We start from the raw sequence: 72,089 nt of genomic DNA, 5'->3' as shown, positions 1-72,089 counted from the left end.
GGATAACGGGAAATAGTTTGCCGAGAAACCTTCTAGCTCCCGGTGCAAGGAGTTCAGAATAACTCAAGTATTCAGCTCGGTAGCTTACCCACAATCCAATGGCCAGGTTGATAGGATAAACCACAACATTGTTGAAGGGATTAAATCTCGATTAGGAAGATACGACAACAACTGGCTCGAATAAGCTTCCCAATGTGCTATTGGAAATTCAAACAACTGAGAAAACGAGCCACAAAGAAAATACCCTACAGCCTAGTGTTTGGACCAGAGGCTGTAATCCTAGTTGAAATCGGAGCAACAACACAAAGAACAATTAACATCGACCTTAAGCCAAATAAGAAAGAGACGATGTTGAATTTAAAACTCCTCGAAGAGGCTCGTGATCAAGCAGCCATACAAAAAGCAAGGTACAAGCAAAACGTGGAATTATATTACAATACACGGGTGAAGCATGAACGCTTCAAGCCTGAGGACCTTGTGCTTCGAAATAATGATGCCTGCAAGAAAGAAAGCCAAGGAAAGCTTGGCCCTAAGTAGGAAGAGCCATACACTATCCTTAAAGCCTACAAAGGGGGATCATACAAGTTGGCAGGCCCGCAAGGCAAAAAGCTTCCCCACCATTGGGATGCCAAAAACCTTAAAAGGTTCCATGTTTAACCAAAACGTGTTACAAATAGTTCCAAAAAGTTGTTCTATTCCCCTAGTAATCAAAGTACTTTGAAATGAATGAACAATGAATCAAAATTTGTCTTTCTATCCTATAATCAGGTTGAGAACCTAGCAAGAAACTCCATGGCAAGGGCCATGTAAGGGGATGAGCTCCCAGGCCACATCGCTCAATAGGTTCAAGGGTTGAATGGACCTATATAAGGGGTGAGTTCCTAAATCAATACAACTCCATGAGACTCATAGAAATCTTGAAAAACATCTCATAGACGGGTTTGAACAACCTACACCAAATGTTCCTTAAGCCCCAACATTGGCTTACGAACCAAAAAGACTCTAAGTAAATGCCATACATAGGATAGAGGTTGTATCTTCTTGTTAAAAATATCCTAAGGCTAAGTGACTGCAGCACTGAACCCTTTAAGGTATAAATAACATAAGATGCACCACCCAAAACAAAGACAACATGCAAAACCAACGAAAACGCAAGGGAATAAATAGAACAACATAGCAAGATAAGTTAAAGATAGCAAGTGCCATACTTGCCATCAAACATAAAACATTGTCCACAAGCCTTCAAGGCTTTAACCACCAAGGGATCTAGACGGTTCCTTTAAAACAAAAAGATGTTTAAGCAAACAACCCATAACATTGTTCGACATGCTAAGAAAGCTATGAATCAAAGTTTCTTCTTCGTATGGCAGCATCAGAAATGATAGACTTTGCTGCATCATCTTTATTCGAAACCCCATCATCTTGGGAGTTTTTAGCCTTCCTCTTTTTCCTCCCTATGACACCCGTTGTCTCGGAGGCTTCAAGGCTTGAACCCTTTGAGCCCTTACCACCTTCAAAACATGTTTCTTCGCTATCTCCGGAGCAAGAACGTTTCTTCGAAAGGGACTTCAACAATTCGTTACAAACAGCCTCATTAAGGCCCTGGGGTTTTAGCTCCTGCAAAACAGGCAAAGGTTTACCAAAACACTCGGAGACTTCACCCACATAAGAGTAAATCAATTGCTCTATCTTAAAAACTGTTCCCATAATACTTTGAAGGCTTTGTGTTGAAAAAGAGAAGACTTTTTCTAAGGCTTCCTAGGTTCACAAATATTTGTAACCAGCAAACAAACCTTGGTGTCTCCCATGAGCAAGAAGCTCGATGTACACATCACCCAAGACTTTTTTGAACTCTGACGAATGGAGAAGATAAGTAACCACTTGCTGGAATCCATCCTCAATGAGCCGTTTATTATCACCAGTTTCCTGGGCAAATGAAGCCTTTAACCCTTCTTTCTCCTCTAAGAAGGCTCTTTTTTCTGAACCTCCAAGGCAGCCTTATCGATCCTGACTTAAACCTTGTCAGCCTCCAAGCGTTTTTCCAACTCAAACATATCAGTCTTATGCGGGAACAAAATTACTCAAATCTTCAAACAGCAATGCTTTCTCCTTCTCAGCATAACCCTCGGCTTCTTTCAAAACAACCATTGAAGATTTCATCTCATCCCTCTTTTTCGAAAAGACTTCATATTCTTGCATCTTTTTGCCAAATCGGGATACACCCTCTAGAAGCAAGGCAACAAGGTTGCAAGCACCCATCATCACCTTCGAGATCATCAGGCCGTCGTCCATAGATGAGCAAAAACCTCGTACAATAGGAGGAGCAAAATGGGTAAGAACATCCTCACAAATGGATGAATACTTGAAGCTGTCACCAACTGTGACCTTCCAATCCGGCACATAAACCTCTTCGGGATTAACATTGGTGGAACCTTCACCACCTTTCCCGAAACCCTTCAAGCTTACAAGCTTCTTACCCGCTGCTTTACTCTCCTTACTAATCACCAAGGACAAATCCTCGTGTTTTTTCATCAACCCCAACGTCCAAACGTTTGAAGCCTCTATAACATCACGCAGTTGCACTGGCTCAGAGGCCGATGGATGGTCAGCTACCTTTAACATACGTCGGGTTAAACAATGAATAAAAGCTTTGGAAGCACCGAACCTAGTAAAGCCTTTGACATTCGGAACGTTCACATAACCTGAACCCTCAAGCCTGTGTTCAGCACCTCTGGCAACAACATCTTCACCAGGGGGTAGCCTCAGCATCCTCAAACACAACATCAGAGGTATCATCACTCTTGATAAAGAATAAGGCAAAACATCATACCCTGATCATCCCTCATGAGCACAGGGCCATGATCCGGCTTATCCCACTAAGTGCTCACACCTATCAAACACTAAAAAGTGTTCAGGAAAGGGACGAAGGACACTTCCTAATGACTTTTAACAACCAATTATTCAGTTCAGACTCAAATGGCTCAAGATCGTTTAACACATCATCAGAGCGCCTCACAACAAGCTCAAAGGGAACAATGGACTCAAAAATCCAGAAAAATCAGTCCTTCCAAGAACCAAAGGTAGTAACCATTGAGGAAGTCAAACAAACAACAACCTGGGATGTCTCAAACGTGACCCAATTGTCGTTCTTGGTCAACCAGAAGAAACATCAACGATGGGCCATACCCTATCACAAAACCTCAAAGTGTAAAGTACCAGCAAGACCTTGAGGACGTAACTGACCAAATGACACATGATAATACTCTAAAACATTTAGAGCAAAGACCGAAAACGGATGACACAAGTTGGAAAACTTGAAATGACAGCAATAGAACCAGCGAGACACTGATCGATTGATTTATCTAAACCCGGAGCCACCGATTAAACTTTAGATCGATCCCCCATTATTTACAAAAAGCCTCAACTTCCTATCTAGTGAGACAAGAATAACTCACATACAGATCTTTGCTAGCACCCAGGAGAGGCGATCAAAAGAAAAAAGAAAGTGAAGTATAGGCAGTTATTATTACGCAAAAGGCAAAAAACTGCCATCCATCACATTAACTGTCATTTCAAAATTCAAATCCAAAAAACTTAGACGCCTGATAACCTTTCAAGCCTTGAAGCCTTTAAGCAATAAAAATCGTGTACAAAAGTCAGAAGCATTTGAGCTTACACCCTAAATACCTCTGACTTGGGGGGCTGATGACGGGGGTAGCTCAAACCTTAATAAACTGATTAGAGACACAGCAGCTTAAAAGGTTAAAAGGTTAAAAGGTTCGGAAATGGTCCAACGGTCATGAACAGTAAAAAGGATAAGCACAGTATTGATGCGTGTTAGTGTATATATATTTTTAGATGTTTATTTAAGCCCTTTTTACACTTTTAGCCAAGTTTTAAATTTATAAAACACGATATTTACTAACACTAAGCACACATATGGGCAAGTGCACCCATCGTGGACGTAGTATAGTGTTGGTAAGATACCGAGGTCGTCCAAGGACACAAGAGCTTTTAATACCGGTTTATCCTCAACGTCTAATCAAATCAAAAAGTTAGAAAAAATGTTTTAAACTAAGAAAAATAAAAACTAACTAAATGCTGAAAAATAAAAATAAAAACAGATAGACAAGATGAATCACTTGGATCCGACACGTGTATTAGTATAACCTTTGATTATTTTCGCACTTTTGCACTTGTTTAAGAGATTATCTTAGTTATTGTAGTAGGCCCCTTTTTCGAAGGCGACGTTACCCTCAACCCAGTAGTTTGAGTCAGCAAGGATACAATCCTAAAGGGTCGGATTATTGAAAGATAATGAATTAAGTTATTAATGCAAATTATGGTAGGCCCCGTTTTCGGCGGTGACGTTACCCTCGGCTAAGTAGTCTGAGTCAGCAGGGATACAGTCCTAAATAGCCGGGTTATAGTATTAATAGTAGTTAGCTTATGAGGGGGTCAAAGAGTTTGGATCCCCGCCATCCAATACCTATGGGCATTGAAGGAGATCCTACTAAATTTGACCCAGGTCCCAAGCAGGACCTCTAAACGCTGAACAAGGGCAAGACCTTTACCAAACCGTTCCCTTAACCCCCGACCAGGTAGCCAACATACCTCCATATAGACCGTGGAGATATGAATGGTGAAAATCTTTTATTTTATATAGACAGTAAAATAATGCCAAGACACCACGGACAAACGATAAGGAAAGATCACCTTCAACATAAGTAACTAGTTATTAAAGTCATTAATACAAAACCAAATAAAAAGTGCAAAAGATTAAAAATAAAAAGTATTATACTAAACACTTGTCTTCACCAAGTGATGTAAGAGACTTAGGCAAACATGGCCTTGATTGTCAAGAACTCTTACGATCAATCTTGGATCCCGAGACGACTCACACACTCTATGATGGACAATGGATGATGGTGGTGGATGATGGTGTTATGGTGGTGATGGGTGGTGGATGAAGTGTGAGAGAGGTGGTGTGCCAAGGGATGAGAGAGAATGAAACCAAGCTCCTCTATTTATAGGCTGAACAGAACGCTGGACACGGCCCCGTGTCCGCTGGACACGGCCCCGTGCCCGTCTGACATTCTCTCTCTTCATTAATTGTAATTGCGAATTACAATTAATGCGCCTGCTGTACTTTCAACACGCCCCCGTGTCCGCTGGGCACGGCCCCGTGGTGAGCAATGGAAGCTTCTACTGGTTTGTCTTTTCTGCTGCTTCCTGGGCACGCCCCCGTGTTCACTGGACACGGGGCGTGTTCAGACTTCTGTTCTCTTCTCTTTGTCTTGGGAGGTGCCGTTGAGGGTCCGGGCAGTTTACTTTTGTCCCTTTTCTTGTATTTATGGTAGAATTAGTGGTCTTTTTGCTTCTTTTGTGATTTTGAGCTCATTTCATTCTGAAAATACAAAAGGAAGACAAAAACACTCTTTTTCCAACATTAGTACTTAAAAGGGTTAGTTTTATGCCTTAATTGATGTGTTTTATATGTTGCATTTTACACACATCAAATACCCCCACACTTGAACTTTTGCTTGTCCTCAAGCAAAACTCTTTTAATGTGGCTTACACTCCCAAATGGAATAGGTAGAAGAGAAGTTTTTAACTTGTCCTAGAGTGTCGGGAATCCAAGGTTTGTATAGGTTCTATTTTTATTTTATTTACAATCTTATTCGTCGTGGCTTATTTTGAACTTTTCATAAGATAAACTACTTATTTGGGCATAGCATGCCTTATTAAAATTCCATTTATATACAAGTTCACATACCTCACGGGAGATCACTCAATCACTCGGCCGAAGGTGTATATTTAAGTGAATCGCTCGAGAGCGGCACGGATTTACATTCTCCATATGCTTGCCAAGCGATCAATCCTCCTCCTTTTTAACTTTTTACCTTTGTAAATATCAAGAGGTCTTTTGGGGTGAAGGCTTGGGTTTAAAGGTGGGTGGTTGGTTAGTGGTTAGTAAAAAGGGCGAAAATCGTAACAAGTGTCGGTTTTCGTGAAATACCTTATTTTTGGTGACATTTATTTTTGAAGTATTTCTCCAAACAAGCTTTTTGTAGCTTATGTTTGTTTTTGACTTCATTCATTTTTTTTTTTTTGTCACGTAAAGGGTATGTTTATGAAAAACCGAGTTTGTTACTAAAATAAAGGTGAAAAAATGAAAAAGGTTTTTGGTGGGTAAAAAAAAAATTGTTTTGGGGGTAATGAAATGAAAGGTTTAGGCTCAAAGGGGTTTTCTAGGGGGATTTTGGGTAGGTAAAAAAAAAATGAAAAATAATGGTTTTGAAAGAAAAATAGTTAGTCCTAGTGCCTCCATCATTTACTTACTTGGGTTTAAGTTGGTAAGGACCGGGAATGTATCGTCGTGGCAAGTTCTAGATTTGTAAAGACCGAGCGGCTATTCACACAAGAAACGAAAAATGAGCTTTTAATCTAAATATGTGTATTTTTATGCTCAATAAAGGCTCAAAACTCACTTTTTGTGGGAATGGGTTTTTAATGTGACCAAGCATATATAATCGAATTTTAGCTAGACTTGTTATACCGTTTCATAATTTTCTTATGTTAGTTCTTTTTATCACGACGCTATCGGTTGTAAGTTTGTAAAAATATAACCCTTTTATAACTTGTTATTCCCAACTTAAACTAAGACAAGTAAATAAAAAAATAAAAAAGTTTTTGAAAAAATTTGGGGTGTTTAGCGGTTCCAATAGAGTTTTGTGTAAGGCTTGTTTTAGGATTTTGCAAAATTCCAAGGTTTTAGCATCCCCCCCACACTTAAATTACACATTGTCCTCAATGTGTCCAAAAATAGAGTTTTGGTTGATTAGAATATGTAAAAGTGTGTTTAAAAACAAAGATTTGTGTTACTGGCGCTCTGGACACGGCCCCGTGTCCATTGGACACGGCCCCGTGGCGAACTGCCAGTAACGAAAAACTTACAGAGGGTGAACACGGGGGCGTGTTGGGTGAACACGGCCACGTGTCCGACAAAAATCTGCAGGTCAGTAGCCAAACAGCAGAACTGGGAGATGGACACGGGGGCGTGTCGGCTGGACACGTCCCCGTGTGGACAGTCTGTTAGCCAGAAAAATTGGGGTTTTCTCCCGGTTTCTTCCTCCTAGGGCTGCGAGTGCTAATGTTTAGCATTCTAACCCTTGCATTGCACCTGTTCAAGCATTCAATACCATCCAACCAAACACAAACCATCCTAATCTTACCATAATCAAACATTATCCAAACATAAAGTAAAAACAAAATAAAGATAAAAAGTAGTTAAGGAAAGTAAATTGTCTTGACAAATGGCACGCAGGCCATGAATTGTTCGATGGATAAGAAGGGTAATCAAACCTGTGGGCTCACCACCAGCTAGCCCTTTGCTCCTCCCAGCCTCCTACTCCATATCTTCATCACTGTCTTCACCTCCGCCTCCCTGCCTTGCCATGTACTCCCGGATGCTACCGATATCATCTTGTATATCGTTGACACTGCGTTCGATAGCTCCTACCCGGAGGTGTGTGTTGTTGGCGAGGTTGTAGGTGTTCCGGGTGCACATGAGGTTTTCCTGCAAAAGATCATGTAAACTTTGGAAATTAGGAAAACCGCCTCCTTGAGAGGAGGATTGACCCTGTTCGCCTTGGGGAGGGTATTGGTACTGTGGAGGTGGTGCATGAAGAACTAGAGCCTCTTGCGGGTTCCATGCATAGCCTTGCGTCCTCTGAAAGCTCACCGTCCCGTCCTCCGCTTCATAGAGCAAGTTCATGGCCCGGCAGATATGGTAATCAACCCGTCCCGACCATGGACTCCTTTCGAAGGACTTCGGGATGTTTGCGAAGTGCTTGAAAAGACGGTACACCCATCCCCCGAAGAAGATTGGTGTAGGAGCAGAGGCAAGGCGGTTCAAGTGCATGTTCCGCAGTAGGAGGTAAGGAACATCGAGAGGCTTCCGGTTGTGGATGCAGTGAAGGACAACCAAATCTCTAACCCCAACAACGCCACTACTGTCGTGACGTTGGTTTAGCGAGTACGTGAGGAGCCTGTGGATGTAGCGATATAACGGGTCCCTCAGTTTGGTACTCTTTGTGCTGCTGGAGTTGTAGATCCCCTCACCGATTTGAGCCCATGCGGCTTGGCGTTCTGTTGCGTCCAAATCTCGCAATCCCCCGGTATTCTCTTCATTCCCTGCTTCTTCGTCTTTGTACAGCCCAATGATTGATCCGAACTGCGCCATGGAGGTTCTATAGGTTGTACCCCCACATCGAAACTCGACCGCCTCGTGATCAAACGGGTCGCGTCTCGAGCTGAAGATGAACGTGCTATAGAATTCCAATGTGCATTGATGGACCGACCGAAGTCGGGTAGTCAATGCAACGTGCAGTGGACCCGTCACTATGTTGTTGAAGCGGTCCAGTTGGTTTACCATTGTCAGAAGATCGGTACATGCCCGTCTTGGATATTCTTCGGGCCTTGTTTGTAGGACCTCGTAGCGAGCCCTGGCGTCAAGTTCGCTGGCATTGAACCGTGTGAATTTGGACATCTGAAAAGAATACAGCGAAAGTTAGTGCGAAACATGGAAATTCGGGTTGAAAACTGCAGACAGTGGGCTGGACACGGCCCCGTGTTCAGTGAACACGGCCCCGTGTTCAGGCGTCTGTAACACCTAATTTTCATTTTTTCGTCCCGGTTTCGAAAACCTGAAAATTTTTAGCCTAATAGCAGCGGTTTCCCCCGAAAATGAAACCCTAAGTGTCATTTTTCCAAAATCAAACCATTTACCCTTTCAATTTTGTGTTTTTCGGTTCAAGAACAAGGGTTTGTGTTTTTAGTTGGAAATCGGACAAATCTATCAACAATACATGTCTATTTACTCCCTACTACTCTATTCTAAACTACTACTAACAATTTTTATCAAAAATTTTGAGTTCGATCCGGATGAACATGAAGAACCCTAGATTTCCCCCAATTTTTGATGTTTTAACTACATGCAAGTAACTAATCTAACTACTAAGAAGGATAGAATCATACCTTGACGTTGTTAGGCTTGGTGGTAACGTTCGAAATCGGGAGAAAATCGCTCTAAACCAGAGAGTTTTCGGCGAAACGGGGCGTGTGGAATGGTGTAACTGATAGAAAAAGAGGGTTTTATCCCGACAGTCGCCTCGACACGGCCCCGTGTTCAGCGAACACGGCCCCGTGCCGGGTGAAATTTTTAAAATTTTTTTTTTTTTTTTTTTTCGTGTTCGTGTGCATGCCCCTTATTTCCGAATAATGGTTAGATGATTTTACTGGTTTCGAATGTATACTTACCTGTAACATGTCGGGTATGAGTTTATTCGTTGACCGTTTGAAGTGCGATTTCCTCTTCTTCATCCTCAATGGATCCTCTGTAGAGTTTCAGCCGTTGGCCATTGACTTTAAATGGTATCCCATTTCGAGTTTTAATTTCTACTGCACCGTGTGGAAAAACATGGGTGACTGAAAAAGGTCCCGACCACCTAGATTTTAACTTACCAGGAAACAATCGAAGTCGCGAATTGAACAATAGAACTTGGTCTCCAACCCGAAATTCATTAGATTTAATATATTTATCATGCAAATTTTTCATTCTTTCTTTATAAATTTCGGAGTTAGAATATGCATAATTCCTAAGTTCTTCTAATTCGTTTATTTGACAAAATCGATTCTTACCGGCAACTTCTAAGTCTAAGTTTACGTTTTTTATTGCCCAGTAGGCTTTGTGAGCGATTTCTACTGGCAAGTGACAACTTTTTCCATAGACTAGTTTATATGGGGTTGTGCCTATAGTGGTTTTATAAGCGGTTCGAAAAGCCCATAAAGCGTCGTCTAGTTTGTCAGCCCATTCTTTTTTATTTATCCCTACGGTTTTCTCAAGTATTCGTTTTAAACCTCGATTCGTCACTTCGGCTTGCCCATTTGTTTGAGGATGATATGCTGTTGAGACCCGGTGATAGACCCCATACCTTGTTAATATTTTTTCAAGTTGATGATTGCAAAAATGGGTACCTCTATCACTTATTAAAGCTTTTGGTGTCCCGAAACGAGAGAACAATTTTTTTAGGAATTTTACCACTACTCTTCCATCATTTGTTGGAAGAGCTTCGGCCTCTGCCCATTTAGATAGGTAGTCGACTGCCACAAGTATATATTTGTTTCCTTTTGAAGGTGGGAAAGGTCCCATGAAATCGAGTCCCCACACATCAAAGATTTCACAAACGAGTATGCCATTTTGAGGCATTTCGTTTTTGGAAGAAATATTACCTGATCTTTGGCAAGCATCACATGTCTTTACAAGGTTTTGTGCATCCTTGTAAATGGTTGGCCAGTAGAATCCCGAATCAAATACCTTTCTTGCGGTACTTGCGGCACCATGATGTCCTCCGTATGGACTTTCATGACAATGACGGAGTATTCTTCGTGCTTCATTACCATGGACACACCTTCGGATGAGTTGATCGGCACACATTTTGAAAAGATAGGGGTCTTCCCAAAAGTAATGCTTTACATCAGCAAAGAATTTTTTCCTTTGATGATGTGGCCATCCTTTGGTGACTATACCGCTGGCTAAGAAATTAGCGTAGTCGGCATACCATGGTTCTTGTCTGCTTTCCATCATAACCAGGGACTCCGTGGGAAATTTTTCGTTGATTTGCTCGTCCCTGGTTGTCTCCAAAGCTGGGTCTTCTAAGCGTGAGAGGTGATCTGCAGCAGTGTTTTCTGCTCCTCTTTTGTCCTGGATTTCAATGTCGAATTCTTGGAGGAGTAGAATCCACCTTATCAAACGGGGTTTTGCGTCTTGCTTCTTGAAGAGGTACCTGATGGCTGCATGGTCTGTATAAACTATTGTTTTAGAAAGAACAAGATAAGAACGAAATTTATCAAAAGCAAACACCACCGCTAGTAACTCTTTTTCTGTAGTTGTATAATTTTCTTTTGCATCATTTAGAGTTTTACTAGCATAATAAATTGGGTGGAAATGTTTTTCTTTTCTTTGTCCCAATACTGCTCCAACAGCAAAGTCGCTTGCATCGCACATGATTTCGAAAGGAAATTTCCAATCTGGTGCTATCATGATAGGTGCATTGACTAGCATTTCCTTGAGGGTTAGAAATGCTTGATTGCATTCCTTGTCAAAGATGAAGGGTGCATCTTTTTCAAGCAATTTTGTTAGAGGTCTTGAGATTTTCGAAAAGTCTTTGATAAACCTTCTATAGAATCCGGCATGCCCTAGGAAACTTCTGATTGCTCGCACGGAGGATGGAGGAGGTAATCGAGATATAGTCTCAATTTTTGCTCGATCAACTTCCATTCCTTCGCTTGAGATTTTATGTCCGAGTACTATTCCCTCTGTTACCATGAAATGGCATTTTTCCCAGTTAAGGGCGAGGTTAGTTTCCTCACATCGGGATAGCATTCGTTCAAGATTATCGAGGCATTGATCATATGAGTCTCCAAAGATGGAAAAGTCATCCATGAAGACTTCCATGGTTTTTTCAATCATATCATGGAAAATGGCGACCATACAACGTTGGAATGTTGCAGGCGCATTACATAGACCGAATGGCATGCGTCGATATGCAAAAGTTCCGTAGGGACATGTGAAAGTTGTTTTCTCTTGGTCTTCTGGTGCTATCGGTATTTGGAAGTAACCTGAAAAACCATCTAAGAAACAATAAAATTTATGACCGGATAATCTTTCTAACATTTGATCAATGAAGGGCAAAGGAAAGTGGTCTTTCCTTGTTGCTTCATTTAATCTCCTATAGTCTATACAGACTCTCCATCCTGTGACGGTTCTTGTGGGTATTAATTCATTTTTCTCGTTAGTTATTACCGTCATACCTCCTTTCTTTGGGACTACTTGGACGGGACTTACCCACGGGCTATCGGAGATAGGGTAGATTAGTCCGGCGTCGAGTAGTTTGATGACTTCATTTTTAACCACTTCTTGAACATTGGGGTTCACTCTTCGTTGTGGTTGAATCACCGTTTTGTAGTCATCATTCATTAAAATTTTGTGCGTGCACATGGAAGGACTTATTCCCTTAATATCTACAAGCTTCCAAGCGATCGCATTTTTGTGTTTTTTAAGTAGGTTAACTAATTTTTCTTTTTCCATGCTAGTTAATTTAGACGAAATAATTACAGGTAAACTACCATCTTTGCCTAAAAAAAGCATATTCCAAACCCTTAGGGAGTTCCTTGAGCTCGATGGTTGGGTCTTTAGGAGACACCTTATTTCGTGGCTCATTTAGATCAAGAACTTTAAAAGTTTGTTCTATGGCTACCTCTTCGTCGACAAAGTGGTCTTCCTCGTGGTTTGTATCAGGTGGTTCAGCTTCATCTTCAATTAGGGGGTCATTGTTGCCAAAAGGATATTTCATTGAGCGCTCAAGATCTATGCTCCTTTTGAATGCCCCTAATTGAAGAGTTAGATTGTTGAATTTCCGGTTTTTCAAAGCTTTGTGAGTTTGTACAAAAGGTTTTCCCAAGACTAGGGGGGCATCATCTAAGATGACGAAGTCGGTTGGGATTACCATTTGATTTGTTTGTACCAAAATATCTTCGACTACACCGATTGATTTCATTACTTTTCGGTCGGATAGAAAAATGGGTATTTGAAGTGGAGTAAAATCACTAATACTTAACTTTTCAAAAATGTAGTTGGGCATTATGTTAACACAAAGATCTTTATCAATAGTGACATTACTAATAAATGAATTTTGAAAGAAACATGGAACCGGTGTGATGTTAATTTCAAAAGGATCTTCCTTTATTAGCGAGGTTTGATCATTAGTTAACTTAACACTTACTATTTCTTTGATTTTAGCACTAGTGTTTAACTCTTTTAAAAACTTGGCATGAGGGGTTATTAAACAATGGTTTTCGAAAGTAGGTGACAAGAGAATAATTTCCTCTAAATTAGACTCTTCTTGAATTTTAACATTATCGGACTCACCATTTTCGTTGTTTAACTCATGTGTCTGTTTTTCACTTTCTTCCATTTTCACACTTTCAACTATCTCTTCGTTTTTATCATTTTTTAGCCTTTCTCTTGCACGGGATTCCTCTTCCCTCGCGCGAGATTCTTTCATGCAACGTTCGATAGTTTTAATGTGTTCTAATATCCTATTAGTTACTTCGGTGAGATTGAAAGAATTTGGATCCTCTAAGCTTGAATCCGGTTGTTCGATCCTTGGTTCCTCATAGTACTCATATGAAGTAGATGGTTCACACCATTGTTCTTCATTGTAAGTATATGATGGATAAGGGTCGAAACTTTGTTCTTCATAGTACTCATATGAGGTGGGTTGTTCACGCCATGGGTCCTCATAATAAGTGTATGAAGGTGGTGGCTCATATGTTGAATCTTCAAAGTATGAGTATGAAGGCTCATACCTTGGTTCATCAAAATATGAGTATGAGGAAGGAGGTTCATACCTTTGGTCTTCATAGGATGTATATGAAGTTGATGGCTCGTACCTGGGCTCCTCATAATGGTTGTATGAATTGGATGGTTGATATGAGTTATTATATTGAACCGAGCGTGCATTACGACAATTAGTGCAATAATTACCTCTATAATCATCCTCATCATAGGTGTAGTTGTAATCTCTTGAGTATTGATCCATAGGAATCACTCAACAGACTACAACTGAGTCTCGGGACCAGAAAACAAAAATAAGACGGAAACAGAAGCTGGACACGGCCCCGTGTTGGGTGAACACGGCCCCGTGTTCAGGGACTGTATCTGGGCGTTTTAATTAAATTAACTGGTCACTTTGAGCACGGGGGCGTGTTGAGTGAACACGGCCCCGTGGTCAGACTCTGTATCTGGGTATCTACTCTAAAAATATGCAGCACGGGGGCGTGTTCAGCGAGCACGGCCCCGTGTTCAAGCTACTGTAAATGCAAAACTAAACTAAAATGCAGAAAAAAATGCGCGCGTTTTGAAAAGGTTTTGAAAAACTGATTAGGCCGTCGATTTTAAGCTTTCTTAAAATCCTTGTGTCCCCGGCAACGGCGCCAAAAACTTGATGCGTGTTAGTGTATATATATTTTTAGATGTTTATTTAAGCCCTTTTTACACTTTTAGCCAAGTTTTAAATTTATAAAACACGATATTTACTAACACTAAGCACACATATGGGCAAGTGCACCCATCGTGGACGTAGTATAGTGTTGGTAAGATACCGAGGTCGTCCAAGGACACAAGAGCTTTTAATACCGGTTTATCCTCAACGTCTAATCAAATCAAAAAGTTAGAAAAAATGTTTTAAACTAAGAAAAATAAAAACTAACTAAATGCTGAAAAATAAAAATAAAAACAGATAGACAAGATGAATCACTTGGATCCGACACGTGTATTAGTATAACCTTTGATTATTTTCGCACTTTTGCACTTGTTTAAGAGATTATCTTAGTTATTGTAGTAGGCCCCTTTTTCGAAGGCGACGTTACCCTCAACCCAGTAGTTTGAGTCAGCAAGGATACAATCCTAAAGGGTCGGATTATTGAAAGATAATGAATTAAGTTATTAATGCAAATTATGGTAGGCCCCGTTTTCGGCGGTGACGTTACCCTCGGCTAAGTAGTCTGAGTCAGCAGGGATACAGTCCTAAATAGCCGGGTTATAGTATTAATAGTAGTTAGCTTATGAGGGGGTCAAAGAGTTTGGATCCCCGCCATCCAATACCTATGGGCATTGAAGGAGATCCTACTAAATTTGACCCAGGTCCCAAGCAGGACCTCTAAACGCTGAACAAGGGCAAGACCTTTACCAAACCGTTCCCTTAACCCCCGACCAGGTAGCCAACATACCTCCATATAGACCGTGGAGATATGAATGGTGAAAATCTTTTATTTTATATAGACAGTAAAATAATGCCAAGACACCACGGACAAACGATAAGGAAAGATCACCTTCAACATAAGTAACTAGTTATTAAAGTCATTAATACAAAACCAAATAAAAAGTGCAAAAGATTAAAAATAAAAAGTATTATACTAAACACTTGTCTTCACCAAGTGATGTAAGAGACTTAGGCAAACATGGCCTTGATTGTCAAGAACTCTTACGATCAATCTTGGATCCCGAGACGACTCACACACTCTATGATGGACAATGGATGATGGTGGTGGATGATGGTGTTATGGTGGTGATGGGTGGTGGATGAAGTGTGAGAGAGGTGGTGTGCCAAGGGATGAGAGAGAATGAAACCAAGCTCCTCTATTTATAGGCTGAACAGAACGCTGGACACGGCCCCGTGTCCGCTGGACACGGCCCCGTGCCCGTCTGACATTCTCTCTCTTCATTAATTGTAATTGCGAATTACAATTAATGCGCCTGCTGTACTTTCAACACGCCCCCGTGTCCGCTGGGCACGGCCCCGTGGTGAGCAATGGAAGCTTCTACTGGTTTGTCTTTTCTGCTGCTTCCTGGGCACGCCCCCGTGTTCACTGGACACGGGGCGTGTTCAGACTTCTGTTCTCTTCTCTTTGTCTTGGGAGGTGCCGTTGAGGGTCCGGGCAGTTTACTTTTGTCCCTTTTCTTGTATTTATGGTAGAATTAGTGGTCTTTTTGCTTCTTTTGTGATTTTGAGCTCATTTCATCCTGAAAATACAAAAGGAAGACAAAAACACTCTTTTTCCAACATTAGTACTTAAAAAGGGTTAGTTTTATGCCTTAATTGATGTGTTTTATATGTTGCATTTTACACACATCAAGTATCCTGTCACATCAACACTTAACGTGTGAAACCTTCTGCCCAGCTGCAACCAGAACATGTGGGAGAGCACACCCTTTTGTCCGCATGTCCAAACCCTTCAACCCCCAAAATGGGCAAACCCCTCACTGCAAGCACAGATTCACTAGTCATGGGTTTCTCCTTTGAGAAACACCTTCCCCTATAAAATGCATGTCATTCACTTCAGGATCAGCAAATGTCACTCTAACTCTCTGATTCTCCTTCTCCCTCTTGAGAACTAGTTTCATGCTTGCTTCTCTTCTTCACACTAAATAATTCATCTTCTCCAACGATCGTTTTCTGGGCTGATTTCTAATCAGCTCAAGATCTAAGGAAGATAAAAACAATACTAGTGAATCTCTCTCCACGTCTTGCAAACGTGGGGGGACCCCACGAACTGCGTTAGGCTAATCGAACCCCTGAACCCTTTTACCCCAGAGATATCGCTACAGGCCTTGGTCTTGTATTTGTTGTATCAACATGCCCCAACAAATCTCAACTTGACAAAGCATAATGAGGTAGGATTCACCTAAAGTTTTACATGTATGACAAAAAAATCTAATGTACTAATTATAACTTGGGTGTAATGTAGTATTATATACAAGTAAACCTCATACTAATAATATTCTACACGAGAAGACTAAAAACCTCATACTAACCATCTTATATGTTTAAATCAAAGTGAATGTTGTATATGAACTACGATAGACATATAAACACACAATCCACATATCTATATCTATATACTATATATAAGCATTTCCCATGTCTAAAATAGTAATTTAACCTTAACTTTTTAAGATGACAGACAAAAGGTCTCAAACAAAACCTATATTTTTACATTTTTCTTCCCATCTTACCCTGCTCTCCCTACATCCCCCTATCAGATATGAAACCTCCCTTGAAATTGAATGTTATCATCAGTTTCTTCAACTCAACCGTTCTCTTCAATGCACTAATTAGATTCTTCAATACAATTGTTCCTCTGCTCATCCCAAATCATCCCTTGTTTCACTAATTAATTCATCCCCTCCCATTTCTACCCCTGCTCTCTCTTCATCACTCAACACACGCCTGCGACCTCATCAATTATCACTTGCAAGACCTCAATTCGATTCATGAGTTTAATTTTCAATCAAGCGAATGTCCAAATTAAAATCGTTGAAACCGTCGTCTCTTTGTTTCCCTCTGAATTGAACGAGTGGGAGGTTAGAAGTAGGGAGAGAGAGAGAAGTAGGGAAGCAGCTGTTGGTTTCTAAAGCAATCGATGGAAACGGATGTTTCCTCTGGCCAACGGAATCTTGATTTCGTCGTTTGGTTTCATCCCGCTGTTGAAGTTTCACTTAAACAACACGATTTGACAGGGTTGAAATTTACAAGTACCGTTATCCTGCAGATCAAGTTCTTACTTTCCCCAAATTTTTTGTCTACTTTTTGTTGACACAGATTCTATGAAGAAAATAACTTGTATATGATTTAGTTTTATCTAATTCTTACTTTTCTATATATGTTTTTGTGTGTATTGATGCAGGGTTATTTAAATAGATTCTTTTGTACTGATATTGCAATTATACTAGGGCTTGGTTCAGATGCTATCTCAGACAAGCTAGATTCATTGCGAAAAAGGGAATAGTTAAGTGATTGAAAACAACCACATACTCTTTCTTGGATGGAGTGACAAATTGTTTAGATTTTAGTTGTTTTGTGCGTTTCCTTTATTATGAAGTTTGATTTACATTTTAGCTTGTTTGGGTTATATGGTTCACTTTTAAAGCAGCCGGCAATAGCAAATAAGAGCATTGGTGGCGTTGTTGTTGTTGTTGTTGTTATTATGGTTGAGAGAGATATAGAGGAGATGGATATAGTAAAACTTGATTTTTGATTCATAGGCACTTTAGTTATATGCAGAAGTAGTTTTGGTTTCGAAGGCACGGGCTATAATTGTACTCGCAGCAGATGAAAATGTAGATCAGGTATGTAATACTTAAAGATTTTGTTTTCCGCTTAAATTGTTTTTATACCCAAATTCTTTACATCATCAGAGTAATGCACGTGCGCTAAGGGTTGTCCTAGCCCTACTTGAGTAAAAGAGGGGCTGAGGGTCATGCTGTTTTTGAGATGTCAACTCTTACAATTACCATTTTTTAGGCTGAGGGTCAACTAGGTTACGGGTCAAAACTCTTGGCAGTCTTTTAGTAAAACAAGGAAAGGCTGAATATGCTGAAAATGCTTTTACGTGGTTTTTCTATATATTTGCTTAATTAATTGCTTTTATTTCTAAATTTATAATTTTTAATTTTCCATATTTTTCTCTTGTTTAAGGTTAATTGTAGGCGTATATACCAAGTTATATGGAGAAAATGATCAAAGGGTTAGAATGGACATGTGCCCTCTAGCTTACGCAAAGTGCGCAAAAGGTAAGACTTTTTTTACGTTTTTTTTTTGTATATGTATAAAAACTGTCTTTTGGTACATGTCAAAACATGTTTGGCTGAATTAACCCATAATACTTCTATGATATACAATAATAAACTGAATATAAATTGATCGATGTGGATAATGTTATTTATTTGCGTTAATAATAAGTTTCTATCCATTCTTCATATCTATTATAAATGTCATAGATGCATAATTGGTTAATATTTATTACTGATGTAGGTGCCTTATGTCCCAAAAGGTCTTGAAATGATTAAGTGCACTTGGAGTTGTTGAATTATTAGCTGAAGTTTGTTCAGAAAGTGGTGCAATGGATCCCTTAATGGATTCATATATTGAGAGAATGCAAGCAACAAGGGTAAACTTGCAAAAATGAGTTTTGAGTCCATACGGGTCGGTTTAAAAAAAAAACTATCAAGCTGGTGGTGCCAGCAACGGTGACGGTTAAAGGCATAACCTTTAGTCCATGTATTAAGAGTCTGTTTTGGTTTAAAAAAAACTATCAAGCTGGTTTTGCAGTCACTCAGCATTAACGAGTTTTTGAAACCTGCTGCTGGTGAAAGAAACTACACCCCTGGCGGGCGTTCAGTTCGTTTACAGCCCAAGGTGGGCGGGTTGGGTCACGGGTTACAATGGGTTCCGGCCAAAAGATTTATTTTTAAAGTACTAATCAAAACTGTTAAGGACGAGTTTGGCCTACCTGCAAACACTTTTACGAAAGATTTTAGTTACAATGAGTCGATGATAATATAGAATACATTTTGTATGTCTTTTAACCTGACTGACCCGTTTCCTTATCGTTGCAGCATATATCCTTGAGCCCGGATCGCAAACTCATAGCTGTAGTTGGGGATCATCTTAATGGATTGCTTGTACACTCTTCAAGTGGAAAGGCGGGAACTTGTGAATAGAATATATTATTTCAACTCTTCATTTTAATTTTCTTATTTTCTTTTTTAGATAATGTCATCATTCTTGTCTACTCATATTTTTTTTGGCAGAGGGCTGCCACAGTGGAAGGCCACCTAGACTACTCGTTTGCATCCGCATGGCATTAAGACAAGACTTGTAGGCTATGGGATATAAGAAATCTTGCAACCCCAGTCTCGGTTCTTAAAGGCAACATGGCCGTGGTTCGATCGGTTCGTTTTTTCATCAGACGGGCAGTTTTTAGTGGTTGCAGAAGCTGCGGATTTTGTTCATGTCTGCAAAACCAAGCTAAACTATGAAGAACGACAAGAGATTGATTTATTTGGGGAGATGGCTGGTGTCTCTCTTAGTCCTAATGATGAAACGCTTTACATTGGCGTGTCGAACTGGATTTATTCGAGCTTGCTACAGTACAACAAACGACATAGGTATGGGTATCTTGATTCGTTTGTCTAATAAAGTAAGTCGACTTGTTTGTTGGAAGAGACCAAGTATCATATAAGACTTCCATAAAAGAAAGTGTGTACCGAAAATCATTGAAGTTTAGAAAGGCTTGTTGACTGTTAAATTATGTTTGGCTTATGCGGGAATCGCTTTATTTAGTTTTGTTTTTCGTTCTTCTGTTCTATAGTTTCTATAAAATAACCGGCCCGTGTTTCGGTTTGGTCCAGAAACCCAAAGGAGTGGAATCGCTTTATTTAGCTTTGTTTTTCATTCTACTGTTCTATAGTTTATATATTATTAAATTTAATAATAGTTAACTTTATATGCAAAGAAGGAAATATTGCTTATAAAGGGGTCCATTCAACATATATTTTTCAAACCTTGCTCCATATTAACTTGTACATCATGTTTTAAGTGGTGCATTTGTCTAATTGATAAATCTATTGTTTTTTTTATAACTTTTATTTTCTTAAAATAGGGTATTATAGATGGTAAGTGCGGGTGGTAAGTTGGTGATTTGTTCATGCCTCACGTTATTGACTCCGCCGCAACGCGCGGGTCTCCCACTAGTAGCTTTAAAAATAAAATTATGGCAAGGCTCTTTATTCACCCAATATATTTATCCTTAAGCATCCAAATCACATATAAGTTTTTAACTTTAAGCCGTGGGGTATGGTGGGGTGGGGGTTGGGACTTGGGTTGGGCATTTGGTGACACGTGTCCGCGGAGCCAGCCCACTGCCGGGTTACGTGTCTGCGGGGTATGGCGGGGCGTGGGTTGGGCTTGGGCTGGGTGAACCGCGTGGCATAAATGGTTTTTAAAAAAAAATACAAAAAATTTATAAAAAATCACACAACATTTATAAAAAACCTACAACTTTATTAAAATTTTAAAAATTACATAATCCTAAAAAATACATAATTTCTAAAAATTACAAAATAAAAAAAACCTAAAGCGTTAAAAAAATTTCAAAAAGGTCGATCTTGTCGAACGCCTTGTTTTCCTTGCCTCGAAACTCTATGTTCGCTACCGCCACCCGGTCCTCGTGGCTTAACTCGCCACCGGGAACCGCATCGTAGTAAGCCTTGAAACGCTCGAGCTTGGGCCGTAGCTCGCGCCATTTATGTTGGCACGCGTTGAGGTTGTGGCGGTCGTTATCGACGTTTTGTCGGTAGGCCGCAAACGCTTCCGCCCAATATTTTGTTTGGCCCGGTGGCCGTCCCTTCATAGCGTCGACGGCGCTTGTTACCAGTGTCATTTCTTCTTGACGGGTCCAGGATGCCATTTCTTCTTGGGTTCGTGGGATGGGGGGACCAGCGGCGTAGCGGGTTACCGACAGTGGGTGTTTGGTTCGTGGGATGGGGGACCAGTGGGGTTTGGGTTGCAATATATAGGGCCTTTGGGTGACCCGGGTGGCGGTTATAGAATATGGGGGGATGGGGGGGGGGACCAATTTGAATTTTAAATTTTAAAATTTAAAACACCCGCCTGACGTGGTGGGGTGAGCAAATCAGAGTCCGCCAGCTCGCTTGGTCAAACCGCCCCACGCCCGGCTTGAAACCCAAGCCCCAAGGGCCACGCCCTAAACCCAAACCCACCCGGGGTGGTGACTTAAGCATTTTACCCCAACCCACGCCAAAAATTCCGCTCCATGCCACACGGCCTTAACAATGAAAATTATGATCAAATTTCACCTATCAACTTTATCCTCTTCTTTGTCAAAATATTCTTTATATATATTAATTCACTCTTCTTTGTCAAAATATTCTTTATTCTTTATATATTAATTCACAACATGGTAAGCAATAGTATTTCTTTTGTTTTTGTGATTTTTTTTGCATGTTAAACTTTATTGTACTCAATTTTTGTAACAAAATTAAGGTTTCTAATGAGGTTAGCTTTTTTATTAGTTATTGTTTTATGTTTTTTTTTTCGCATTTAATCACCGTTTGGTTTATATATATTAATTCACAACATGGTAAGGAATAATATATTTCTTGTTTTTGTGGGTTTTTTTCTTTCCTTTTATTTGTGCTGTATATGTTAAACCTTATGGTTCTCAATTTTTGTAACAAAACTTTAAGGTTTTCAATAAGTTTAGTTTTTGTATTACGTTTTTTTTTCCGGATCTAATCGTCGTCTGGTTGCTACTTAACAGGGTGTTTGGTGATCCCATTTGGCCTCTCGATTTTTTTACCTTCTCAATTTTCTAATATGTGTTGATATAAATTCGATTTCGTTTACGTTTTACGTGACGCGAGTCAGTTAATACGTTAGAAATTCTTGTTTTTATTTCAGTACATACTTTGCATGATTTTACACATCCGTCTGCAACACAGGTTTTATGGTTTCATAGCCTCAGACTGCAACACGAGAGACCTAAGGCTACACGGTATGCAGACGGGATGAAGACGGGGGACGGAGCTCGACGTGGGTGGGCGGGATGGGGTGACGGAACGTCGAAGAAGGGGGGCCCACCTGGAGGATCGTCCTGAACGTTGAAGAATGGACGTTGAAGACGGGGACGGGGAGGAGGACGCAGGGGACGGCATGGTGTTGGCTCCGGCGACGGACCGAGACGGAAGGGGACGACCCCCATACCGTCAAGCCTAATACTAGTTCTTTAAAATATCATACCAACTCACTCTATATGCTAAAAATCATTTATCCAAAACAATGTATATAGAATAACTATATGAACCAAAAAGAGATATTTTAACACAATAAAGACAAATAACAAGTCCACAAGTGCAAGACAGACAACCAACGCGTTCTTCCCCCTTTTCCCCTCACTTCCTCTTCTTCTTCTTCTTCAATCATTTCACCATAATCATCTCAAAATCCTCTAAAATTCACACATTTCTGCACTAATCTAGGGTTTCAATCGATTCTCCCCTTCAATTTCCCCCCAGATCGACCTTAATCCCCCTTTCTGTAACCCTAATTCCCCTAGGGTTTCCATCAAACCCTAATTCTCAATGCAGTCGTTCTAATTCTCAACCTGTTCGTGTTTTTCTGAATTAGCAATCAGAAGCGAACAATTTTGTGTTGAATTTGATAGATTCCGTTGAAGTTTTTTGATAAATTAGTTTCTAGATTGGGTTGTTCGGAATTAGGGTTTCGGTAGACGCTTGTTTCTTCGAATTTGAGTCGGTTTGTTCGTGATTTTCTGATTTAACAGTTAGAAGCGAACAATTCTGTGTCGAATTTGATACAATCTGTCGAAAATTTCCAAAAAATTAGTTTCTAGATTGGTTTGTTCGGAATTAGGGTTTCTGTATACTCTTGTTTCTACGATTTTGATTCGGTTTGTTTGTGATTTTCTGATTCAACAGTTAGAAGCTACCGATTTCGGATCGAATTTGATAGATTCGGTTGAAAATTTTCAAAAAATTAGTTCCTAGATAGTTTTGTCGGAATTAGGGTTTCTCTAGGCTCGTGTTTCTTCGAATTTGAACCGATTTGCTCCTGATCTTCTGATTTAACAGTCAGCAGCGAACAATTCAGTGTCGAATTTGATAGATTCGTTTGAAATATTTTTAGAAATATAGTATTTCGATTAGTTTGTTCTGAAATAGGGTTTCTGTAGGCTCTTGTTTCTTTGAATTTGAGTCGGTTTGTTCGTGATCTATCGATACAACGGTCAGAAGCGACTGATTTCGGATTGAATTTAATAGACTTGGTTAAATTTTTACTTTCTAGATTGGTTAGGGTTTCTGTAAACTCTTGTTTCTTCGAATTTGAGCCGGTAATGGTGGGTTCGGAGGCTTTACCATCACCCAGGCAGCACGGAGTTACGAAACCGTTGTCTCTAGCAGGGCCTTCTGAGGCCGATTTGCTTAGAACTAAGAAGTTGAATAAGGTAGGGTTTGAGGAGATAAATTTTGAGTTTTGTTGTGTATTTTTCTAAAGTGTTTATGATTAATGCTTTGTTTTTGTTAAGTTTTTGGTAGATTCTGGACTTTATGAAAGTCAAGAAGAAACGGCTAAGAGGGAGAAAGTTCTTGGTCAAATTAAGCAGGTTTTTGTGATTAATGCTATTGTTTTGTTTTTCATGATGTTTTCTGCATTGAAAGTTCTTATGTTTACTGTATGATCTATAGGCTTAGATGATTATGATTTAGTGTTTACAATCTTTACATAAAGTTATAACCTTAATTGTTAAGCATGAGATACAGCCATAACTGTTAGTCAGTACTCAGTAGATTGTTTAAACTTTAAAGAAATGCCTGAAGTTGTTGACAGAGACATGAAGTATCTTGATTATTTAGAATACTTTGTTTAAGTTTGTTGATGCGCATTCGGTAGATACTTAAAATGATCCAGCACGTAGGCAAGATTTTTCTCAAAATAAAGTTTCTTAAATTAGCAGATCTCATTTTTTCGGGATCATTTTTTTGTGTTTAGGGTTATTTGTTACATACTATTTCTAATCATGCCAATTTTCTAATGATGATTGGAGTTCGATCTCATACTAGCTTCTGATGATATATGGGTGCTAATACTTGTAGTAAGTTTCATCTGTTTTTTAAGTTAAAACATTTAGAGCCGAGTGCTATTTAAAGCAAACACAGGGACGAATGATCACCAAAGTGGGTGAAGAGGGAATAGTTTTTGTATGCTGTATTTCAAATCATAACTATCACGAGTCATTTATACCAACAGCACCACATTAAGCACTTTTTGGGATTCGTTTTAAAAAAAACTCCCGCCTCTCTCTCCTATCACATGTTCTTATCTCTTATTAAATGATACTGATTTTAAATAATTGAATTTAACAATTAATTATCTAAAACATAAATCTTCTTATTTTAGTAATTTATTAAGATGTTCTAAACCATAAGATTTCAATTATATTTCATCTTAAAATATAGTTTTATAATTTTTAAATCTTTATTATTTGTTATTGTTAATATTTTTTATTTTACCGATAAAAAACCATGTATTATTTGTATGCTGATGACATCCAACATACAAAATCTTCATAGAAATTAATGATTCTAACATCATCATCATCATCATCATCATCATCATCATCATCATCACCATCAGCATCATCATACTCACTAAATCCCACCAATAGCAAAGCAAAGGTAGGGTCTGAGCCGAGGAGGGTAAGATGTAGACAACCTTACCTCTACCCTGTAGGAATAGAGAGGCTGCTTCCAGTGAGACCCCCGGCTCTGTTAGATGTATTCAAAATCATGTAATACATGGGTTTCTAACCTAGTCAACTATATAACATCAGTTCACGTTAAATATAGATCATTGAATACTATTGGCCTGAAGGCTATAACTAACACTTTTATTGAAGCGATGCGATGAATCTGAGACCTTAGCCTGAGTTTATATTCACTCTGTATGGTAAATTATTTGAAAACATGCGATTTGGGCATGTTTAGTGTTGTATAGGCAGTTAGGCACATGCTTTTGTGCATATCTTTACTATGTTTTGTGATCACTTGGTTTTCACATATGCTTTTAAATGGTTCATTTAAGGTTACATGATGACGTTGTTGATATGACTATGTTTGGCAATTTGATTTGATGACATAGATTGTAGTTGAGTGGGTGAAGGAACTTACTCGCCTTCGTGGGTACTCGGATCAAATGGTCGAGGATGCAAATGCAGTCGTATTTACTTTTGGTTCTTATCGGCTTGGGGTAAGAAAGTATTTGCATGAAAAGTATTAAACTTGTAATTAAAATGAACCACATTACTTTTTGTACAGTTTATGTTGATGTTTCTTTTTATCGTCAACAACTACATTATAAGTAATTTACTTAAAAAAGTAATTGATTACTTTTTCTCAGTCATTTAATTATCAAAAAAGTTTGTTATAAAATAGGAATGCTGGAATGGTTTAAGACAAGTAGTTAAAATGCAGCTGCTAACTATGGGTGTAAGGGTTCTTGTTAGTATCTTTTTTAAATATAGTTTAAAAGGAAACAGGTTGAACCATAGAGGTCAATAGCGCCCGTAGCGAGCACTGTAGTGCGCTACGTAGCGAAGCGGATTGATTGCGCTACATAGGATTTGGCGGCAAATAGCAAGTTTTTTGTAATTTTTTTTATTTGTGATAAAATATACAAAGTATTTCTTAAATTTTCTTCTAGTGTATCGCTAAATATGAAATAGCACTCGCTATTTCATTGCTATTGCTATGTATTATATAGGTAGCTCTCACTGTCGTCAGCTATTTGCTATTGACAACTATGGGTTGAACGGTTTAAAGTCACCACAAGTGTACTTTTATTGCATAAACAACTTCGAAATCATATTGGGATAAAAATATATTTTATTAGCAAAATAGTATATTTTTCTGTAATCATATATAGCATAATATTTTGTTAAAAGTTAAATTGTTTTTGGACCGAGAATATTGTGTCCATCCAACCCGATTTAGCTATTACCAAAGTTTTTGTATTGACCCGGATATATTTTGATCTATTATCCATGTACAGTTGTCATTTCTTAGTTTTATACTTACTTTACACACACACATATATTGCAACCAATATATTATCATTTATGGTTTTGCTCTTCAACTTTGGTGGTAGGTTCATGGTCCCGGGGCAGACATTGACACCTTGTGTGTCGGGCCATCTTACGTCAATCGAGATGTAAGTTTTCATATAATTTAGCCTGATCTAGATGATCTTTAATTGTGATCTTTTGTCACGGTCTTGCTATTCAATGAGTTCTTACCAGAACTGTACTTCAGAAAAACACATGCTATTCTGAACGATTCACTCCTTTCTCCAATATTTCAGGAAGATTTCTTCTTTGGCTTGCATGAGATGTTGACGAAAAAGGAGGAAGTTACTGAACTTCAACCAGTTCCAAGTGCTCATGTTCCAGTTATGAAGTTTAAGTTTGAAGGGATATCTATTGATCTTCTTTATGCTAGCATTTCTCGTTCAGTCGTCCCTGATGTAAGTTGGTTCAATTCCTTTAAAATCAGATTGAGACTCAGTTTTGACTCATTTACAAAAAAAAAGGTTGATTTGGGTTGAATAATTATCTTAAACTAGTTAGTTACCATCCACGCTCCGCAGCGGATTCGAAGCTTAGATAAAAATAAACAAATCACGAGAGTTAAAGTTGTTTGATTTTATTAGTTAAGGGGCTAAACATGTCATTATCAAAGTTGAGGGGTTAAACATGTCATTAAAGTCGAAGGGATCATCATCATACTCGGTAAATCCCACCAATAGCAAAGCTAAGTTAGGGTCTCAGGAGGGTAAGATGTAGATAGACTTACCTCTACCCTGTAGGAATAGAGAGGCTGCTTCTAGTGAGATTGAGACCCCCGCTCGATAGTAGTTTTGCATCAAGCCTTGGACGTAAGGCACATACACCCAACAATTAAGACAAAGGCCGATTAGTGCATGTACTCCCTTGTCTTTCGGCTATCAACGCCACCACATGATGCATGATTAACTATCCCCCTCTTTTAACGTTATTTTCACGAAATTAGTAAAATAACGCTAAAATTAGTGCACTTTCACTCCCCCCTCACACATGTATACATTATTATATGTGCATACCGCAAGCGGGGCGTAAAGCCGAAGGGATAAAGCTGTTTTAGTCAAGGGGCTAAACATGTCATTATTAAAAGTTGAGGGGCTGAGGTTGTTTATTATTAAAGTTGAGGGGCTAAAGTTGTTTGATTTAGCTAAGTCGCTAAAGATGTCATTGTTAATGTTGAGGGGATAAAGTTATTTATTTATTAAATTTGAGGGCCTAAAGTTGTTTTAGTTAAGGGTCTAAACAAGTCATTTTTTAAGTTTTGAGGGGTTAAACATGTCATTATTAGAGTTGAGGGGTTAAACAGGTCATTAATAAAGTTAAGGGGCTAAAGTTGTTTCTTATTAAAGTTGAGGGGCTAAAGGTGTTTGCTGCTGACATAATAGCATATTTATAATATATATGATGATTGGTCGAGCTGGTAGATCTTGAAAACTTACCTAAAGCCGAAACGGGTTAAAACAATTTGTTTAACCTATAAAATGTTTGTTTAAAAATAATTAAATTAACATGTTTATAGTTTTCTATTCATATTCATACTTAAGTTATTTCACAAATTTACGATAAAGGAACAAAAACGGTGGTGCATAGCTGCATACAATGGACTATAACCCATGCAGATCTTATTATTATTTATTGTTTTTTTAACAGGATTTGGACATATCGGATGTTTCCGTGCTGTATAATGTTGATGAGCCGACGGTTCGTAGTCTTAACGGCTGCAGGGTTGCTGACCAAATTCTTAAACATGTTCCAAATGTTGAGGTGACTGTTGATGATTGTTGGTTGTCATCGCTATAAAAGATTCTATTAACATTTTGTCTTTTCTTTTTCTTGTTATGAACTTTAGCATTTTCGTACGACACTTCGTTGCTTAAAGTTCTGGGCTAAAAGGCGCGGTGTGTATTCAAATGTAAGTCGTTTTTCCAAAACATGTTTCTACATTTGAACAATTGAACTGTTGAATTATCAACTATATAATAGTTCTGAGATTTGTGTGATTTCTGCCAACGTTTTTAGCGTTATTTGAGATTTTTTCAATTAAAAGACTGGCCCATTTTTGTAACAACATTAAGTATTAATCATATCTAACACATTGCTTATTTATAAAATATAATAAATGTGTTTGCAGGTCGGCGTAACGTAACCCAATACAACCCATTTTAAACCGAACCTGTTTTGACTCGTTACGCAACCTGCCCGATTTACCCATTTTGCCACCTCTTCTTATGTTTAATGAGGCAATTTATTTTACCACCTCCATTTTTGGTCTTTATTTCTAGTGCTTATAAGTTATAACCATCTAAATTGTTTTTGTGTATATAATTGATTGAAATAATATAGTTTATTAATCATAAGTAACGTAAAGTACACAAATGGTCCCTGTGGTTTATCAAAATTTTGGATTTGGTCCCTAGCTTTCCAAAAGTACACGGATGGTCCCTGTGGTTAGCACTTTGTAACACATTTAGTGTCCAACTTTTTTCTAAAAGTGCATAGATGGTTCCTGTGGTTCACACTTTTACGCATTTAGTCCTTAGCTTGGACCTGTTGAAACCTTTAGATTTGTTGGCTGGGGACTAAATGCGTTACAAAGTGCAAACCATAGGGACCATCTGTGTACTTTTGGAAAGCTAGGGACCAAATCCAAAATTTTGGTAAACCACAGGGACCATCTGTGTCCTTTACTCATAAGTAACACATTAATAATCTAAAAGTCTTGGAAAATTGTACTATAAAATATTGCGGGGTCAACCCAAGTACTCAACCCATTTCAACACATGTTGTCTTGTGTCAGGTGACTGGTTTTCTTGGTGGCGTGAACTGGGCGATACTAGTTGCACGGGTATGTCAATTTTATCCAAATGCTGTTCCGAGTATGTTGGTTTCTCGGTTTTTTAGGGTATATACACAGTGGCGATGGCCAAATCCGGTGATGCTTTGTGCTATACAAGAGGATGAGCTTGGATGTACTGTGTGGGACCCGCGTAAGAATCCAAAGGACAAAACTCATCATATGCCAATCATAACACCTGCCTACCCGTGCATGAATTCCAGTTATAATGTCTCCATAAGCACACTTCGTGTTATGACAGAGCAATTTCAATTCGGTAATCGGATATGTGAGGTAAGATGCTCTGCTTGTGTTTTGTATTGGGTGGCTAAAAGGGTGGGTTGGTGGTGGGCAATGCGGTAAAAAATCGGATATCGGCCATGGGCCGATATTTGAGATATATGTTATCGCGGTGGGATATAGGTAATTTTAATATCATGTAGAATTTATATCTATAGCAATCTAACCTTAGCAATTCGGTATACTCTCCTACCATTAACAGATTAACCTTTTGCAACTTGCAAAACATAAACAATTGTAGCAAGTAGGAAGTTAGGAACTCATTAAGACTTAAACATTTAACGGCTTAACGCTAACGATTAATATTTAAGATTTAAAACACTAATAGCAGCAAAAAAAGAAAGACGGATGGTAGAACTAAGAAGAAAGTACTGATATCGGGAAAATCGGTGATATATGGGCCGAATATCAGTCAAATATTGCCGTTGATATCGATATCGGTACTCTGACTTATATTTGACTCCGATATTTTACATGGAGACCAATAACCGATATATCATCGATATTAACTGCATAGGTGGTGGGTTAAATTAGTAATTTAAAGTCTTGGTCAGAACGCGCCGGGACAACCCACGAACACTTTATCGTCTTTTTTTTTCTTGGATTATATTAAAGTGTTTTTTCTTACGTGTTCTAATTGCACATGGTAAACAAGCATTTATTAAACACAAATTTCTTTGCCTTTTTCTTCTAAAAAGTTATATTTTTGTTATATTCTTATTATAGTAGTTAATCACTTAATCTCTCTATATATTTTTATAGTTAATCATTCCAAGCTGTGAACAGTTGTTTTCTAGGTGAAAAATAAAGTAGGAACATTAACCTTGTTAGATCGAGAAAATATGGAGATTTTATGTTTGACCATAAGATCAACATAATTTTGACTATTCATTTTATCACTAAAAAACTAAATAGCATCATATATAATGTTTACAGGAGAAAAAAGTGAGAATATTGTGAAGAAAAAAAGTAATAAACTAATAATATTGAATTAGTATTGTAAGGGAAAATTTGGTCGAGTATAAATGATCATTAATACTGACCTTGGTTTTAAATTGCGTGATGCGCTCCGATGCGTTTAGTCCAAAAATCTGATGCGCGATGCGTGATGCGCGATGCGAGCGCATCACGTATGTGATGCGTTCTTTATAAAAAAATAGTTAAAAATTATTTATACATAAAAACTTATAAAAACATACTTAAAGTAAAACAACTGACGTAATTAGAAGGTAAGAGTTGTGTTTTTTTGGTTCAAATCAAGCATACTAAGATGTTAATTATAGAAAAAACCGAACACAGTTCATAAAATCTGGAAAAAAGCATAAGAAACAATGTTGCGTGCATCAGAGCGCATTATGCGATGAGCGCAATATTCTCGCATCACGTAAACGCCTCGCATCAGCTGTTGCGATGCGCTCTCATTAGCGCATCGGGCGCATCACGCATTATGCGCACATTTTAAAACCAATATACTGACTAGAAATTTTAAGTGTTAATATATGTTTAATTATGCTCTCGTTAACATGTGCCCTTACGGCAGAAAAACCCATTTATAAATAATATATGTATTGTGACTATACTTTAGGTGACTTTGACCCTTTTGACCCGTTTTTATCATATCTTATTATCCAAAGATTTGTTATTGAAAATATGACTTTTATTGTCATGTTACAGGAAATAGAACTTAATAAAGCACAGTGGCCTGTACTTTTTGAACCGTACATGTTCTTCGAGAGCTACAAAAACTATTTACAAGTTGACATAGTTGCTGCTGACCCAGATGATTTACGGGCTTGGAAAGGTTGGGTAGAGTCTCGTTTGAGGCAGTTGACCTTGATGGTAATGTTTGATTTTTCTATTCGTAATCCTTGCTTGCAATTCAAAAACGATAAGACGAAAGAAAGAAAAGAAGTCATGGCTCCTTTGGTTGAGGCTAACATAAGCTGTACTATAGGTGCCAGGTGGCAAGATGGGAGGTTGGGTGTGTTGAAACGGTTTCGAGTAGAAACCGGTAAATTCTTGTCTGGTTGCAACGGTTAGGAAGGGTTGGGTTGGGTTGGGCGTTCAACACCTTTGTACCTTTTTAGAAATATTAAATAAATAATAGAGTAAAATGTCCTTTTCAAAAGGTTTGTTCTTCCGCGAAGGTTTGAAATCTTGACATTTTCATCCGGCTCGTTAAGTGTTAACTCCATCCATTTTTCTCCACTAAATCAGGGGTATTTCAGTCTTTTTTTCTTAACTTCAAGAGCAATTCTGTCTTTTTCAGCTTATGTGAAAAAAGGAATACCCCTGAAAAATACCGAATTGCCCTTTAAGTTAAAAAAAAGATAGAAATACCCCTGAATTGACCGAGAAAAATGAATGAAGTTAACGAGTCGGATGGTTGTAAGATTTCAAACTTTTTGGATCTAGATGCGGGAAAACAAACGTTTGGATGAAAGTCACAAAATTGGCCAAACCTCAAGGACAAAAATGGCATTTTACTCTGTATTCAATAACGAATATACAAAGTTGAAACCGGTCAATGTTGATGTCTGGTCAAAATGGGTTAGGTTAGGTCGGGTTGGATGACTAGCCAACACTTATAGAAGCAACGGGTTAGTGTTGGTATCCGTAATTTGATATATGTTCTGTCGAAAGGCTTTGTTGGGTTCACCGGTCAATAATAATATACTTTTTTAATAAGTATACTAAGTAATCAATTTACTAAATCTGATTACGAAGACTATTGGTAATTACGATGGAATAACATCAATCATTCTCTTGCTTTTTTATTTGTTTATTTTGACTACGCAGATTGAACGAGACACGCAAGGGAAGCTTCAATGCCATCCGTACCCTCACGACTACATCGACCCGTCAAAACAATGTTCACACAACGCGTTTTTTATGGGACTACAACGAAAACAAGGCGAATTAGTTCAAGAAAATCAACAATTCGACATCCGTGGTACAGTCGACGAGTTTCGGCATTCGGTTAACATGTACATGTTTTGGAAGCCTGGGATGGAGATTTACGTTTCTCACGTTCGTAGAAAGCAAATCCCACTATATGTGTTTCCAGATGGTTATAAACGGCCTCGACTTCCGCGGGCCGCGAGTCATCAACCCGTTTGCGGTTTGGGTTCCGCTGAGAAAACGAGTGTAAAGAGAAAGGGAGAAGGTGTGGAGAGAGATAGTCCACAAAGAAGGCAATCAATTAGCCCGAGCCCGATCTCGAGCCCCTTCATGAGTCCGCTGAGCCATTCGTTAGTTAACGGGCTCGAACCCGTGAGTAGTTTTAAGAATGAGGAAGTTGGGGTTATTGGATGTAGTTCGGGGTCTAGTATAGTTACGAATGAGGATGTCGGGCTTGAAAAAACGAGTTTCGGAAGCAACTGTCAGGAGTTAAGTGAGGAAGATTCTCAATCGGCTGTAGATAAATTATCGAGGTGTTTGAAATTGAGGTTTTATTTTTCAAATTATCCTTTGTGAAAGTTTTAAATACAAAAGGGTCTTAACGTGCGACGGTGCGGGAGTGAACAGTAACATGCGTAATTATATATTATAACATGCATAATTAGGGTTAACCCAACCCATGCGTAATTATGCAAATAATGTGCGTAATTATGTATTATTACCTGCGTAATTTAAAAATCAACATGTGTAATTCACTTCGCACCGTCGCACGTTAAGGGGCTATTGTACGTTAACCTTCCCCAGTATATCTTTTTCTCATTAAGTGTATATTACCTTCCACTTTTTGAGTGTTGAGTAAAAAAATTATTGCAGCTTTTGTGATGCTGAAAATGAGTAGGGTTTTTTTGTTCGTTTTATGTTATTAAGCTTGTTTTATAAGCATGTCTTCTTAACTCGGTTTAGTATAAGAGACCTAATACGTTTTTTGGTTGATTTTGTGTTTTGAAGCCAATGCTAAACTCAGGATGCTACTATCAGAACTAGAGCAGAGCGATTACGAGGCAAGTTTTGAAATTTCAGCATTGTATTTTTTGAGTTAATTACTGTTTTCGTCCCTGTGGTTTGTCAAAAATCACTATTTCAATCCATTAGTTTAAAAATTACGATTTCAGTCCCTGTGGTTTCACTTTCGTAACCATTTCAGTCCCTGTGGTTTCACTTTCGTAACCATTTCAATCCATTATTCTCTTAAGTATAGGGACTGAAATGGTTACGAGGTTGACTGAAATGGTTACGAAAGTGAAACCACAGGGACTGAAATCGCAATTTTTAAACTAATGGACTGAAATAGTGATTTTTGACAAACCACAGGGACGAAAACAGTAATTAGAGTAAACTTCCGTTTTGCTCCCTGTGGTTTGGTCACTTTAACGGTTTTGCCCCAAACCTTTAAAAATAGCCATTTTACTCCCTGATGTTTCGGTTTTGTTGCCAGTTTGCTCCCTGCGGGGAGCAAAATGGAAAAACAAACAATTTGGATGGAGTTAGAGGCGGGGAGCAAACTGACAAAAAAACCGAAACATCAGGGAGTAAAATGGCTATTTTTAAAGGTTTGGAGCAAAACCGTTAAAGTGACCAAACCACAGGGAGCAAAACAGAAGTTTACTCCAGTAATTAACTCGTATTTTTTTGAGGTGACATTTTTGACCCCATTTTCGTAAAATTGGGTTAGCTTTTGTTGTTAAGTGGTCCAATGAACAAAATTTAGAAAATGCTTTTTTAAAATATTGCTAGTCATTAATTCTTTTTACTTATTTTTTTTATGTTTAATTTCAGTATAAACATAAATCAATATTGAAAGATTAAAAGCTTCTAATGGTATTTTGTATCAAGTATAGGACCAAGTTTGGTACCTCTACAATTGCAAAATGACAATAATGCCCCTTACATTAAAACTTTTGTTTAATCTAGATTCTAGGGTTGTAAACTAACAAATTCCCCAAAAGCTACTAAAATATTTTGACAGTCCATCAAAAGGTGATTCTTTTGAGTATAGATTTAAGGGCATTTTATAGGGGGAGGGGTGTCGTTTTTTAGTTTTCTGGTGTTTTTCTATTATCGGAATCGGCAAATGAGGCCAAACTGATTGAAACCTGTTTGGCTCATTTTCCGATCCATGGTATATTATTTTGTATACTGTTCTGCTGCAGACTGTTGTATGGTTGTTTCTTTAACAGGTTAGGCATGACATCAACAGCTTGAGAAAGATTAAAGAGCTGTTCTCACTTGGTAAGGTATTATTTTACCAGCCATGTTTGTTTCTTGTGCTGCAAGCAAAGCATCGGGTGTTCAAAATACTTTTAGGTTATTCGATTATTCTATTCGGGGGTTTTAATGGTGAGGTGAGGATGGCGGGGGTGTAGTAACTAACGCATCTTCCTCTGATGTACATGTTTTTTTTATATACGTTTTTTTTTCTTTCTGTTTTTGGTTATCAAGAAGATTAGCGGTGTCACCTAGCTTTAGATGAAACCATCGGCTTTGTTCTTGATGGAGATTGGGGGAGTCTTGTTAATTTGTGGATGCCGATTTAGAGGCTTAAATTTGTGGTATTTTGTAATGTTGGTTTGAAAGATTATATACATTGGTTGCATTGAAATGACGGGTTTTTTCTAGTTCTAAATGTCACAAGCGGCAAACACTTCAGGTACCGAAGTGTTTGCAGCTTGTGACATTCAACTTTTTAAGTACATACTTTTTTAGTTTCATATTATAATTTGAGTTAAAAGCCATTTTAGTCCCTGTGGTTTGGGCTATTTTGCTGGCAAAGGTTTCACCGTTGCCATTTTCGTTCACTGGGTTAACTTTATCCATTTTTTCTGTTAACGAGAAGGGCAATTCGGTCATTTTATATGGTTGAATTGCCCTTCTAGTTAACAGAATTACATATAAAAAGACGGAATTGCCCTTCTCGTTAACAGGCGAAAAATGAAACCTTTTGACTAAACAGGCAAAATAGTCCAAACCACAGGGACTAAAATGGCATTTAACTCTTATAATTTAGCCTTTTCACAACATTTAACCAGTCTATATCTATAGGCAAAACTGTATACATATATTTTCTTTTTCTGATCACTGAATCATCATATCATCATCATGGTGATTATGCGGAACAATTTATTGATAAACTGGCTAACAGTGGGTTAGCCCAACTAACGAGACGTCACCCCAGACCTGAAAAAGGAAACTGAACACCCATACTAAATAAGTTGAAGTTACACATCCGACTCCACATCGGCGCTTGAACTCTAGACCGATATTTAAGCCAAAGAAAACCAAGTGTCTTTTTATTTCATCCATAACGCTACCCAAATTCTGACTGCTTGTGATTGAAGACCATGTTCCGATTCCTATATGTGAACCAGAAGTTTTCATATGACCTTAGTAAATTAACGTGTTAGAATATTGGGCTATTAGTTATCGTCGTGAGCGGCCTCACCCTCTCCTACCTCAGTGTCATATCACCCCTCCTACTAACTCGACCTATGTTAAGGTCTCACAAAGTCACCATATTAATTAATAAATTAATACAATTAAAATCTATTATTTAATATAGCACTTGTTAAATAAAAAAAAATATATAAATACAAGATTAAACAAAGCCGGAGCTCCTTGCTAGACCAAAAGTTATAAAAAATGTCACTTTGAATTGAAAAAAAGAGTAAATGTAAAATAAAATAAATAAATACAATAAATAAATACAAAAAAATGTATCGGGATGTTTAGAAAAAATGAAACAAGCCGAAGACGCTTATGAGACCAAAATATATTTTATTATGGAAACAAACTCGTTTTAGATATACTGAAAAGCTATTCCATCACAATTATTTATACTTTTAAGGTCGAAATCATATTTTTCTTCAAACACAAATGTTAAATAAAATATGCATATACAACAATCATTCTTCACTTAAATCCACATTTATCAACTAAAGCCTAAGATTTACAATACCACCACCTTATTTCAAGCATATAGTGACAATACTTTTTTTTTGAATGGTGACTTTATTTTTGAGTGATCCAATGTCACACTGCCTAATCGGCGGCCCTAGCCAAGTCTGCCCAGACTTACGTTGCTCACACGTTCCTAGACCATAATGACCTTTCCAATAACAAAAACAATGATATGTGAAAAATGTTCTTATATTCACTTTTTACAGTTTCATCTCTTCTTTACATACAAAGTGTAAATGAGCTAAGCCACTAAGCTCAACTCGTTAAAAACTTAAATAAATGTAAAAGAGCCGAGCTATTTATAAACTGCTCAAGATCAACTCATTTAAAACTTGAATAAATGTAAAGGAGCCAAACTATTTATAAACAGTTCAAGATAAACTCATTAAAAACCTGAATCACGTTATAACACGGAAAAATCCCTCAAAAGAGTTTCTCGTTTTCAAGTAACACTTTTGTTTTATAGAAAGAGATATTTGATTAAAGAGTAAATTGTGAAAATCGTTCCTAAGGTTTTGGCATATTTGGCAATTTCATCCAAAACATTTTTTTTTGTACCATACTGCCCTTCACTTTTAAGACATTTTGTCATTTTCCTCCAAGCGTGTTAACTTTTTTTGTCAAAATCATCCCCAAGATTTGAGATTTGTCATTTTCATCTAAATGTCTACCAGAAAAACAAAGCTTTGGATGAAAATAGCAAAAAATCCCAAAAGTGAAGGGTAATATTGTAAAAAAAATTGTTTTGGATGAAACTGACAAACATGCTCAAATCTCAGGGACGATTTTAGCAATTTTCTCTTATTTAAATAACCCCAACTTTCACTATCGCCGATAACACTCCCAACTTTCGATTTGTACCACACCACTCCCAGCTTTCAACTTATTTTCCCGTGTGACTCCCAAACTAACTGAACTCTAACCCAATTAGTTGTTTGCTGATGTGGCATTGGTGACATGCCATATGACAATATGACATGACCCTTTTTGTTGACGTGACATCTGATGCGACACTACTGGAGTTGTATAAATCCAATAATTTTTTTTTTTTTTTGAACGGCAAATTCGGATCACTGACGGACCACTGGAGTATCATCGTGCCACCAGCAGAACCACCCGATCATATCCATCTCCACTAGGCTAATGCCTATACACCAATTCAGGAGGAAACCCAATAAATCTGGGGAAAACCCCCTTTGTGGGAATCGAACCCATGACCTAATGGTCATAAGTCTTATCCCACCACCAAGATACCACTAGGCTATAATGCCATGGGTGTATAAATCCAATAATAATCTCTTATGAAAAAAGAAAAGGCATAGTGTTATTAAAAATTTAAAATGCATGAAATTGACGGTTGGTATAGTTGAACATGGTGTCCCTCTAACAACAAACAAACAAACAAACTATAATATGAAAAAAAAAAAAAAAACCGAACGCCACGTGGCATTCACACCCAATATAATCGGAAAGAATTGAACTCATTCATCTGTCATGCATGTTCCAATCTAAGTAACCCTCCCTTTTTTCTCTCTGAATCCCCCCTCATTCCTAGGGTTTCTTCTCCTAATTTGCATCTAATTCACTTTCATTCTTCATTTAATAATAATAATAATCATAATAATATTTACTTTCACTTTTGCTTTGCTTCAGTTTCAAACTTTTGTTTGTTTGTTTGTGATGGGGAAGAAGGTGACTGTGGGAGCCGCGGTGATCGGTGGCGCTGCGGTATGCGCTGCCGCAGCGTTTATCGTACGCTGCCGTATGCAGCAAAACTCGAATCCTGTTTCGAAATCCGGTGATATTGTTAAGGAACTAGAAGAACATTGTGCGACTCCTGTTTCGAAATTGAAGCAGATTGCGGATGCTATGACTGTTGAGATGCATGCTGGACTTGCTTCTGAAGGTGGTAGCAAATTGAAGATGCTTATCACCTATGTTGATAATCTCCCCACTCGGTAATATTACGGTTATGTTTTCGTCCATTTTTTTGTCGAAACTAGGCCTTTTTGGCGATTTGAATGATGCAGTAATTAGGGATGAGCAAATCGTTCCCGGTACCGGTACCGAACCGGTACCGAATTTACCGAACCGAGTACTTTTTCAGTACCGATTCGGTACCGACTTTTAGCATTTTCGGTACCGGTTTTTACCTCAAATACCGGTACCGTACCGGTACCCACTTTTGAGGATTTTCGGTACCGGTACCGGTTCGGTACCGGACGGTACTGAGCTCATCCCTATGCAGGATTGTGAATTATGCGAATTATGCCTTGATTTGTGATCGTTTGTTGAAATTTGATTAATTTTGGTACATTTTGTTAATCATGTTTTGGTGGATCTGAGATCTGATAATTTGGTTGATGTGTCTTGCATTATTGCCATAATATGTTCATGATCAAACGCGGGTGTATTTATTATCATATAAACCAAAATGTGAAAGAGATGGAGCGCTAGGGATGGCAAACAAACACGGACCCGAGACTTTTGGGATGGGTATTCGGGTAGGGGATTTGTTTTTTAAAATCCCGCGGGTTTGGGTTGGGTATGTTATTAGGTGATACATGCCCGGTTACCTGCCATATATCTTAATATTGTATTATATAATCTTTAAAAATATGCTACATAGTCATGGGCGGTTCTTAGAAGGCCTGTGCCAGGGCCACGGCCCTGGCAAGTTTTTCGGCCGTAGTGCTAATTTTCCGCATGTCGATCGAAATTTTTTATATATACTATGTTCGGCCCGGGCATTTTTTATATATACTATGGGTATTCGGGTAGGGGATTCGTTTTTGAGTAAATTACAAAATCGTCCTTTATGTATGTCACTTGTTGCAAACTGTGTCCCTTGTCTTCAATAATTACAGAATACGTACTCGATGTTTGCAAACCCTTGCAAGTTATGTCCTTTAGCCCTAACTCAGTTAATTTTTGTGGTTAAAACTGACCAAATGGACCCCACATGAGGGTATTTTTGTGATTAAATCTGACCAAATGGACCTCACATGAGAGTAACATGACCAAAATACCCTCATATGGGGTCCATTTGGTCATGTTTAACCACAAAAAATTAACTGAGTTAGGGCTAAAGGACATAACTTGCAAGGGTTTGCAAACATCGAGTACGCTTTCTGTAACTATTGAAGATAAAGGACGCAGTTTGCAATAAGTGACATACATAAAGGACGATTTTTGTAATTTACTCTTCGTTTTTAAAAATACCGCGGGTTTGGGTTGGGTATGTTATTAGGTGATACATGCCCGGTTACCTGCATTGGAACCATATATCTTAATATTGTATTATATAATCTTTAAAAACATGCTACATAGTATGTTGAAGTTGTTAGAAACCGGAAATGATTTATCCGCGGATGCTTATCCCCTACGTTGATTTTTTATGTTTTTATTCACGTCGATTGACTGTTTTAGGCGATTCGAACGGTGCATGATCATGAATTATGCCTTGATTTGTGATTGTTATGTTACTTGTTACATAACAATTGCAAAAAGTATATCTTTCATAGTTGTTTTTGCTCTCTACAGTTCAATCCAATCGGCTTCGCTTAAATTTAAGTCATGTTTATTTCTCATTTTGCTTTAGTGATGAGCAAGGAGTGTATTATGCATTGGATCTCGGGGGAACCAATTTTAGGGTTCTACGGGTACAGCTCGCTGGGAAGTCTGGTATCGAATATAAAGAGTTTGCTGAGGTGTCAATCCCTCCTCAACTGATGGTTGGAACTCCAGAAGTAAGCTTTTCTTTCTCTAAACAAAAGAGTTTCCATAAAGAGGTGGAAAGATGGAGAGTCGGGTCGGTTGGGTAACGGGTCAAAACGGGTCGGAGCAGGCTGGTTCAGGTTGGTTGACCTAACAAACATGTTTTTTGTACAATCAGCTTTTTATTTCTTTTATTAATAGCTAACATGTTAGTTATGATTATGAAAATCATATTATTATAATTTTATAAATTAATGTTTCTAAATATAATTTTATATTAATTTGACCCATTTGAGATAAAACTCAACCGCCTATTGATAAGAAAGTGGGTCGAAGTTATCACGTCTACTTTCCTTATATATCATTTTTAAGATCTAAAAATTAGTTTTCTCGAGGTCAGAATGAACCACAAACACTGTTTACTTTTTTTTTTTACAAATAAACATGTTATTTGTGGTTATTTAGGAGGCTGTTTGCATTAAAAACAATATCTTTAACTCTTTTTAACTTTTTTTTGAGTAAATTACTTTTTGAGTCCCTGTGTTTTAGTGGTTTTAACCACTTGAGTCCAAAATCAAAAAGTTTAACGCCCTGAGTCCCTAGCCATTTATTTTATAACGTTTTGAGTCCAATTTTGTTCATTTTATAATGATTTGAGTCCAAAAAATTGGACTCAAAATGTTAAAATTTGGACTCAAAAGGACTCAAATGGTTAAAGAAAATGCTTATAGGGACTCAGGTCGTTAAACTTTTTGCTTTTGGACTCAACTAGTTAAAACTACTAAAACACAGGGACTCAAAAAGTAATTTACTCCTTTTTTTTACAAAGAAACATGTTAATTATGGCAATTTAGGAGGTTGTATGCATTAAAAACAAGATCTTTAACATGCTCTTATTTTCGCTAAATTTGTTGGTTTGTCGACCCACTCATAGATGCTAATAGCTGTCGCTACGCTCGCTATAGCGAATAGCATAGCGGAGTGAGAGTTTCCCGCTATAAGGTGTTTAGCGCCTAAAACGATGAAATAGCGATAAAATAGGTTTTTTTTTCTTTTTTTAATAAATACAAGTATATACTGAAAAAATAAGCGTATTTTAGGGTGCTTTGTTACACGATTGAAATAAGAAGCGTATAGTCTTCCATGTTTACCGGAAATTTTATAAAATATACATACAAAATATTTTTAAAATTTTCTTCTAGTGTGTATCGCCATTTATAAAACAGCGCCCGCTATTTCATTGCTATCACTACGTAGCGTATAGGTAGTTGGTCGCTATTTACCGTTGTCCGCTATTAACGACTATGGACCCACTCATAAGTAGACGGGTATAAATTTGTGACGTCTACTTTTTTATATATATATTTTAAGATCTAAATATTAGTTTTCTCCAGGCACTTTTCGACTACATTGCTGCAGAACTTAACAAATTTATTTCGAGTGAAAGTGAAAAGTTTCGTCATCCTTCCGGCAGACAAAGGGAATTAGGTTTCACCTTCTCATTTCCTGTGTTGCAATTATCTATTGATTCAGGGACTCTTATTCGGTGGACAAAAGGCTTCTCTATTCAAGATATGGTAATCACTAATCACATTTTGGTTATGGGACAACAATGGTGGGTCATCCGGCTGAACTCGTGAACACGACACGAACCTAACACGAAATTCGCGGGTTTGGGTTTAGTCTTAATGGGTTCGGGTCAGTTTCAGGTTGAACCCGTGAACCCGTTTAGCTAAACGGGTCGGGTTCGTGTCAACCCGATCGGGTTGGCGGGTTGACCCGTCTAACCCATTTATATTATATATATCTTTTTACAATATGTTTTATGTCATAATTAAATTGGGTGGGTGTTTTATGCCATAATTATAACTTATAAAGAGAAAATTGACCTTAAATTTTATAATTAAAATGTAGTTGTATTATATACATGTGTGTTTTTTGTAGTAAAATTTTAATATTTATATCTTATTTTGTGAAAAAAAATTAAAAAAAAAATCGGGTTGAACGGGTTGTGTTCGGGTTCATATGTATGACATGTTTTTTGGGTTCGGGTCGGGTTGAACCTGCTAACCCACAAACATGACCCGTTTAGCACCCCTACTCCCGGGTTGGATCTAAAAGCATTTGGGGCAAAAGCTTATAATTTCTGTGGTATGGATTGGGTCGGGTTGGGTTGGGTTGGCCCAGTTTCGCCTAGAATTTTTACAAACATGATAACAATAATTATGTTAATTTAATAATGTTCATATTTTTTTATTACAATGATTTTGGGGGGTTTTAGGAACTTTAAATGCACGCCCACTAGGTTTATTCCTGATTATTAGATGTGGAAAAGTAGGTCGGTAGGCGGGTTGGGTAACGGGTCAAAAAGGGTTTGAGTTAAAACATGTAACTTTTGCTTTGTTTGGTAAGGGATGAGTAATGTGCCCATTGTGTTTGGGCCAAAATATGTAATAAGGAAGTATACATATAAAACTTGGGTGATCTAAGGGCAACCTTATATATATATATATATATATATATATATATATATAGGGTAAGGTTCATGCGAGAACCACCTTTATTGCGAGAACCGCGAGAACCAATGTGAACACAACCTAAAATAGCTAAAAAAACCCCAAAAAAACCTAACACCCCCCCCCCCCCCAAAAGCTAAAATGCTAAAAACTAAACCCCCAAAAAACCTAAAAAAATCTAAAAAAATTTTTTTTTTAATATTTTTTACTTTTAGTAGCAAAAAAAAAAAGTTTTTTCTAAAAAAAAATTAAATTTTTTTTTTTTGGCTACTAAAAGTAGCGATTTTTATATAAAAAATATTTAAAAAAAATTGTGTGTTTTTTAGCTATTTTTAGGCATTTTTTGTTGTCTTCACATTGGTTCTCGCGGTTCTTGCAATAAAGGGTGGTTCCTAATGGATTTTTGTCCTATATATATATATATGTGTGTGTGTGTGTGTATGTGTGGGATGCAGTAGTAGTAAAGTTTTTTAAACTTTTCGTTTAAAAAAAATAATTGCTAGGTTGGTAGAGATGTCGTTGCAGAATTGACAAAAGCGATGGACAGGCAAGGTGTTGATATGCGCGTTTCTGCACTGGTGAGTTCATTTGTGTTGCTAATCTTGCAAATTTTCTTAATCTGCTGTATATGAATATATATATATATATATATATATATATATATTTTTTGATATCCATAATACTATATTAGAAGAGCTTAACTCAGTTGCCATGCAAAATACAAATCGTATAAGTGTAAATTTTTATAACTTTTTAAAATGACTTTTCTGATGTGAAATTGAACAGAAATACCATTTGAACATTACTCGCTCAAATTCGAAGTATTTTATAGAGTAACATGCCATTTTCGCCCCTAAGGTTTGGCCAGTTTTCTGACTTTCGTCCAAAGGTTTGTTTTTCCGCATCTGGATCCAAAAGGTTTGAAATGTTGCCATTTTCATCCGGCTCGTTAACTCCATCCATTTTCCCCTTGAGTCAAGGGTATTTCTGTCTTTTTTTATAACTTAAAGGGCAATTTTGTCTTTTCAAGGGTATTCAGGTTTTTTACATAAAGTAGAAAAGACTGAATTGCCGTTTAAGTTAGCAAAAAAGACGGAAACGCTCCTGACTTAACGGAGAAAAATGGATGGAGTTAACGAGCGGGATGAAAATGGCAATATTTCAAAGCTTTTGGATCCAGTTGCGGAAAAACAAACCTTTGGACGAAAGTCGCAAAACTGGTCTAACCTCAGGGACGAAACCGTCATTTTACTCTATTATTAAAAAAAACAACTTCCCATGCTGCAGTGTAAAGTTATTGTTAAATCCATATAGTACATACTATTAGGGAACATTTTATGTGTCATTTGTAAAAAAAAAAAAAAAAAAAAAAAAAAAAAAAACTGGTCTCAGGAGAACTTGATTTATTACTTTTTTTTTGCAGTTAATTTATTACTTGATTCTTTTAATACTAGTAATAATGGGTAGCGTGGCGTTTAGGTAAACGATACAGTTGGAACATTGGCCGGAGGGAAATACGATAACAAAGATGTTGCTGTAGCAGTAATATTGGGTACTGGAAGTAACGCAGCTTATGTGGAACGCGCTCAAGCAATACCAAAATGGCATGGCCCGCATCCTAAATCCGGAGAGATGGTGAGCAATGATTTTGGTGTTGAATATAGTTATTAATAGCGAGCATAGCGCCCGCTATAGCGAATAGCGTAGCGTAGCGCTCATGTGTCGCTATATAGCTGGTAGCGACAAACAGCGGTAAATAGCGAGATTTTTGTAAAATTTTTAGCTTTTTTATATATTTTTTTTTTGGTAAAATATACATACAAATTTTTTCTAGAATTTTCTTCTAGTGTATCGTTAAACATGAAATAGCGCCAACTATTTGATCGCTATCGCTATCGCTACGTAGCGTATAGGTAGCTTGTCGCTATCGTCCGCTATTCACTATTGACAACTATGATATCAATACGTCTTCTTCATCACGTAGTTCCATTTATTTAGGATAAAAAGGGTCTAATTTCTATATGAGGTAATGAACCTTTAGCATAAACAGTTAAGGGAATGACACCTATTAACGTTACCAAAAACGGCTCAGAACGTTCATTTTATCGCCATTTTGGTATAAAAATATTTCGTCGCGGTGGTGGATCCGGATATTTGATTCAGGGTATGCACTGTCATTGCAGTATCGATTAATGGATTACGATAACGTTTCTTTATTTGTTCTTTTAGATTTTCTTTTGCAGTATCATGGTATGCATGTACATAAGATTTCAAAAGACTATATAATAACTAGAGGTCGCAATTTTGACCCATTTATTTATGCATGGATCTTATGGTTTATCCACGATTTTTTTATAATATAAGTTATGAGTAAAGTACACGGATGGTCCCTGTGGTTTATAAAGATATTGGATTTGGTCCCTAGCTTTCCAAAAGTACACGGATGGTCCCTGTTGTTTTGCATGTCCAAGTTAGGGACCACATACGTTACAAAGTGCAAACCACAGGGACCATCCATGTACTTTTGGAAAAAGCTGGGGACTAAATGCGTTACAAAGTGCAAACCATAGGGACCATCTATGTACTTTTGAAAAGCTAGGGACCAAATCCAATATTCTGATAAACCACAAGGACCATCCGTGTACTTCACTCAAAAGTTATAATTGAAGGACATATTTTGTAATCATATTTGACATACAAACTATGTATAAAAAATAACTTTTGGACAAAGTGCAATTGACTGTTGACGAAACCTGGTCAGATTTGACCCGCACCAAAAGTTATCCGTTTTGACTAGACCTGGCAAACGGGTCAGGTCGGGTCGGATTGGGTCATGGGTCAAAACGGGTTTGACCATTTTTCCACCAGGGATATAAGACTGGAGGGTATGGGGGCCGCTTTGGCCCGGCGGCGAGGCCCTGTGGTCCATCCTGTCGCCTCCGTCCTCCACAAGCCGGGTTCGACGCCCCTCTCTCCCACACAAACACCTATACATACATACATACATACATATATATATATACATACATATATATATATATATATATATATATATATATATATATAAAGGGGTTCATCCCCCACCCCTCTAGGTCCATCCCCTTTAGGCCGCGCTTACGTGGCGGTGACGTGGCGGCCCTTCCCTTGGGGATGAGGCTCTCCATACCCTCCAGTCTAACTGAACATACTTCATTCATTGTACAGGTCATCAACATGGAGTGGGGTAACTTCAAATCATCACATCTTCCTTTAACCGAGTATGATAACTCACTGGATGCCGAAAGCTTGAACCCCGGAGAACAGGTGATTGTTTGTGCATACACTAGTCACTTTTTTTTAGAATTGGTATATATTTGTTATGTATACACATAATTAAATAATATTTTAGAAATGTTTCCAATTTTATTATTTGGCAGATATTTGAAAAAATGATTTCTGGCATGTATCTGGGAGAACTTCTTCGTAGAGTTCTATATCGGATGGCTAATGAGGTTGCCCTTTTTGGTGACACGGTTCCCCCTAAACTAAAAACTCACTTCATATTGAGGTATTTGCAGTTTTCTATATTCGATTATTAATTAGAGGTGGCAATTTTGATTCGTTTTCTTATGAATATATGGAAATTCCGGTTATGTTCGGTCAAATGAGTAAAATAGAGAAGATAGTTTTAAATCTTATTGACACTAATTATTTGTAAAATAAACAAATAAATTGGACAAAGAAATTGTTTTTTGTCCGACTCAACTTGTTTTGACCCGTTAGTCTTTACCCAACCCATCCATTTTCGCCATCTCTACTATCAATATAAAGTTATTTTTGTTCATTGGAAATTCATTTGATAAATCAACCATTAGATAGTTTAACTTGTTTACATTTTGAATTTTCGACATGTGACTACTCTAACTTTATGATGCGCGTATCTATTTGGAACTCACAAAAGAAAATGCTCTTTGTTTGTCGTGTAATTCATAGGACACCTGAAATGTCTGCAATGCATCATGACACGTCACCTGATCTCAACGTTGTAGGGGAAAAATTGAAAGACATATTAGAGGTACGTCTTCTTAGAAAATGACAAGTGCGATTCATTATATAATACTTTTGCAAGTGAAAGCTTAGTCTGTTTTAAAATTGCTAACGGGACCAACGGGCAAGCTAAAAAAGTTTATCTAGAAAGAAAATGGATCAAACTGGTCACTTGCCGGTGGCCTACTCGAGTGTTTACAATGAAAGATTATTATTTCAACGGTGAGACCTTCACTACAAACCAATTTTAAATAGAGAACTACGGGAATGACATAAATGCTTGTACATTTTGCTTTAACCGTGATACATAAGGCACTTATGTAATTGTTTTAAGTAGAGAACTACGAGAACCACATGAACACTTGTACATTTTGCTTTTTACCATAATACCATAAGGCGCTTATCATATGTAACCGCTGGGTAGGGATCCTGTACATTAATCCAGAAGTGTGAGAAGTGTATCATAACACTATATATAACACTATATAACACCATATAAACACCGTATAACACTATGTAACACCATATAACACTATGTAACACTATATAACACTATATAACAAATATAACACTATATAGTGTTATATTTGTTATATAGTGTTATATAGTGTTACATAGTGTTATATGGTGTTATATGGTGTTACATAGTGTTATACGGTGTTTATATGGTGTTATATAGTGTTATATATAGTGTTATAATACACTTCTCACACTTCTGGACTAATGTACAGGATCCTCTACCTGTAACCGCTTACCCCACTCTCTTTCCTACTCTCATTATGGTTGTGATGCACTGCGTACAAATGCATTATGTGGTTTAACAGTTCTTTTGTCACGGGCCCTATTTCAATAATCGTTTTCGTAAATCATATTTGTTTATAAGACACTGTGCAAAATCATGTCATTTTGAGTTTAGTAGATGCATTGATAATAATAATAATAATTTGTTTCATTCATAAGATGTTGAATTATGTGTTAATTTGCAGATATCCAACACATCTCTCTCCACAAGAAAGACAGTGGTCGAGATATGCAATATCCTCGCTACACGAGGAGCCCGCCTCGCTGCCGCTGGAATTTTGGGCATTCTGAAGAAAACTGGACGAGATAGCTTTAGAGACGGTGAGCTCCCAAATACCGTCATTGCAATGGACGGAGGATTATACGAGCACTATAGTGAATACCGAAACTGTCTCGAGAACACTTTGAATGAATTGGTTGGCGAAAAACTAGCAAAACACGTTAAACTTATACTCTCCAATGATGGATCCGGAATTGGAGCCGCTCTTCTTGCCGCCTGTCATTCCCAATACATCTAGAGTTTATGGATATCGAAGAATCTGCTCTCGAGTTTATTCACATACAATATTTTTTGGTCGGAGATGTTACGTTGTTACTCCGATTACTGCGGCGCCAGTATAGTTATTGGACACTATTGTTGGAATTTCCTTAGGCTAGGTGAGATCTGTTTTGGCAAATGGTTTTTTATTTATCTTGAAGATGTATGAGTCCATTTAGGAATTGAAAGTGGCATTTCTTATGCTACTAATTTTGTGATTCTTCCGTTTCGGAGGTCATTAGTGGTTAATAAAAACTGAGAAATTTGAAATAGATTATCTATGACATTCATCTTGGTCACTTTATGTGCATTAGGGACACACCGTGACGCCCCTTATTCATTTCCATCGTCTAAACGCTATCGTTACACACTTATCTTAATAAACACATCATATTGATACTTAGTCTCTACTAAGTCTGTCTAACTCAAATCTCGTATGATTCCGGTCACCTAAGTTAAACAAAGTATTACAAGTAGAAAACGCACGGAAATTTGATTGCACTAAGAGAGTTTACAAGTGACTTAAGAGGTGTGTTGTGCCAAATGAGGCCACAACTTATGTGTATACTAGTCATGAATCAAAATGGATTGCTAAGATCTATAATGTTCACTATGTAAAAAGTTTGCATCCCAAACTACCAAAGTTCTCATACCACCCCAAGGAGATCTTTATACCCTTTTCATGATGTCTTCATCTTGCCTTCCTCATGATACTTCTTGATCTCATCTCCAAACCACTACAAAGTGTCCTTAGCCAGTGGCGGATCCAGGAATTTTTTTCCAGCGGGTTCCTTTTGATAGATATTCACTATTTTTTTCCAAACCATACAAGGTTTCCACTAATTTTTTCATTTTTTAACCCCCTCTTGATCTGCCACTGTCCTTAGCTTCCCGACTTGCTTAAAGTTCGACAACTTAGTCAAGTACATCTTATTTAACGGCCTATGTCCTTGTATCTTTGATCCAAGAAAGTCAATAAGATACATAAGGAATGAGCCTTGGTACATGAGTACATCGCTTATGCACCTCTCTCGGCGACTTGAGGTGGGATATTAATCATCACTTAGTTACCGACCAAGAATTCAATGTGTCCTTTTCACCAACCCATTTATTCGTCTTCAAAATCGCTTTGTCTTATAAAGGCAAGCCAACTCAACTTTCTCGTACCACTCATATATATAGTCTTGTACACGACTAAACTATTCCCATCGTATGATGCGATCAAACATTTAGTGTCATAGGTTGGTGTAACACACAGTTTATATTACTAGATTTGATAACATATAAACTTACATTTGATGCCAAAATTTAGTGTTTACAAAAACTTTTGATATTTTGGACCATAACTAGACACAACATACATGTATTGTTCTTACAAAGTCATAATTAAGACAATAACTACAATTGTTTACATAGTTTTTAAAACAAAAGTTCATGTGTGGAAGCGTTCGTTAGAGTGTTCGGTTCGGATACATATGCTTGATCATCATCCTTCTACAAGAAAACCTGAAAACTGAGCGTTTTAGACCAATGTTAGTATTATGGTCTTTGAATAATAATATAATCAAAACGGTGTGTTAAAACCAATTAAAGAAATCAAGAATAATGAAATTCATTATTTGAAACTGGGTGCTACCGTAACTTACGGTAGCCACCGTAAGTTACGGTGGCCCCTGAAAGTTCATGGCCTGCCGTAAAGCAGGAGGTTCCCACCGTAGCCTTTTGATTGCTACCGTAAGTTACGGTATCACCGTAACTTACGGTAGTCTCTGTACTTGTTTTCTTGTTTTGGTTATTGACCTTCTATTCCCGATTTGCAGTACAATTAATCTCGAACATGATCATCACCTAACCATATTTAGGATACTCATGTTCTGATTATTACCCGCTATCATGTTTCGCTTTCCCCATGAGGGGTCGCTTATGCAAGAATCTACATGTTTAAGTAATGATATCTAGCTTCATGTTACTACAAGACTTATTTTGACCCGTTTGAGTGCTGAATTAAGCACCTTGCTGGGATTCAATTTCCATGTTTTTCACTTGTTTAAGACTATAATCAAATTCATGACATATTGACAGCTCTTGATTGTCATGTTTTTTAATAACGACATAAAACCAACAATAAGCACAATGTAGTGAAACGATAAATTTCATACCTTTAGAGCACGCCTTTCCCCTGTGAATTCCCTCCGGCTTGTCCGCTTGATGATCCGGACTCTTTGCCTAGGAAATTCAGTTTACAACTTGTTTAGAAATCATTTAAGGACCATAATCACATCATTATGAGCCATGATCAAATCTGCGTTTTCATCCTACTTTTAACACCCAATCCTCACTTAAGCATTTCAACAAACACTAAGCGGGTCAGATTTTTACATAGTCACTACTTGGTTCATGGCTTGTTATTTACATCTAAATTCACTTCAATTAAGCAAATCTTACACACTTAACATTTAAATTGCTGAATTTCATCATACAATTCAGCTTTTCACTAGATTAAAAACCATACTCCTAGGGTTTGTCTAACTTTACAATATCATAAATCACCTAAAATGGTGATTGTAATTTCTTCAATTATCATGCAATGATTTTCACTAATAATCATCTAGGGTTCAACCCTAAACATCATATTACTTCAAGACTTGTTCATGCATAACATATCTAGGCTCAATTTCAGTTTTTCATCAATACCCTAGAATTCATGGTGAATTAAAACATCAAATTTTTACATACCTTTTGATCTTTATGACGAGGTGATCGTTAATTCGTGTTTAGAACTTGATTTGGAGCAGATTTGTAGCTTCAATTTGTGAATTTTGTGAAGATTCTAGGGTTTAGGGGATGGGGGTCTGTCACGGCCCCCGACCCGGTTTGACCCGTTTCAGGAGCCGCGGGACAGAAATCCTGCGGTACTTTATTTATTGTGAGTTTAGCAGCGGAAAATTTATTCACAGGATCGGCTAAGTTAAAACTTTTCCCGATTTATTTTTATTTCACAATTCGGGATAAAACCCCGATAATTTACAATAACCAGATTTTATTAATAAAACATAATTCTTTATTTTATATTGAGCCACTATCTTAAGCTTGAAATGCTTCCCCTGCATTTTTCCTGAATTACAGCAGATCACCTGAAACATGTTTGAAAAAGATTTTGTCAGCGGGGAAATACTGAGTGAATTATTCTGGTTACTGAAATGACACATTTATTATAATTTACAGTGGTAAGATCTTTTACAATGTTTCCGATATCCACCAATCTACCCACAGTACTTTACCACTCGACCCATTGGCCCATACGTCCAATGGTGTCTGTGATTATGGTCATATCACCCAATGGCTGCCACAATGGTGAAGATTATCAAGTAATGTGCACAATACCCCACATACCGGCTGTAACTTGGTGATTACATAAACTTAATCACTGTAAGTTATAATTCTGAAAATAATTTGGAGTATTGTAAAACAGTTGATAAAAGAGAATAACTCACATTGCCGATTTAGTACTGACAGAATATGATTTTATCCCTGTTAACCTAATTTCACAATAATGCACACAAAACAGAGTTAGGGATCAATACAGCAGTTACGATAACTTTGCGAGATCAAATTCTCACAATGAATGACCAAGTGCAATACTTCAACTCATTTATCAAAATGACAAACGACAAAGTATAGTACTTCAACTCATTTATCGAATTATCGACAAACGACAAAGTACAATGCTTCAACTCATTTATCGGATTACCGACAAACGACAAAGCATAGCCCAATGTGGGCGGCACTTAGAATTAATTTCACTTTTACAGCAAAATTAAAAGATAAACATCTACTAGGGTTTAACCCCCCTAAGTTTTAGGGGCCCTGATCCTGATTCCGATTGTTACGAAAATTTTAGGGTTTATGCGGAACTACTTGGGTTTCTCAATTAGGGTTTCCTTATTGACTAATTATCATTCTAATTATGGATTTTAATAATAGTTGTTACATCCTCCCCACCTTAAGAAAAATCTCGTCCTCGAGATTTACTGAAATAGATGAGGATACTTGCGCTTCATTTCGGATTCCAGTTCCCAAGTGTATTCTGGTCCTCTTTTGGAATTCCATTTGACTTTCACCAATATTAATCGTTTGTGTTTGAGAAACTTGATTTTCCTGTCTTCTATTTGTAAAGGTTTTTCTATGAATTTCAGCTTCTCATTTACCTCTATGTCTTGAAGAGGTACTACCAGAGATTCGTCTGATAAACATTTCTTGAGATTGGATACATGAAATACATCATGTACTCCAGCTAGTTCTTCTGGTAGCTGTAGGCGATAGGCAACTGGTCCGATTCGTTGAATCACTGGAAATGGTCCAACATATCGGGGACTCAGTTTTCCTTTCTTACCAAATCTTACAACACCTTTCCAAGGAGATACTTTTAGTAGTACTTTGTCTCCTATTTGGAATTCAAGTGGTTTGCGACGATTGTCGGCATAGCTCTTTTGGCGATCTCTGGCTGTTTTCAATCTTTCCTTGATTTGGGTTATCTTGTCTGTGGTTTCTTGCACGATTTCTGGACCTGATAATTGACTTTCTCCTATTTCCGCCCAACATACAGGCGTTCTGCATTTGCGTCCATACAGTGCTTCGAATGGAGCGACTTCAATACTTGAGTGATAACTATTGTTATAGGAGAATTCAATTAATGGTAAATGGTTATCCCAATTACCTCCAAAGTCAATTACACATGCTCGAAGCATGTCTTCCAGAGTTTGGATCGTCCTTTCACTTTGTCCATCAGTTTGTGGATGATATGCAGTACTCAGATTGAGTCGAGTTCCCATTGATTCTTGGAAACTTGTCCAAAATCGGGAAGTGAAACGACTATCTCTATCTGATATAATGGAGAGCGGGACTCCATGTAAGGATACTATTTCATCCACATACAGCTTGGCTAACCTTTCCATGCTAAAGGTTTCTTTTATTGGTAGAAAATGAGCTGATTTGGTTAATCGATCCACGATTACCCAAATTGCATCATTACCTTTTCTAGTTTTGGGTAACTTAGTAACAAAGTCCATTGTTATGAGTTCCCATTTCCATACAGGCATTTCTAACTGTTGTAGTAAACCTGAGGGTTTCTGGTGTTCGGCTTTAACTTGTGAACATGTTAAACACTTAGATACGTATTCAGCTATATCCTTTTTCATTCCTATCCACCAGAAATTCTTTCTTAAATCTTGGTACATTTTGTTGTTTCCTGGGTGTACAGTATACCTAGATTTATGAGCTTCTTCTAAAATTTTCGATCTTAAATTTCCTTGTTTAGGTACCCAAATTCTGCTTTTGTGAAATTTCCAAATTCCATCATTTCCTTGTTCCAATTCTTTTAGGTAACCTTTCATTCCTTCGGCCTCGTCCTTGATTGCCGTTTTCTGGATTTCCTTCACTTGTTCCCGTAAATCTACTTGTAGATTTATTCTAAGAGCACGAACTCGCTTTTGCTTTTCATGGAACTTACGACTTAAGGCATCTGCTACTACGTTGGCCTTTCCTTCGTGATATTGAATATCACAGTCGTAATCACTCAGGACTTCCATCCATCTTCTTTGTCTCATGTTTAACTCTTTTTGCCCGAATATATACCTTAAACTCTTGTGATCCGTATAAACGGTAAACTTACTCCCATACAGATAATGTCTCCAAATCTTAAGGGCAAAAACTATAGCTCCTAATTCTAAATCATGAGTCGTATAGTTTTCTTCGTGCTTTTTCAATTGTCTGGAGGCATACGCAATTACCTTCTTGCGTTGCATCAACACGCATCCATATCCTAATTTTGAAGCATCACAATATACTTCAAAATCTTCTGTTCCTTCTGGTAAGGCTAAGATTGGCGCATTGGTTAATTTCTTCTTTAAGATTCTAAAAGCTTCTTCTTGTTTTGGTCCCCATTCAAACTTAGTGGCTTTACAGGTCAGCTTAGTTAATGGTACGGCTATCTTGGAAAAATCCTTAATAAACCGTCTATAATAACCGGCTAAACCTATAAAACTTCTGATTTCCATTGCAGTTTGTGGAACCTTCCAGTTGGTAATTGCTTCGATCTTAGCAGGATCTACGTGAATACCTTCATGATTCACCATATGGCCTAAGAATTGCACTTCTTGTAACCAAAATTCACACTTTGAGAATTTAGCGTACAATTTTTCTTTTCTTAACAAAGTTAAGAGGGCATGCAAGTGCTGACAATGCTCGACTTGACTTTTGGAATAAATGAGTATATCGTCAATGAATACGATCACAAATTTATCCAAATATGGTTTACAGATTCGGTTCATCATGTCCATGAATGCAGCTGGGGCATTGGTTAATCCGAAGGGCATGACTGTAAACTCATAATGACCATACCTAGTTCTGAAAGCAGTTTTAGGTATGTCTTCTTCTTGAACTTTCAACTGATGGTATCCGGATCTTAAGTCTATTTTAGAGAAATACCTAGCTCATTGTAATTGATCGAAAAGATCATCAATCCTAGGTAATGGGTACCGATTCTTAATTGTGACCTTATTCAATTCTCTATAATCAATACACATTCTCATTGATCCATCTTTCTTTTTTACAAACAACACTGGTGCACCCCAAGGGGATGAACTAGGTTGTATAAATCCTTTGCTTAGTAATTCATCTAATTGCTTTTTCAATTCTAGCATTTCGGTAGGAGCTAATCGATAGGGTGCCTTGGCTATCGGTGTAGTTCCTGGAATTAGATGAATCCTAAATTCTACCTCTCGGTCTGGTGGTAATCCAGGTAAATCTTCTGGAAATACATCTGGGTATTCTGAGACTACAGGAATTTCCTTGAGTTCTTTGCCTTTAGTACAAATGATTACGGAAATCATATATACCATTCCTTGGTTCCGTTCATAATTAGCAACTTTCATTACTGATATGAACTTTAATGGCTTCCTAGGTTTATCTCCTGAAATCTTAATTACCTCTCCAGTAGGTGCTTGAATTTCTATAGAATTTCTATCACATATGATTTGAGCATGGTTGGCTATTAACCAATCCATTCCTAACACAACATCAAACTCAGCTAATTTCATAGGCAATAGGTTTGCAACAAACTTATGACCTGAAAGTTCTATTTCTACTTTTTGCAAAACCTGATTAATTTCTACAGAATTCCCATCTGCAGTTTCAACTGTAAAAATCTGCCTAACGGTAGTTAATGGTAACTTAAGGGCTTGACAGAATGAAGTATTTATAAAACTTTGGTTTGCACCAGAGTCAAATAATACTTTTGCATAGACGTTGTGAACTAAAAACGTACCGGCTATCACATCCGGAATGAGCTCGGCTTCTTGCGTAGTTAGCTGGAAAGCTCTGGCATTCTTCTTAACAGTTCAACGGTTTTGCCTTTGTTATCAGTGATTTTGTTCAATTTAGGACATTCGGTTTTGTAATGTCCGATTTCTCCACAGTGAAAGCAGGTTACAGTTTTCTTCTTACAGTTTTCTTCACTATGGCCCACCGATTTGTAGAAGTTACAAATTGCATTGCATTTTCCAAAATGCTTCCTTTTGCAATTCCTGCAGAATGGCGGGATGGAAGATTGTCTTGTTCCTTTCTTCTTGAAGTTACTACTATTACCCACCCTAAATCCTTGGGTAATTTTCTGAGCCAATTCTTTCTTCCTATCTTCATCTCTTGTGCGGATCAATTCGTCGGTTAGGGTGTTAGCTAATTCTACTGCATCGTCAATAGTGCGAGGTCTCGCAGCTTTAACGATATTGCGAATTTCGCTAATTAATCCCCAAATATATCGAGAAATGAGTACCGGTTCTGGCGAAGCCAAGTTAGGTACCACTCTCGCATATTCGAAGAATGTCGAAGTATAACCACGACAATCTACCCCGGTCATTTGATGATTTAAGAACTTATTTGCCATTTGTTCCTTCTCATACTCAGGACAGAATTTTCTTTCAACAAGATTCTTAAATTCTTCCCAAATCATAGCATAAGCCACTCGTCTTCCTTTTGCTTGCAGCACTGTGTTCCACCATTCTAGTGCTCCTTCCTTAAACAGATTTGAGGCATACATGACTTGATCTTCTTCAGCACATTTACTTATTGCAATTACTGCTTCGGTTTTCTCTAACCATCGCAGTGTTGCAGTTGCTCCTTCGTTGCCTGCAAATTCAGCGGGTTTACAAGCAAGGAATTCTTTGAAAGTGCAACCAGGTGTTGCAGCCTTTCGTTTCTTAGGGCGCGGCGAGTGCTGAGATTCATTGTCATGATTGATATGATCATTGCCCCCGTTTATACTATTACTGAAATTATCTTTGCTAGTATGTTTACTAGGAACGATATGTTGCGGATCGTTTGGATTTTTCATAGCAGCAACGAACATTGGAATTGCGTTAGCTATTCCTTGGGCAACCATATTTTCAATATCTTGTTTGGTCATATATTGATCTTCTGGGTGTTGCTCTGATTGATTAACTTCATTTACTGGTTCGTTATCGTGATTTGCCATCTGATGATAATTTATTATGAATAATTAGCAATTAACAATTTATACAAATAATTAACAATTTATAACACATAAAGTCAAAATTATCGATTTCTCGATTTTCATTTCATATCAGTATAGTATGCATCAATACACACTGATGTTTTACAACGTTTTATTCGTTATGTTACAACTAGTTTCACTATTTACTTTTACTATTATACAAAGATAGCTTCACCACCTTCCTACTTGTCATCCTAAAAACGAAGTTCCCTCTCGTCATACTTCCAGGCAATCTGTCCCCCTATCTCCCTAATTCTATTCCCTGCATCCATCAATTCCTCACCAAAATGGCGAAGTTCAGCCAGATTTTCATTGCTCATTGGTGGATTAGGTAGGGGTTCTGGGTCGAACTGTGGAAGAAACGAGTAAGCGTTATTGACAATATTTTGAAATTGCCAATCGTTGGTCCACCATTCTTCCATTTCTACATGTTGGTCATGGACTATTGGTTCAGTGATGGTTGGTGCAAAATTCATAGGGATTGGGTTTTCGATAGGATAGGTAAAAATACCCGGACTGGCAGGTTGCATAGTCTCACATTTTTCCAGTAAAATATCTATCTGATCCTGAAAGGTAATTTTCTTATTTTGATTAGAGCTCTCTCCGAATTCTACCTGAGTTGATCTAGAACCTTACCCTATTTCTATTTCTATTTCTTGAGAATACTGATCAAACTGTTCCTCCATTTGCCTAGATTCGTCATTGGCTTCAGTTTCCTGTTCTTGCGGATTAGAGTTTTCCTGAATTATAATCGCCTTTCCTTTTTCTAAAGGTTTACTAGTTCTAGGAGGTTTTGTAACTGACTTTTTCTTACGTATACGGCTTCCCCACACATAATTTTTCTTTGGCCTTCTTTTTGGTTTGGTTACTGGTGGAGTAGGAGATTTTATAGGTTGGTCCACATTAGCAATATATCCCGTAAATTCATGAGAAACTTCTATATTCACTGGGTACAGATTGAGGTTCTGAAAAGCTTCAGATATCTCGTTCATGCTGTGTAGCATATATGCAAAATGCATAAAATATCAAGTTAAAACTTTGGAGCAAAGTTTAACAAATAAACATGGAAGTTTTATTGCACACTATTTGTACAAAATACAGGGGAACATACTCAGATTTATTTTACTAAATTTTATTTATTTACTTATTGGGAAGTGCTGCTCGCTAAATTTAGGGCATCTAGAGATTTGCATGTTCTGCCACAGTGGCTAGCATATATAAATTTGCCCATTTTCATCGAGTTTATCTTCCCAAGGTGATTTATTGATTAAATCTTGGGTTTCCTTTTTAATTTTCTTTTCTCTGATTTGCTCCTTACTTTTCTTAATAATCATATTCCTTTTTCTAGGAGAAAGCGGATTTTCATAATTCGCTTTTTGCACAAATATTCCTTCTTCAGGAATTGTAGGGAGCTTTGAAAATTTAGTTTTCGACGAACTTCCTTCTTCATAAATTGATCTATCTAATTTAAGATAGATATCTTGCAACTTTTGTTTACCCATACTGTAACTAGCGCCTGGTACTCGAACATTGGCTCGAGGCATTTTTCAGAAAATTCTAATGATAGGCGAAAAGCGATACTACTGGAAAGGACAGTTTCAATATTGCCCATACGCAATCCTTTGTATAGACGTTGGGGCGGGCGGACGCTAATAACAAATAATCAGTTAAAAGCACATAAACACGTAATCATAATAATAGTAATCAGGAAAATTAAGTATCGTTTAAATACTTAATTAGCTTAACTTAGTGGCTCTGATACCACCTTGTTTCTGTCACGGCCCCCGACCCGGTTTGACCCGTTTCAGGAGCCGCGGGACAGAAATCCTGCGGTACTTTATTTATTGTGAGTTTAGCAGCGGAAAATTTATTCACAGGATCGGCTAAGTTAAAACTTTTCCCGATTTATTTTTATTTCACAATTCGGGATAAAACCCCGATAATTTACAATAACCAGATTTTATTAATAAAACATAATTCTTTATTTTATATTGAGCCACTATCTTAAGCTTGAAATGCTTCCCCTGCATTTTTCCTGAATTACAACAGATCACCTGAAACATGTTTGAAAAAGATTTTGTCAGCGGGGAAATACTGAGTGAATTATTCTGGTTACTGAAAATGACACATTTATTATAATTTACAGTGGTAAGATCTTTTACAATGTTTCCGATATCCACCAATCTACCCACAGTACTTTACCACTCGACCCATTGGCCCATACGTCCAATGGTGTCTGTGATTATGGTCATATCACCCAATGGCTGCCCCAATGGTGAAGATTATCAAGTAATGTGCACAATACCCCACATACCGGCTGTAACTTGGTGATTACATAAACTTAATCACTGTAAGTTATAATTCTGAAAATAATTTGGAGTATTGTAAAACAGTTGATAAAAGAGAATAACTCACATTGCCGATTTAGTACTGACAGAATATGATTTTATCCCTGTTAACCTAATTTCACAATAATGCACACAAAACAGAGTTAGGGATCAATACAGCAGTTACGATAACTTTGCGAGATCAAATTCTCACAATGAATGACCAAGTGCAATACTTCAACTCATTTATCAAAATGACAAACGACAAAGTATAGTACTTCAACTCATTTATCGAATTATCGACAAACGACAAAGTACAATGCTTCAACTCATTTATCGGATTACCGACAAACGACAAAGCATAGCCCAATGTGGGCGGCACTTAGACATTCCTTGGATATATTGATCCCGGAAATGAATCGTAATAGCGATCGAGTAATTACCCTGTTCCGTGGCAGCGGTTCGATATTAGTGTGTGTTGTGAACTGTTTCGACTATAACTTAGAGAGTATTAAGAGTTGGGACGTCGAATGAACACCGAACTTCGAGTGCCAATCCCATCTATTTATATCTGAAAAATACACTCCCTCGCGCCACGCGAGAGAGACGGGTGTACCCGTCGCGTGGCGCGACGGGTCTAGTTTCTAGCTTAGGTTGTTTCGTTGTCCAGTAGCTTTGCTGAGTAATTTGAACGAATTAATTTCACTTTTACAGCAAAATTAAAAGATAAACATCTACTAGGGTTTAACCCCCCTAAGTTTTAGGGGCCCTGATCCTGATTCCGATTGTTACGAAAATTTTAGGGTTTATGCGGAACTACTAGGTTTCTCAATTAGGGTTTCCTTATTGACTAATTATCATTCTAATTATGGATTTTAATAATAGTTGTTACAGGGTCGCCCTCTCTTGCTCCTGATCGACCAGACACACCAAAAATGGTGTGTTTGGTGAGTTTTGTTACAATCAGCTTTTAACTTTCATTCTTTGGCAAGTTTAGTCCCCCAACTTTGTTTTATTCTTAAGTTTATGTGTTTTAACCCTATTGTGAATTATTTCAAGGCTTGAATTTAACTAGGTTAAGTTCCTAGTTTGTAAATTCTTGTTTATTAACTCTTTGAATTTTCTAATATAAGGATTTATATTTTTTTTTCGGGGTGTTACAAGTCCACCCCCCTTAAAAAGGGTTTCGTCCCCGAAACCGAATTACGTACCAAATAATGTAGGGTGGAGACGTCGCATCTCCTCTTCAGACTCCCACGTAGTGTCTGATCTTTTTCTGTGCTCCCATTTGACCTTGACTTGATTTATCACCTTGTTCCTCAAACTTTTCTCTTTACGATCTAAAATCGCAATTGGTTTTACTGCATAATTGAGGCTGTTATCCACCTCGATATCATCGTAGTGGATATGAGCAGTTTCGTCGGCCAAACATTTTCGGAGGTGTGACACGTGGAATGTGCTATGAATCCCACTCAACTCTTCGGGTAATTCAAGTCGATAAGCTACTTTACCAACCCGTTCAGTGATTTTAAACGGCCCAATAAATCTTGGGCTTAGTTTTCCCCTTTTTCTGAATCTAATAATACCTTTCCACGAGGAAACTTTTAGCATAACCATGTCGCCAACCTGGAATTCAATTGGCCTATTCCTTTTATCCGCATATGCCTTTTGCCGGTCTTGAGCCGCTTTCAAGTGTGCCCGAACTATGTCGATTTTCTCATTCGTAGTTCGGATTAAATCGGTAGGAGCTAGCCCTCGTGGACCCACTTCTCCCCAACATACTGGGTTCGACGTTTTCTGCCATATAACAGTTCATACGGGGCCATTTTAATACTTGCGTGATAGCTATTGTTATATGCAAATTCGACCAAGGGTAGATGGACATCCCAACTACCTCCGAAGTCGATAATGCAAGCCCGTAGCATGTCTCCCAACGTTTGTATTGTTCTTTCACTCTGCCCATCCGTTTGTGGATGGTAAGCAGTGCTAAGGAACAATTAAGTTCCCATTTGTTCTTGGAATTCACGCCAAAATTTTGAAGTAAACCGAGTATCTCTATCTGACACAATGGATATCGGTACCCCATGCCGTGCTATGATTTCATTGGTGTACACTTCCGACATCTTCTCAGATGTATAAGTCTCACGAATTGGTAAGAAGTGAGCGCTTTTCGTCAATCTATCTACAATTACCCATATAGCATCAAACCCGCGGTTAGTTTTGGGTAATTTGGTCAACAAATCCATGGTGATTTGTTCCCATTTCCAAACGGGGATTTCCAACGGTTGGAGTTTACCGTATGGCTTTTGGTGTTCCGCCTTGACTTGTAGACATGTCAAACACTTTTCCACGTATCTCGTGGTGTCTCGTTTCATTCCGGGCCACCAATAGTTTTGTTTCAAGTCATTATACATCTTGGTCGCCCCTGGATGAATGGAATAACGGGATTTGTGTGCTTCATCAAGTAGAAGCTTTTTAACCCCACATGTGTTAGGGACCCAGATTCTATTGAAACGAGTCTTCAAGCCTTGACTGCCTATCTCAAGGTCTTTAACTTGGCCGATAATTCTTTCTTTTTTCCAATTTTCCGTCTTTACAGCTTCATCCTGTGCTTCTCGAATTCGTTCTAGTAAGCTCGAAGTCACAATGAGTTGCATTGATCGTACCCGTATCGGGGTATAATCTGCTTTGCGACTTAGCGCATCAGCCACTACATTGGCCTTCCCAGGGTGGTAATGTATTTCACAATCGAAATCTTTGACCGTTTCCAACCACCGCCTTTGTCTCATGTTTAATTCCTTCTGATCGAAGAAATATTTCAAGCTTTTATGGTCGGTAAAGATTGTAAATTTTACCCCGTACAAGTAATGCCTCCATATTTTTAAGGCAAACACCACCGCCGCTAATTCCAAGTCGTGAACCGGATATTTCTTTTCATGAATTTTCAATTGCCTCGAGGCATAGGCGATGACCTTACCTCGTTGCATTAAGACACACCCGAGCCCCAATTGAGAAGCATCCGAGTAAACCACCATGTCGTCGGTCCCTTCCGGTAATGTTAACATCGGAGCGCGGGTCAACCTTTCTTTGAGCGTTTCGATGGCTTCCTCTTGCTTAACGCCCCATACAAACTTTTCCTCCTTGCGAGTCAATTTGGTCAATGGCAAGGCAATTTTGGAGAAATCCTGTATGAATCTCCGATAATATCCCGCAAGCCCTAAAAAGCTTCGGATTTCCGAGGGGTTTCTTGGAGGGTTCTATTTTGACACCGCTTCTACCTTGGACGGATCCACTAGTACTCCATTGGTACTAATGATATGTCCAAGAAATTGCACCTCTCTTAGCCAGAAAGCGCACTTAGAGAATTTTGCATATAACTTTTCTCGTCTGAGTGTGTCTAATACTTCCCGCAAATGATGCACATGCTCAGCTTCATTCTTCGAATATACCAAAATGTCATCGATAAATACTATTACCGACTTATCTAGCATGGGTTTGCAAACCCGGTTCATGAGGTCCATGAAACCCGCGGGTGCATTTGTCAATCCAAAGGGCATTACAAGGAATTCATAATGCCCGTACCGTGTACGAAAGGCCGTCTTCGGTACGTCTTCCTCCTTGACTTTCAATTGGTGATAACCAGATCGGAGATCAATTTTGGAGAACCAACTTGCTCCTTGTAGTTGGTCAAACAAATCATCAATTCTTGGGAGTGGGTATCGATTCTTCACCGTGAGTTTGTTTAACTCTCGGTAATCGATACACATACGCATACTGCCATCCTTCTTTTTCACGAATAAGACTGGTGCGCCCCACGTAGACCACTCGGTTGGATAAACCCCTTGTCAAGAAATTCCTGAATTTGAGACATCAGTTCTTGTAACTCCGACGGCGCAAGTCGGTATGGCGCCCTGGCCACGGGTTTCGCGCCCGGAATCAACTCGATTCCGAACTCTACCTCCCGTTCTGGTGGTATCCCCGGTAGTTCTTCCGGGAACACATCTTCATAATCCCGCACCACTGGTACATCCCCAATTTTGAGGGGTTCTTTTTCTGTTTCACTTGCGTATACCATATAAGCCTTGCATCCATGTTTCATGAGTTTATGGGCTTCTAGCATTGTGCATATCACCGGGTTACCTCCTTTTTCACCATATATCGTAACTTGTTTTCCGCTAGGAGACGTCAGTTTTATTTCCTTTCGGAAACAAACCACTTTCGCGTGGTAACGGGATAGCCAATCCATTCCCACTATCACTTGGAATTCTCCCATCGACATCGGAACCAAGTCTATTGCGTATTCCTCGTCGTCAATGTTCATTGTACAGTTTTCACATACATCGCAAACAATAAAGCTTTTGTTATTACCTATCTCTACTTCTAAAGGCATAGGTAATTTTGTTAGAACAAATGAAGGATGCCGAATAAACCCATATGAAACAAAGGATTTATTCGCACCCGTATCAAATAACACACGTGCGGGAATTGAGTTTACAGTAAATATACCTGAGACCACGTCAGGTTCGACCTTTGCTTCAGCAGCGGTCAATTGGAAAGATCTTGCTTTTGCTTTCGAGGCTTCACCTTTCGTGTCTTGCCCGTCTTTCTTTCCGACTAGCTCCGGGCATTCTGATCTTTTGTGACCCGTTCGGTAACAGTTGTAACAAACAGTCACTTTCTCCGGGCATGATATAGCCATGTGTCCCGTTTTTCGACATATGGGACAAGGCTTATCTTTGAAGCGACATTCACCCTTATGATTCTTCCCACAAATTTTGCAACTTGGTGTACTACTTTTTGTGTCAGATTTCTTCGCTGTTTCATTCGTTCTTGCTTTCTTGGTAGGGCTTGGATTCACATCTTGTGCCCTTCGTTCACCCCGTTCTATACTCTTTTTCAGTTCGATCTCCCTTTCCCGAGCAACATTGACAATCTCGGTAAGGGTCTCGTACTTTGAAGGGGTTATGAACTCTCTATATTCCGCGCTTAGCATGTTATGGTAGTAATAGACCTTTTGCTCTTCATTCGTTATCAAATCATCGCAGAACTTCATCTTGTCCATAAACATTCCCGTGATCTTGTCTATGGATTCACCTTTGTGTCTGAGTTGCATGAACTCTTCTTTGATCTTGTTTATGACCGCTTTGGGACTATGGTGTTTAAGAAACGGCGTCTTAAACTCCTCCCATGTCATGTTCTTAGCCGCTTCACTTCCGATCTCCTTCTTTTTGTTATCCCACCAGTCTTTTGCTTGACCTCTTAATTGACCCGTACCATAAGCTACTGTCACACCCCGATTTCCACGTGTATCACCGGTGGGCCCGGTGGGGGATTACCGTGACGATGTTGGCAACAATATAGTCAAACCACACAATTATATAATGCACAGCGGAAGCTTAAAGATAAATATATATTCAACCTCTGGTTGTAATATCAAATGTATTACAGAAGTCGAATATCCACAGCGGATCAAAATAATAATAAAATATTGTTCATTCAGATACGGCATCAAGTTTGCGAGACTATTCGTGATGCTTAGGAAGCTAATACCAGCCCATTTCGTATAGTACCTGCACTTAATCTTTTTGGGGAAAATACGTCAGTTTACACTGGTAAATACATTCAACTGACACATTTGAAAATGTTTATTAAAATTGATTTGAATGCACAAGGAACAAACTCTTTTATAACTTGGGAAAATTATTAAAATCTTGTGAACGTTTTACATGTTCTTTTATGCGTTCAGTAGCCCGGGTCGTGCCGGGTTAAAGATTTATAGACACACCACATTGCGTAAAACCGTAGTATAAAAACCAACGGCTACGTCTTTTAATTTAATGTCGACAATATATACCGGGTGTATGCCTACACCGGGATGTCGATGGTCGTGGCCATTTCGTAAAATGATGCCAAGGATATCCGGGACAACGGTCATTAAACCCCCCAAAGGCTTTTAAGAAACAAAACTGTTTAAATGAGCCGATCATATTATTTAATTAACCATCTAAGCGATGGAAGAATATAATGCTCAATCAAGCGGTATTAACATACCGTAACCCAAGCCCATATAGGGGAAATAAGTTAAAGTATTTACCTTTGCAAGTATATATCCTTAGTTCGATTAAATCGCCGATAGCTTTTACCGGGGCTCCTAATCTGGAACGAAGGTTTTAATTAACCTCTTAGAATCCTAACGGGTCTTTATAGTGGCCGTAGCCTAGACCGGTTGGTTCCGGAATATAAATATGGTTTAATCGCGCGAAAAGGCGAAAACCGAGAATGGAGTGTGATTCCGACCCAACAAGTTCAGAGACTTGTTTTATATGGGTTTATGGTTCACACTCTGGATTTTGGGGCTCAAATAATATAATTTGACCCTTATCGGCTAAATTATGAAAACAAGTTTCATAAGCCGAACCGTGCGCGCAATAGGCGAAACGGTTAACCATGAGAGTCTTACGCTTATTTCCTAAGTCAATATGCCTTAAAGAGGTTGTGGTATCAGTAGGATACCTTCCGTGATGCGCGTAACGAGTTTAAGTTAATATTATGCCCCGTAGGGGCTTTTCGGTCATTTTAAAGACTTTTAAAGGGCTTTTCGAGTTCTACAGGAAATCTGAGTTTCCCGAATAGTTTATAAAGCTTAAAATACTTTAATTATTATTTAAAATTAGTAGCAACTGGAATCGGGTCAAAAGACCTTGTAGAACTCATGTTTTGGCCGAAAAGGGCATATTCGGTATTTACCGAACCGTAGCCATAACCGCAGGTTATGAGCAAGGTAAAAATTATTAAAAATCTCTAAAATTCCCAGAATATTATTTTATAACAGTGGGTAAAAGTTTTGGTGACGAAATCTTGGTTTAGATAGGTGTTATGCTAATTGCGTCGTTTATTACAAAAGTTTATTTTAATTGCGCTATTTAGCATAACTCTCATTCTAGACCTCGGATTGACGTGAAACTTTAAGGACATGCTTATAATTTAATAAGCAAGGTTCTGGTCCGTTCGTGTGTCCGGAATACTCGTTTTATTTTCAAAATGGCGTTACGGTCAACTTTTAGGCGATTAACGGAAATGCGTAAAAGACTCGGATAACTCATGAACCGATTACAGAGGTTTATACCATTATGTAACCTGGTCCTAAGAGAGTCCTAAGGTATATCTATACCTCACTAAAACGGGTCAGAACTGAAGTCAATGCAAAAGTCAAACTTTTGCGACATTCGGCTCCGAACCGGGTCAATATAGCAAATGGTCGATTCAAACGAGCGCAAACAAGTTTATATACTTAATATCATATTTTATGAGTGTCGAAACAGGTTTCTTAGTATGTACATTACAGATTATGCATAAATCGCTAAAATAGCTTTCTGTTGACTTTTTAAGTGCGCGTTTGACTCGATATTTGTCATAGTTAGAGTGGTGATCAGGGGGAACCCTTTTAGGGGTTTATTACCCACATAAATACCAGCTCGTAACTATTTTTGATCCGTCATAAGACTGAACCATCACTGATTTATTGTAAAGTCAAACCGTAGTTACGACGGTTTGGTTTTTAGCTATTTACTAAGGAAATGTGAAACCACAAAGGGTTAGATCACTTACAGAAGCTTGAGACTTGTCTGTAGAGCAAAGAAGAAGACTTGGATGCTCTTGAAATGATCAGATAGAAGTGTTTTGAGTTGTGATGAACTTATGGACATAACCTTGCTATTTATAGCCAATGTCATGGTCCAAGATCATCACACAAGGGTCTACAAGTGCCCTTGGATGAATGGCAGGTGTCTTGGAGGATTATGGGTCGAGTAGGTGGCACCCATGCCTCATTTATTGGTTCTTGGTCGTTCATAATGCTCAAAAGGCAAGATGTTACAACTTTTTGCATCTGGGCGTCCCACGCGGCCCGCATGGGAGTTCCATGCCATTTTAATGCGGGTCGCCTAAGATTTGAATATCAGGCGTGTAAAAGAGAAGGCTCGCGGCCCGCCTACACTTAGGCTATTACTTAACGCGGGTCGCGAGAGGCTTGGTTTCCAGAAATTTTAAATCTTTTGAAATGATTATCAGAATCTGGTAATTAATAACGAAATCTTTCGTAATGATTAACCTGACCTTTCGGGTTTGAAGGGGTAACTTTGCGGTTTGGCCCTCGGTTAATTACAACTAAGGACCTCGTGTTATTTACCCGCGTTGTTAATCCCTGATTAGTTTATTAATTATTCAGAAAGCCTTAACTTTCATTATTGACGCTTTTAACCCTTCTCCTACGAATTCGATCGTAACTTTCTCGTTTCATAACGAAACTTCGCGAAATTTATATATTATATTTTAGTGAGTGTATAATACCGTTACAAAGCCTTGGGAACGTTAAAGGGTCACTCAGAGGTATAATTAAACATGTTGACACAGTTAACCCCTGTAGCTTGTAATCTCTCACTTTCTTTCGCGTTTCGCTTCTGTACGATTTATGATTTATTCGTTTGAAGGTTCAAGCATTATTTAGGGTTACTATACAGTATATTTACCCTTGTTGACATTTATAACCCTCGAATTTATATACTTTCAAGGTTTGTCAAAATCTGTCCTTTATTTAATATCAATGCCACGTGTAAACAAATGACACGTGTTAACACATTATTGGACACAAAAATTCGAGGTGTTACATCCTCACCCCCTTAAAATAAATCTCGACCCGAGATTTACTCAAATAAATAGGGGTACTTTTCTTTCATTGTGTCTTCGACTTCCCACGTATATTCGGGACCTCTACGAGCATCCCATTTGACCTTTACAATCGGTACGTGCTTTCTTCGAAGCTTTTTCACCTGTCGATCTTCAATCGACAAAGGTTTTTCTATAAACTTTAAGCTCTCATCTATATGCACCTCTGTGTGTGGAATCACCAATGATTCGTCGGCGAAGCACTTTTTGAGATTGCAGATGTGGAACACATTGTGAATTCCATTGAGCTCTTCAGGCAAGTTCAACTTATAGGCGACTGATCCGACCCGTTCAATGACCTCAAAAGGTCCTATGTATCTCGGACTCAGTTTGCCTTTCTTGCCGAAACGCATCACCCCCTTCCAGGGTGATACCTTAAGCAACACTTTTTCACCTACTTCGAAGTGAAGATCCTTACGTTTTGTATCGGTGTAGCTTTTCTGCCTATCGCGGGCAGCCTTGAGACGTTCCCGGATCTGGACAATCTTGTCCGTTGTCTGGAAAACAATCTCTAGTCCTGATAATTGGACCTCTCCTACTTCCGCCCAACAAACAGGCGATCTACATTTCCTACCGTATAATGCCTCGAAAGTGTCACACCCCGATTTCCACGTGTCTCACCGGTGGGCCCGGTGGGGGATTACCGTGACGATGTTGGCAACAATATAGTCAAACCACACAATTATATAATGCACAACGGAAGCTTAAAGATAAATATATAAACTTCAACCTCTGGTTGTAATATCAAATGTATTACAGAAGTTGAATATATCCACAGCGGATCAAAAAGTAATAATTATTGTTCATTCAGATGCAGCATCGAGTTTGCGAGACTATGTACGATGCTTAGGACGCCTATACCAGCCCATTACGTATAGTACCTGCATTTAATCTTTTGGGGAAAATACGTCAGTTTACACTGGTAAATACATTCAACTGACACATTTGAAAATGTTTATTAAAATTGATTTGAATGCACAAGGCACAAACTCTTTTATAACCTGGGAAAATTATTAAAATCTTGTGAACGTTTTACATGTTCTTTTATGCGTTCAGTAGCCCGGGTCGTGCCGGGTTAAAGATTTATAGACACACCACATTGCGTAAAACCGTAGTATAAAAACCAACGGCTACGTCTTTTAATTTAATGTCGACACTTTATACCGGGTGTACGCCTACACCGGGATGTCGATGGTCGTGGCCATTTCGTAAAATGATGCCAAGGATATCCGGGACAACGGTCATTAAACCCCCCAAAGGCTTTTAAGAAACAAAACTGTTTAAATGAGCCAATCATATTATTTAATTAACCACCTAAGCGATGGAAGAATATAATGCTCAATCAAGCGGTATTAATATACCGTAACCCAAGCCCATATAGGGGAAATAAGTTAAAGTATTTACCTTTGCAAGTATATTTCCTTAATTGGATTAAATCGCCGATAGCTTTTACCGGGGCTCCTAATCTGGAACGAAGGTTTTAATTAACCTCTTAGAATCCTAACGAGTCTTTATAATGGCCGTAGCCTAGACCGGTTGGTTCCGATATATATAGATATGGTTTAATCGCGCGAAAAGGCGAAAACCGAGAATGGAGTGTGATTCTGACCCTAACAAGTTCAGAGACTTGTTTTAAATGGGTTTATGGTTCACACTCTGGATTTTGGGGTTCAAATAATATTATTTGACCCGTATCGGCTAATTTATGAAAACTAGTTTCATAAGCCGAACCGTGCGCGCAATAGGCGAAACGGTTAACCATGAGAGTCGTACGCTTATTTCCTAAGTCAATATGCCTTAAAGAAGTTGTGGTATCAGTAGGATACCTTCCGTGATGCCCGTAACGAGTTTTAGTTAATATAACGCCCCGTAGGGGTTTTTCGGTCATTTTAAAGACTTTAAAAGGGCTTTTCGAGTTCTACAGGAAATCTGAGTTTCCCGAACAGCTTATAAAGCTTAAAATATTTTATTTATTATTTGGAATCAGTAGCAACTGGAATCGGGTCAAAAGACCTTGTAGAACTCATGTTTTGGCCGAAAAGGGCATATTCGGTATTTACCGAACCGTAGCCATAACCGCAGGTTATGAGCGAGGTAAAAATTATTAAAAATCTTTAAAATTCCCAAAATATTATTTTAATACAGTGGGTAAAAGTTTTGGTGACGAAATCTTGGTTTAGATAGGTGTTATGCTAATTGCGCCGTTAATTACTAAAGTTTACTTTAAATGCGCTATTTAGCATAACTCTCATTCTAGACCTAGGATTGACGTGAAACTTTACGGACATGCTTATAATTTACTAAGCAAGGTTATGGTCCGTTCACGTGTCCGAAATACTCGTTTTATTTTAAAAAGACCGTTACGGTCAACTTTTAGGCGATTAACGGAAATGCGTAAAAGACTCGGATAACTCATGAACCGATCACAGAGGTTTATACCAACATGTGACCTGGTCCTAAGAGAGTCCTAAGGCATATCTATACCTCACTAAAACGGGTCAGAACTGAAGTCAAAGCAAAAGTCAAACTTTTGCGACATTCGGCTCCGAACCGGTTCATTATAGCAAATGGTCGATTCAAACGAGCGCAAACAAGTTTATATACTTATTATTATGTTTTATGAGCGTCTAAACAGGTTTCATGGTATGTACATTACAGATTACGCATAAATCGCTAAAATAGCTTTCTGTTGACTTTTTAACCGCACGTTTGACTCGATATTTTGACATAGTTAGAGTGGTGATCAGGGGGAACCCTTTTAGGGGTTTATTACCCTCATTGATACCAACTTATAACCACCTTTGATTCGTCATAAGACAGAACCATCATGGATTTAATTTAAAGTCAAACCGTATTTACGACGGTTTGTTTTCTAGCTATTTACTAAGCATAAACTGAATTATAAATGATCTAGGCAACTTACAGAAGTTGAGAGCTGATTATAGAGCAGAGAAGAGGACTTGAGGGCTCTTGCAATGACCAGAGATGTGTGTTTTTGGTGTTGTGAATGTTATGTGCATAATGTGGCTATTTATAGCCAATGCCAAGCATCTATGATCATTACAAACACCTACAACAGTCCAGAGATGATGGGTAGGTGTCCCAGAGGGCTATGGGTCGAGTAGGGGGCGCCCATGCCTCTTTTATTGGAGATTGATCGTTCATAATGCCCAAAAGTCAAGAAAACACCAACTTTCTGCATCTGGGCGTTCCACGCGACCCGCATGGGAGTTCCCATGCACTTTTACGCGGGTCGCCTGAGTTTAAGAAATCAGACGCATAATTGAGGTGGCTCGCGACCCGCCTACACTTAGGCTATTACTTAACGCGGGTCGCGAGAGGTTTGTTTTTCAGATTTTTTAAAATCTTTTGTCATGATTACGAAATCCTGGTAATTAATAACGAAATCTTTCGTAATGATTTACCTGACCTTTCGGGTTTGAAGGGGTAACTTTGCGGTTTGGCCCTCGGTTATTTACCGATAGGGGCCTCGTGTTATTTACCCGCATTATTAAGTCCCCGGCTAGTTTATTAATTATTTGGAAAGCCTTAACTTTCACTGTTGACGCTTTTAACCCTTCTCATACGAATTTGAGTATAACTCTCTCGTCTTAAGACGGAACTTCACGGAATTTATACAGTATATTCTTAGTGAGCGTATAATACTGTTACGAAGCCTTGGGAACGTTAAAGGGTCACTCAGAGGTATAATTAAACATGTTGACACAGTTAACCCCTGTAGCTCGTAATCTCTCACTTTCTTCCGCGTTTCGCTTCCGTACGATCTATGTTTTATTTGTTTGAAGGTACAAGCGTTATTTAGGGTTACTATACAATATATTTACCCTAGTTGACATTTATAACCCTCGAATTTATATACTTTCAAGGTTTGTCAAAATTAGTCCTTTATTTATTATAGATGCCACGTGTAATCAAATGACACGTGTTAACACATCATTGGACACAAAAATTCGAGGTGTTACATCCTCACCCCCTTAAAATAAATCTCGACCCGAGATTTACTCAAATAAATAGGGGTACTTTTCTTTCATTGTAGCTTCGACTTCCCACGTATATTCAGGACCTCTACGAGCATCCCATTTGACTTTTACAATCGGTACGTGCTTTCTTCGAAGTTTCTTCACCTGTCGATCTTTAATCGACAAAGGTTTTTCTATGAACTTTAAGCTCTCATCTATATGCACATCTGTGTGTGGAATCACCAATGATTCATCGGCGAAGCACTTTTTGAGATTGCAGATGTGGAACACATTGTGAATTCCATTGAGCTCTTCAGGCAAGTTCAACTTATAGGCGACTGACCCGAACTGTTCAATGACCTCAAAAGGTCCTATGTATCTCGGACTCAGTTTGCCTTTCTTGCCGAAACGCATCACCCCCTTCCAGGGTGATACCTTAAGCAACACTTTTTCACCTACTTCGAAGTGAAGATCCTTACGTTTTGGATCAGCGTAGCTTTTCTGCCTATCGCGGGCAGCCTTGAGACGTTCCCGGATCTGGACAATCTTGTCCGTTGTCTGGAAAACAATCTCTGGTCCTGATAATTGGACCTCTCCTACTTCCGCCCAACAAACAGGCGATCTACATTTCCTACCGTATAATGCCTCGAAAGGCGCAGCCTTTATGCTGTTGTGGTAGCTATTATTGTAGGAGAATTCGATCAGGGGTAGGTTCTTATCCC

At 38.2% G+C, this 72,089-nt stretch overlaps 2 protein-coding genes and 1 long non-coding RNA gene across 6 annotated transcripts; all 3 read left to right on the top strand.

Moving 5' to 3' along the window:
• Positions 1-16,685: 16,685 nt before the first annotated feature.
• LOC110908736 lies at positions 16,686-19,659 on the top strand. Its single transcript, XR_004870148.1, has 5 exons — positions 16,686-17,752; positions 18,102-18,196; positions 18,438-18,573; positions 19,022-19,118; positions 19,217-19,659. It is a non-coding gene; the product is annotated as an uncharacterized LOC110908736 (long non-coding RNA).
• Positions 19,660-22,319: 2,660 nt separating this feature from the next.
• LOC110908737 (nuclear poly(A) polymerase 4) lies at positions 22,320-34,817 on the top strand. 4 transcript variants are annotated; one of them, XM_022153712.2, is made up of 12 exons: positions 22,320-23,451; positions 23,533-23,610; positions 25,146-25,253; positions 26,151-26,213; positions 26,364-26,525; positions 27,772-27,885; positions 27,971-28,033; positions 28,919-29,248; positions 30,929-31,093; positions 32,054-32,703; positions 33,164-33,216; positions 34,393-34,817. In XM_022153712.2, exons 1-11 carry the CDS (start codon positions 23,341-23,343, stop codon positions 33,171-33,173), a joined length of 1,854 nt encoding a protein of 617 aa, XP_022009404.1. In that variant the 5' UTR covers positions 22,320-23,340; the 3' UTR covers positions 33,174-33,216; positions 34,393-34,817. The 4 variants fall into 4 exon arrangements, with proteins under 4 accessions (XP_022009404.1, XP_022009405.1, XP_022009406.1 ...); XM_022153713.2 differs by having other exon boundaries at positions 22,321-23,451; positions 32,054-32,688; XM_022153714.2 differs by having other exon boundaries at positions 22,321-23,451; positions 23,543-23,610; positions 34,393-34,808.
• Positions 34,818-37,655: 2,838 nt separating this feature from the next.
• Positions 37,656-48,039, top strand: LOC110908738 (hexokinase-1). Its single transcript, XM_022153717.2, has 9 exons — positions 37,656-38,127; positions 39,771-39,918; positions 41,281-41,463; positions 42,906-42,980; positions 43,882-44,037; positions 45,607-45,705; positions 45,819-45,949; positions 46,375-46,456; positions 47,415-48,039. Exons 1-9 carry the CDS (start codon positions 37,850-37,852, stop codon positions 47,745-47,747), a joined length of 1,485 nt encoding a protein of 494 aa, XP_022009409.1. The 5' UTR covers positions 37,656-37,849; the 3' UTR covers positions 47,748-48,039.
• The last annotated feature ends 24,050 nt before the right edge of the window (positions 48,040-72,089 follow it).

This window comes from Helianthus annuus, chromosome 2, assembly GCF_002127325.2.
Source record: "Helianthus annuus cultivar XRQ/B chromosome 2, HanXRQr2.0-SUNRISE, whole genome shotgun sequence".
NCBI lineage: Eukaryota > Viridiplantae > Streptophyta > Magnoliopsida > Asterales > Asteraceae > Helianthus > Helianthus annuus.
Note: the sequence above shows the minus strand (reverse complement) of the source record. Positions and strands in the feature narration are given on the sequence as shown.

Excerpts from the sequence above, each read along its gene's own strand:
- LOC110908738 (XM_022153717.2), top strand. The coding sequence starts at position 37,850 with ATGGGGAAGAAGGTGACTGTGGGAGCCGCGGTGATCGGTGGCGCTGCG. Across the intron at positions 39,919-41,280 it reads TGATGGTTGGAACTCCAGAA|GCACTTTTCGACTACATTGC; the intron begins GTAAGCTTTTCT and ends AGTTTTCTCCAG. Across the intron at positions 42,981-43,881 it reads ATATGCGCGTTTCTGCACTG|GTAAACGATACAGTTGGAAC; the intron begins GTGAGTTCATTT and ends CGTGGCGTTTAG.
- LOC110908737 (XM_022153712.2), top strand. The coding sequence starts at position 23,341 with ATGGTGGGTTCGGAGGCTTTACCATCACCCAGGCAGCACGGAGTTACG. Across the intron at positions 26,526-27,771 it reads CTCGTTCAGTCGTCCCTGAT|GATTTGGACATATCGGATGT; the intron begins GTAAGTTGGTTC and ends TTTTTTTAACAG. Across the intron at positions 31,094-32,053 it reads TGAGGCAGTTGACCTTGATG|ATTGAACGAGACACGCAAGG; the intron begins GTAATGTTTGAT and ends TTGACTACGCAG.